The following is a 71,280-nucleotide window of genomic DNA, read 5'->3' on the forward strand; positions in this document are numbered from 1 at the left end:
GGTTGGTGGTGTTTGTGGTTGGTGGTGGTTGGAGGTGGTTGGTGGTGGTTGGTGGGTGGTACTGGTGGTGGTGTATGGTGGACGGTGGTGGCTGTTGGTGTGGGGTGATAGTGGTGGTTGTGATTGGTGGGTGGTGGTTTGGTGGGTAGTGGTGGTGTTTGGTGGTTGTGGAGGTTGGTGGGTGGTGGTGGTTGGTGGGTGGTTGGTTGTTTGTGGTGGTGGTGGTGTTTAGTGGGTGGTGGTAGTGGTGGTTAGTGGGTGGTGGTGGGTGGTGGTGGTGGTGGCTGGTGGGTGGTGGTGGTTGATGGGTGGTGGGCGGTGGTGGGTGGTGGTGGTTGGTGCAGGTGGTGGTGATTGGTTGGTAGATGGTGGTGGTTGGTGGGTGGTGGTGGTTGTTGGTTAGTAGTGGTTGTGGTTGTGGTGGTTTTGGTTGGTGGGTGTTTGTGGTGGGTGGGTGGTTGTGGTGGGTGGTCGGTTATGGTGGTTGGTGATTTGTGGTCTTGGTTGTTGGGTGGTGGTGGTTGGTGAGTGGTGGTTGTTGGTGGGTGGTGGTCGTTGGTGAGTGGTGGTGGTTCGTGGGTGGTGGTTGGTGGTGGCTTTGCGGTTGGTGGGTGGTGGTGGTGGTTGGTGTGTGGTGGTGGTAGTTGGTGGGTGGTGGTGGTTGTTGGTGGTTGTTGGTGGGTGGTGGTGGTTGGTGGGTGGTGGTGGTGCTTGGTGGTAGGTTGTTGGTGGGTGGTGGTATTGCTTGTTCGTTGGTGGTGGTTGTGGTTGGTGGTGGTTGGTGCGTGGTACTGGTGGTGGTGGATGGTGGACGGTGGTGGTTGTTGGTGTGGGGTGATAGTGGTGGTTGTGATTTGTGGGTGGTGGTGGTTTGGTGGGTGGTGGTTGGTGGTGGTGGAGGTTGGTGGGTGGTGGTGGTTGGTGGATGTTGGTTGGTTGTTTGTGGTCGTGGTTAGTGGGTGTTGGTAGTGGGTAGTGGTGGTTAGTGGGTGGTGGTGGGAGGTGGTGGCTGGTGCGTGGTGGTGGTGGTTGGTGGGTGGTGGTTAGTGGTGGTGGTGGGTTGTGGTGCGTGGTGGTGCGTGGTGGTGGGTAGTGTTGTGTGGTGGTGGGTGGTGGTGGGTGGTAGTGGTGGGTGGTTGTAGTTGTTGGTGGGTGGTGGTGGTGTGTGGTGGTGGGTGGTTGGTTGTTTGTGGTGGTGGTGTTTAGTGGGTGGTGGTAGTGGTGGTTAATGGGTGGTGGTGGGTGGTGGTGGTGGTGGTGGTGGCTGGTGGGTGGTGGTGGTTGATGGGTGGTGGTGGGTGGTGGTGGGTGGTGGTGTTTGGTGCAGGTGGTGGTGATTGGTTGGTAGATGGTGGTGGTTGATGGGTGGTGGTGGTTGTTGGTTAGTAGTGGTTGTGGTTGGTGGTGGTTTTGGTTGGTGGGTGTTTGTGGTGGGTGGGTGGTTGTGGTGGGTGGTCGGTTATGGTGGTTGGTGATTTGTGGTCTTGGTTGTTGGGTGGTGGTGGTTGGTGAGTGGTGGTTGTTGGTGGGTGGTGGTCGTTGGTGAGTGGTGGTGGTTCGTGGGTGGTGGTTGGTGGTGGCTTTGCGGTTGGTGGGTGGTGGTGGTTGGTGTGTGGTGGTGGTAGTTGGTGGGTGGTGGTGGTTGTTGGTGGTTGTCGGTGGGTGGTGGTGGTTGGTGGGTGGTGGTGGTGCTTGGTGGTAGGTTGTTGGTGGGTGGTGGTGGTGCTTGTTCGTTGGTGGTGGTTGTGGTTGGTGGTGGTTGGTGCGTGGTACTGGTGATGGTGGATGGTGGACGGTGGTGGTTGTTGGTGTGGGGTGATAGTGGTGGTTGTGATTTGTGGGTGGTGGTGGTTTGGTGGGTGGTGGTTGGTGGTGGTGGAGGTTGGTGGGTGGTGGTGGTTGGTGGATGTTGGTTGGTTGTTTGTGGTGGTGGTTAGTGGGTGTTGGTAGTGGGTAGTGGTGGTTAGTGGATGGTGGTGGGAGGTGGTGGCTGGTGCGTGGTGGTGGTGGTTGGTGGGTGGTGGTGGTTGTTGGGTGTTGATGGTTGGTGGGTGGTGGTGATTGTTGGTGGTGTTTGGTTGGTGGTGGTTGGTTGTGGTGGTTGTTGGGTGGTGGTGGTTGGTTGTTTGTATGGTTGTGGTTAGTGGGTGGTAGTTGGTGGGTGGTGGTGGTGGTGGTTAGTGGGTGGTGGTGGAAGTTGGGTGGTAGTGGTTGGTTGGTGGTGGTGCTTGTTGGTGGTTGTGGTTGGTGGTGGTTGGTGGTGGTTGGTGGTGGTTGGTGGGTAGTGGTGGTTGGTGGGTGGTACTGGTGGTGGTATATGGTGGACGGTGGTGGCTGTTGGTGTGGGGTGATAGTGGTGGTTGTGATTGGTGGGTGGTGGTGGTTTGGTGGGTGGTGGTGGTGTTTGGTGGTGGTGGAGGTTGGTGGGTGGTGGTTGGTGGGTGGTTGGTTGTTTGTGGTGGTGGTGGTTAGTGGGTGGTGGTAGTGGTGGTTAGTGGGTGGTGATGGTTGGTGGTGGTTGTTGGTGGTGTTGGTTGGTTGTTTGTCGTGGTGGGTGGTGATAGTTGTTGGTGGGTGGTGGTGGTGATGGGTGGTGGTCGTGGTTGATGGGTGGTGTTGGTTGGTTGTTTGTGGTGGTGGTTGGTGAGTGGTGTTGGTGGTGCTGGATGGTGGGTGATGGTGGTTGTTGGTGTGTGTTGGTGGTGGTTGGTGGTGTTGGGTGGTGGTAGGTTGTGTTGGTGGTGGTTGGTGGGTGGGATGCTGTGGTGGTTGGTGGTGGTTTTGGTTGTGGTTGGTGGTTGCTGGTTGTGGTGGTTGTTGGGTGGTGGTGGTTGTTGGGTGGTGGTGGTTAGTGGGTGGTGGTGGTTGGTGGGTGGTGGTGCTTGTTGGTTGGTAGTGGTGCTTGTTGGTTGGTAGTGGTTGTGGTTGGTGGTGGTTGGTGGTGGTTGATGGTGGTTGGTGGGTGGTGGTGGTTGGTGGGTGGTACTCGTGGTGGTGTATGGTGGACAGTGGTGGCTGTTGGTTAGGGGTGATAGTGGTGGTGGTGATTGGTGGTTTGGTGGGTGGTGGTGGTGTTTGGTGGTTGTGGAGGTTGGTGGGTGGTGGTGGTTGGTGGGTGGTTGGTTGTTTGTGGTGGTGGTGGTGGTTAGTGGGTGGTGGTAGTGGTGGTTAGTGGGTGGTGGTGGGTGGTGGTGGCTGGTGGGTGGTGGTGGTTGATGGGTGGTGGTGGGTGGTGGGTGGTGGTTGGTGGTTGTGGTGGGTGGTGGTGGGTGGTGGTGGTGGTGGGTGGTGTTGGGTTGTGGTTGGTGGGTGGTGTTGGTTGGTTGTTTGTGGTGGTGGTTGTTGGGTGGTGTTGGTTGGTTGTTTGTGTTGGTGGTTGGTGGTAGTTGTTGGTTGGTGGTGGTGGTGTTGGTGGTGGTGGTGGGTGGTGGTGGGTGGTGGTTGGCGGGTGGTGTTGGTGGTGGTAGTTGGTGGGTGGTGCTGGTGGTGCTGGAAGGTGGTGATTGTTGGTGTGTGGTGGTGGTGATTGGTGGTGGTTGATGGGTGGGATGATGTGGTGGTTGGTGGTGGTTGTGGTTGGTGGGTGGTGGTTGTGTTGGTTGGTAGATGGTGGTGGTTGTTGGGTGGTGATGGTTGGTGGGTGGTGGTTGTTGGTTGTTAGTGGGTGGTAGCTGGTGAGTGGTGGTGGTTAGTGGGTGATGGTGGAGGTTGGGATGTGGTGGTGGTTGGTGGGTGGTAGTTGGTGGTTGGTGGTGGGTGCTGGTGGGTGGTGGTGGGTGGTGGTGGTGGCTGGTGGCTGGTGGTTAGTGGTGGTGGGTGTTGTTGTGTGTTGGGTGGTGGTGGGTGGTGTTGGGTGGTGCTGGTGGGTGCTGGTGGGTGCTGGTGGTTGGTTATGGTTATTAATGTGATTGGTGGGTGGTGGTGGTGTTTGGTGCTGGAGGTTGGTGGGTGGTTGTGGTTGGTGGGTGGTTGGTTGTTTGTGGTGGTGGTCGTTAGTGGGTGGTGGTAGTGGTGGTTAGTGGGTGGTAATGGTTGGTGGGTGGTGGGGGTTGTTGGTGGTGTTTGGTGGGTGGTGGTTGGTTGTGGTGGTTGTTGGGTGGTGGTGGTTCGTGGTGGTGGTGGTGGTTAGTGGGTGGTGGTGGAGGTTGGGTGGTGGTGGTTGGTGGTGCTTGTTGGTTGGTGGTGGTTGTGGGTGGTGGTGGGTGGTGGTGGGTGGTGGTGGTGGTGGTGGGTGGTGGTTGGTGGGTGGTGTTGGTTGGCTGTTTGTGGTGGTGGTTGGTGGGTGGTGTTGGTTGGTTGTTTGTGGTGGTGGTTTAGTGGTAGTTGTTGGTAGGTGGTGGTGGTGGTGGGTGGTGGTGGGTGTTGGTTGGTGGGTGGTGTTGGTTGGTTGTTTGTCGTGGTGGGTGGTGGTAGTTGTTGGTGGGTGGTGGTGGTTGGTGGGTGGTGCTGTTCGTGCTGGAAGGTGGTGATTGTTGGTGTGTGGTGGTGGTGATTGGTGGTGTTTGGTGGGTGGGATGATGTGCTGGTTGGTGGTGGTTGTGGTTGGTGGGTGGTGGTTGTGGTGATTGGTAGGTGGTGGTTGTTGGGTGGTGATGGTTGGTGGGTGGTGGTGGTTGGCGGGTGGTGTTTGGTGGTGGTTGGTCGGTGGTGGTGGCTGGTGGGTGGTGTTGGTGGTTGGTGTATGTTAGTGGGTGGGTGGTGGTGGTTAGTGGGTGGTGGTGGAGGTTGGGTTGTCGTGGTGGTTGATGGGTGGTAGTTGGTGGTTGGTGGTGGGTGCTGGTGGGTGGTGGTGGTTGGTGGGTGGTGTTGGTTGGTGCGTGGTGGGTGTTGGTGGTGGTTGGTGGGGGATGGAGATGGTGGTTGGTGGGTGGTGCTGGTGGTTCGTGGGTGGTGGTGGTGGTGATTGGTGGTTTGTGGTGGTGGTTGGTGGGTGGTGGTGGTTGGTGGGTGGTGATGGTGGTTGGTGGGGGGTGGTGGTGGTTGGTGGGTGGGTGGTGGTGGTGTTTGGTAGGTTGTGGTGGTGGTAAGCAAACTTTACCTAACCCTAATCTAACGCAAACTTAACCCTAACCTACCCCTATCCTAACCCTACCCTCACGCTAAACTAACCCTAACCTAACCCATCCCTAAACTAACACTAACCGAACCTAACTATAACCCTATCCCTAACCCTAACTATAACCCTAACTGTAACGCCAACTTAACCCTAACCTAACGATAACCTAACCCTAACCTAAATCTTACCCTAACCTAACCCTAGCCATAACCCCACCCGAACCCTAACCTAACTCGATCCAAAATCTCACCCCAACCTATCCCTAATCTCACTCTACCCTAACCCTAATCAAAATGCTAACTTAACATTAACCTAACCAACCCTATCCTAACCCTAACGCTAACCGTATTGCCAACCTATACCTAGCCTAACCATAAACTTAGCCTAACCTAAATCTAACCCTAACCTCACCCAACCATAACCATAACCTAATCCTAATCGTAACTTAACTTAATCCAAACCTAGCCATAGCCGTAACCCTAACCTAAACCCAACCTAACCCCAACCTAACCCTAACCAAAACCTAACCCGAACCTATCTCTAACCGTAACCTAACATAATTCTGACCTAACCCAACCCTAACCCTTACCCTTACCTTAACCTAACTCAAACCTAACCTTTATCCTAACTTAATCCTAACCTAACCCTATGCTGACCATAACCTAACCTGAATGTAACCCTAACCTATCCTATCCCAACCCTAACTCTCATCCTTAACTAACCCGAACCTAACCTATCCTTAACCCTACCCTAAACATAACCTAACCTAATCCTAACCTAATCAAGCCCTAACCTGACCCTAACATAATTATAGCCAAGCCCTAACGAAACTCTATCAAAACCCTCATCCTAACCTAACCCCAACCCAATCCTAATGTTAACCTAACCTAACATTAACCTAACCCTCACCAAACCTAACAATAGCCTAACCCTAACCTAACCCTAAGGTAACCATAACCCTAACCTACCCCTAACCTAAACATAACCCTAACCTAACCCTAATCCATCTCTAACCTAACACTAACCCAAACATAGCCCTAACCTAACCCTAACCTAACCTTCTCCTAACATAACCCTAGCCTTACCCTAAACTAACCCTAACCTAACCTTATCCCTACCCTAACTCTAACCTAAAATGACCAATCCCAAACCTAACCATAACATAACCCTAACCTAACAGTTGCCCTAACCCGAACCCTAACCTAAACCTTAATCTAACCCTAACCGTAATGCTAACATAACCCTGAGCTATCCCTATGTAACCCGAACCTAACCCAAACCTAACCCGAATCTAACCTAACCAAACCGTATCCCTAATTTAACCATAACCCTAACCGAACCCTAACCCAACCCTAAACTCGCCTAGTCCTAACCTAACCCGACGCTAACCCGGTGCAGCCCCGTCAGAGGGCAGCAAGAGGTCAGTAGAATCCCACGCATCCCCACCAGCGGGCCACATTAGTCCTCCCTGGGCCTGCGTTACCCTGCCAAAAGGCCGCAGGAAGCCTCCTGGCACCTCTGCAGCCCAGCCGTAAGGCCACATGAGACCGCCGGGTTCTCACACAGCCCTACCGGAGGGCCGCAGGGTGCCTCCCTCGGCCTGCGCCGCCAAGCTGGAGGACCACAGGAGGCCACTAGAGCCTCACGCAGCCCCGCTAGAGGGCTGCAGGAGGCCGCTGGGGCACCTGCGGCCCCACCGGAGGGCTGCAAGGGGGGCCTCGCTGGGCCTGCGCCGCCCAGCTAGAGGCCACAAGAGATCTTCCTAGGCCTGTACAACCTAGCTGGAGGTCCGCAAAAGGCCAGTAGAACCCCACGCGTCCCTGCCAGAGGGCCACAGTAGTCCTCCCTGGGCCTGCGTTACCCTGCCAAAAGGCCGCAGGAAGCCTCCTTGTGCCTCTGCTACCCAGCCGTAGGGCCACATGAGGCCGCCGGGATCTCGCACAGCCCTACCGCAGAGCCGCAGGGTGCCTCCCTGGGCCTGCGCCGCCCAGCCGGAGAACCACAGGAGGCCACTGGAGCCTCACGCAGCCCCGCAAAAGGGTTGCAGGAGGCCGCTGGAGCACTTGTGGCCCCACCTGAGGGCCAAAGGAGTCCTTCTTGGGCCTGCACCACCCAGCTGGAAGACCAAAAGACGCCTCCTTGGACCTGCGCCGCCCAGTTGGAGGGCCGCAAGAGGTCTCCTTGGGCCTGCGCTGCCAAGTCAGAGGACCACATGAGGCTGCCAGGGTCCCGCCCAACCCCAACAAAGGGCCGCAGGAGGCCGCTGGATCCCCAGGCAGCCTTGCTAGAAAGCTGTGGGAGTCCTTGCTGGGCCTGCGCCATCCAGCTGGAAGGTTGCAGGAGGCCGCCCTGGGCCTGCACCGCCCAGCCAGAGGGCCGCAGGAGGCCTCCCTGGACCTGTGCTGCCCAGCCGAGGGCCACATGAAGCTGCCGGGATCCCACGGAGCCCCAATGGAGGGTCGCAGGAGGTCGCTAGAGCCCCACGCAGACCTGCCAGAGGGCTGCAGGAGGCCTCCAGAGGCCCATGGGGCCCCGCCGGAGAGTGGGAGAAGGCCTCCCTGGACCTGTACCACCCAATTAAAAGACAGTAGGAGGCCTCCCTGGGTCTGTGCCACCCAGCTGGAGGCAGCAAAAGGCCTGCCTAAGCCTGCGCCAATTCAGCCGGAGGACCACAGGCCGCCGGGGTCCCGTGCAGCCATCCCGGAGGGTGGCTGGAGGCTGATGCAGTGCCATTGGCCCCATCAGAGAGCTGCAGGAAGCCTCCAAGGACCCACACAGCCCCACCAGATGGCAGCAGAATACCTCCAGGGGCCTGTGTGGCCCAGCTGAAGGCTACAGGAGGCTTCCCTCGGCCTGGGCCACCCAGTCGGAGGGCCACATGAAGCTGCTGGCACCTTCATCGTCCCACTGCAGGATGGCAGCAGACCTCAGAGCCTACGCCGCCCAGCCGGAGGGCCACAGGAGGCTGCTGGGATCTCACACATCACTGCCGGAGGGCCGAAGTAGGCATCCCGCAGGGCGGCTGGGAGGGAGATTTTTAAAGACGAGATGGACGGATCTGGTACAGAAGGATGTGGAGTTGATGGAACTTGCAGACAACTGGTACCAGCAGTGTCAAGATGGGCCTCTATGGAGGAAGTTCGTGAAGGATGCTGCTCGGGAGTTGAAGGGCAGAGCAGCAATGCTCACAACAATGAACGGAGTGCTGGGCAACTAAAACGCAGAGAGTTGGCACAATGGGGGCACAGTTGGTGCATCTATCAGTCATCTCAATCCAACATTCCATGGGACCTGGATCTTTCCATGACCTCCCAGCGGGAGTTCAACACTTTATGTGGCATCAAAGTGCACATGGCTTGGCACAGGCGCCATAGTGACGTCACTTCCACTTAGTAGTGAACGGTGGTTGTTTTTGAGTAAGTGGATGGGTGGTTGAAAATTTGGGACAGAGGGATCGGACAATGCAGGAGAAAAGGAACATTCACGTGATCTATTGGGGGCACCTGGACAGGGGCAAGTTGCGCTTCCTGGGCGTGTTCACAACGGTGAGCATGCAGGCCACGGTCCACACTTCACACTTTCTTCACACGAGGCTGCAGGTAGGATCCCTTGTGGTTTCCAGCAGCAGTAGTCTGCCTATTTAAGTCTGTCTTGAAAACTCACCTCTCTAAACTGGCCTTTAACCCTCCCTAGTTCTGGCCGTTTACCTTACAGGTTCTGTTTATTTCCTGATTTCCACATACGGGGCACATTGGTGAGATTTACGAATTAAATGCGCCTAACAAATGAACCTTATGGCGGGACCCCGGGGTCCCATCAGCCCCCAGCTCTCGCATAAACATTATATTAAAATGTAAACAAAAACTTTGCTCTTTTTCACCAATGGGTTTGAAGGATGGTGGCAAATGTTGTCTTGTTAAACTATGCCTTTAAAACTGAAAATTACTTACCTGCAGCACCTCTATTTAAATACGCTATCGAAAATTTTTTTACACCCTCTGTCAATCATCATGTTTCTCATGTGTGGATTTGTGAACACACTTTGTAAACATTCCATAAAATAGGACGCGTTTTCAATGCGCTGTTAATATCATAACAAGCGTTTATACCAATGTTACTCTACAGAGTAGTGGGTCGCCACGCTCCTCTTATCCGCATTGATACTTGCGGTATGTGAGGATTATAGCTTTACCACAAAAAAACACATCTGCACAGATGCATATGGACAAGAGAAGTATTATAAAACCCGAGGAATTAACGGTGCAACGCATCTCATCAATATCTACAGGTAATACGATTGTCATCGATTGATCCTGGCTGCAGACATTGGTAGGTCACAAATAATAAATAAAGATAAGGGAGCAATTTCACTGTATTATGCATACCGTTATGACAAATAAAGGACTTAAGTCGTGTAGGCAAACTTGATTTGAAGCTTTCGTGACTGCAGGAATTACTCTTTGGTTCTTTCGGTAAAGTCACGTAGAAAGAAAATAAATTTAATAATAGAATACGACGTTTCGATTTCAACACAAGCAATCGTCATCAGCTCGAAAACAAACCTAGTGAACTTAGAAATACAATGCAATATAACACAGAGAGTCGGCTAATACAACAGTCAGCACCTGACCTGGTTGATTACGTTCTTCCAAAGATTGCTAAATTTGAGAGAGACAACACAGAGACACACAGAGAGAGACACACAACATAGACACACAGAGACCCAATGCCTCTTTGGCAAGGCCTTAAATAGGGAGAGGGGAGGGCAGAGAGAGAGGTGGGTCTGCTGGAGCAGAGGAATTAGCATGTCAATGAGAGAGTTGTGTGGAAATCCACCCCGAAGCGGCCGGGGGATAGAAATAGCGAATGGACCAATGAGAGCCCGGTACATTTACAGATTAAATGCGCCTTACAAATGAATCGTGTAGGCAGTTTGAGCAGCTTTTCGATAAGACTTATGATCCTGCCCATACCCGAGCATGGAGTGCATTCGCTTGTTCAGCTCGTATGCGCATTCGTCCTGGCTGTGCTTGGACGACGTGACAACAGAATGATCTGTGCCAGGTGGGTCATGGCGTTTGTGTGCGCGGTGGGACGGAGTTGCTAAAAATAAAAAAAAATTATGATTTTGACTTCCGTTTATTCGGGACCCCGGGGTCCCGCCATAAGGTTAAAATGTAAAATATTCAACAACATTCTCACGTATTATTTTAAAGTATTTAGTTTTATTTCAGTAAAAAGAAAACGTTTCAAGTAGACTTTATGATGTAAACGCGTGATATGCATTGTCAAACAGAACCAATGTTATTTTTGAATAAAACGCTGAAAGCACTAATTGAGTGGGTAGTTTATTTGAAATTCGATTGAATTAGCGTGTCTTGTGCAAGCAGCACAACGTCTACAATGTATTTGTTCGTTGGATAGTGTATTTTAAACGTGTTACACTTTCCATTTCTTTTATTAATAACAAGCATTCATCAATCGAACAATTTTTAACCTGTAGATGTGCAGCATGTATAATTTGGCAGTAGATTCCCTTAATAGAATAAGTTAATTCAGTGATAGTCATGCTCTTTATTTTCATTAATGCGAGAAATGGGCTAAGGATTTATTTAAAAGACCCCAGTCAACCTTTTCGCAGTGGGAGGTCATCATTCATTTACTGCTACTCACAGTTTGTAACTCCCCCCAACCATCCGTTCTGTTGATTTCCTTTCCCTGTTCAATACCATACACAACACCATAATTCATCTGCCTATGACCGACTGCCTATCTCTATAAGATAAACATGGGCAATGTTTCTGTACAGCATCTTGAGAGGAATTTATTTTTTAAAATGTTACAGCTTACAGTAGGGGAAGTTGAGAATCCAAATCCTGGCCAGGTGCTGACTCAAACTCACAAAATACCACCCTGGTTGGGTGACCAAGTGTCTTTCTCTCATTCACGTAGGGTCTTTCTAGGAATTGTTTTCTTCCCACGTGACGTAAAAAACGGTCATTAAAGAACTTACCGAACATCCTAAGCAGGGCCTTCCTTAAAATTAGTATTAATGCGCGCCCACACGCCTTCGATATAGTGCTTAGGAGGCAAGGGTTGGTAGATCACGAATAGGTTTGTGGATATCACAAACTCACTAGACTGACAGGTGACCAAGATATAGCAGTACAGCAAGTAAGTTCCCGACTTGTTTATGTATAAGTAGTGGAGTTTCTCTGGGTACTCCCAAGTGCAACAATATATAAAAATTGGCCACATCCAAATGCAGGACCCTGCTGAAAACGAGTCTTAAGCATGAAGAAGGCATTCTTGAATACATGACATTGCATCAACACATCTTCAAATGCAATAACAATATTTGACGGGACAAAATTACGTGCTTTTGCTGTTGTCGAGAGAGGAGATGATAGATAAAGGAGTGGGGGGGGGGTCGCGGGGGGGGGGGTAGGAAAGTGGGAGGAAATGGGAAGTGAAAGGGTTCAAAGATAGATAAGATAATAGATGACAGAATGGTAATGAACGACTGACGAATAGAGAGATAAGGAACAGAAGGGATAGGAAGGGAATAAGAGAAGGAAAAGATGAGATAAGATATGAGATGTGTGGCTATAGAGGACGAAGATACAGAGACAAACATTTAGAACAGGAGAGTAGAGAGGAGTCAGTGGAGCAGATAATAGAGAGAATAGAGGCAGAAGAGGAGGCGGAAGGCGGGGAGTGTGTGGGTGACTGGATGAGGTAACTGCGATTACACATGACATCTCGTCCCGTTTAACTGAAGCCAGTGGCCTTTTTCCAGTCCAGACAATCCTCTTTGTGTATCAGAAAATATCTAAAACAAATCAAAGCGTCTATTTGCAAAAACATGTTATAAGAGATTATACATCCCACACTATCATTCTGCAGACCAATAACCACTGGAATATTAATCATGCAGCAATAAACCATTGAACGCCTAGTTGTGAATCGCTGTTGTACGTCGTATGTACTTGGTGGCGCACACCTGTGAGTAAGTGCTGTGGAGGCAGTAGCAGCTGTATGTAGGCATTAGGGGGGAGCCGTATCTTGGCTCTGTCAGAAGGCAGTACAGCAAAGTGTGCGTCCTAATCTCCTTTTCTTCCACATTCCCTTCCCCGTGGGTGGGCGTCAAGGAGGAGCCATATCCTAGCTCTGGCAGGAGAAAGCGATACAGCAAAGTGTGTGGATTAATCTCCATCTGTTCCATGCTCATTGCTTCCTGTGGGTAGGTGTTGAAGAGCCGTATCCTGGCTCCCAGGAGAAGGGGATACATCAAAGTATGTGGACTAATATCTGTGGTTTTCATCTGTATGGGATAGTGCTGTCCCCTCTCTCATACGTAGGGGTATTGTCTGGGCGCTCCAATCAATAATATTAAAAATAAACTAAAAGTATTCATATAAACTCTATGTCAGTATCTCTAATAAACATAAAACTATTCAACGTTCTTTTTGGTATATTCATTATCGGACATCCTGTACTTTGTACCTCATGCTGCTATATAATGGCCATTGCTAATCCAGTCTCTAATTTACAATTGGTCACTCAGGAAAATTTTATTATAGTGTAGTGTTCGATTTCACTCTGACTTCTGTCTTTCTTCGAACACCGCTTTATTTACAACTCTCAGCATGTCCTCCACATACCACAATATCCAGGTCACCACGGCTCGCTCGCCGTGCTTCACTCGACTCGCTCGCCACCTTTGTCTCTCCACTCCCCACGATTACTTCGCTTGCTCCGCACTCAGCGACTCCGCACACAGCGTCTTCAGCTCCGCTATCGCTACGCTCACTCCACTGCTGGTTATTCTATTCAGCTCCGCTATCGCTATGCTCACTCCACTGCTGGCTATTCTCTTCTTCAGCTCCGCTCCACACTCTGTTTCCAAACTCCGTCTCCAACTCTGTCTCCAAACTCTGTTTCCAATTCCGTCTCCAAACTCTGTTTCCCACTCTGTCTCCAAACTCTCCTCCAAACTCCACGTCTTGCCTCATCCAGCTCCCAACTCCAACTCCCCGACTCTCTGTCTCCCCATTTTATCTCCATTCTCATTACCCCTAATTGGCCCGCGTGCCTCCCCACGCTTCGCGTCCTCAGAACACCTGTCTTTTTCCAGACATCTCGACGCCTCCTCGACCTTGACAACAGCCCCAGCCAATCACCACCGTCGCTGGTCCTCTGGCTTAATTGGCCCAACCATTACCTCATCATCCCAGCCCTTGAACCTGGCTGCCCTAACATGACCTGCACTGTATTTGCCTTCGTTACAGGCTGATCCAACATAACCCGCACTGTTTCTGTTTCCATGCAATACGCACCTTTCTACTCCACTACATCAGCATCTCCCACTGCGTTGCTCTGAATAATAAATTATATCTGTATTACGTTGAATGAGCGATTTGGCAGAATGTTTACACTCCTTAGTAATCCTGTCTATGGGCAGTGGGCAGTGTTAGTCTATGGGCAGTGTTTTGTCTAAAGTCTATGGGCAGTCTTGATTTGAAGCTTTCGTGACTGCAGGAATCCATACTCTTTGGTTATTTTGGTAAAGTCACGTAGTTAGAAATAAAATAAAACAAATCACGACGTTTCGTCCGTCATCAGGTGGGACAACCACAGCAAGAAAAAAAATAGCTGAAGTGGGCGAGAGAGCTGTCGTGGCAAGAGGTTATATAGGTAAGAAAGGGGGGAGGAGCAATAGGGGAGAGAGAGAAGGGGGGGCACTTCGTGAGCGCTCGGGGGAAAGAGGACATGAGGCTGGGGGGGGGGAAGTGGGCGGGGCTGGAAGTGGGAGGCTGGGAAAGCTGGGGATGCGGGGGGGAAATTAACTCGGAAAATAGGGGAGTACCCGGCAGATATTGTGGAAACTATGGGCAGTGTTAAGTCGATGGGGAATGTTGAGGCTATGACCAGTATTGAGTCTATGGGCTGCGTCCTCGTTGTCATGGCAACACGAGTCCCCAGGTGGGAATCGATTTTGGTCGGCGTTGGTATAAACTCGATTCCGTGGTGTTGCGGTAGCCTGCCAACCGATTCGTGTAATAACGATTTGATTCCTGAATTGATTCTATTTTTGGCGTTGTAATGCATGGAGAATCGATATCGGGTTTGGTTACATGCTGCACATCTATAATAACCACAACCACAGCAGGGACGTGCGGTCAGGGGAGGCAGGGGAGGCAGAGCCTCACCTGTCATACTCCAATGAAAACAGCTAGTACGAAAAGTAAAAAAAAGAATCAAATGAAATAAATATTAAGATTTTTCCACTGATCTGTGTTATAAATGTCATTTCTGTACGATGCCAATCATTTTTATAGTCAAAATGGCCAAATTTGTGGAGCTCCGCTGCAAATACAGGAAGAGATGAGAGGTGAGGCAGCGACGAGCTCAGCCTCCCCTCTGATTGCGCAACCCCTCAGTAACTGGATGGAGCGCGGGCAATAAGCGCGTGCCTGTTACTATCTCAGTATGTCACCAATGTAATGTTTGTAGACCCCTTCATTTCATGGCTCGCCTTCCATACTCCAGGTAACTTATTTCATGTATATATAAAGATATTTAGGCTCGCTGGTCTCGTCATGAAACTCTGACACTAGCCAGTGCCTCCCCAGCGATTCACCTCACTGCACGTCACTGAACCACAGTTTCATCATAACTTCCACATTACATCCATAACCATCACATTATAGCCCCAACAACACTCGCCATTCGCCACTTCGTGGTGGTGACATCACCACGGCGCATGTGCCAGGCCAGGTGTACTTTTTAGGCTCGCTGACAGGTCACGGCACAGACTCAGGTGCCATGGGTTGACTGAGATGACTGGCAGATGCACCAGCTGTGCCCTCTACCGTGCCAACTTGCTGTATTTTATCCGCCCGGCGCTCTACTCGTTGTTGTGAGCGTCGCGCCTCTGCCTTCCGTTGTTGTTGGAGGGCAACTACCTCCAACTGCCCAGTAGCATCCTTCACGAGCCTCTTCCCATCTTGACACCACTGGTACCAGTCTTCGACAAATACACTCGACTCCACATCCTCCTGTACCACCGCATCAGTACATCTCTTTTCCAGCCCTTGTCCATGCCCGTTTAACTCCCTCTAACCGGCTAAACAGATTCTGCTTGGACATGCGGTGGCTTAGCATGCGGGTTACATTCCCCAACCAACGCAGCCTTGCCCACCGGAGGAGCTCACTGATGGAAATACGTTCAGATCTGGACTCACACATATACACACATTGGCATACTCTTTGGTTCTTTCGGTAAAGTCACATAGGTAAAAAATCAATAAATAAAATAAAACAAAAATTAAAACTAAATTAAATCACGACGTTTCAGAGGCAACACAAGCTTCCTTCATCAATAAAGATCCGACTAACAGCCTAACTACTAAAACCAACAAGATCATTACCAGTTCGACTTCCCTAATCGAACTAGTCAAGCAGCTCTCCCTAAAATCCTCGGCTGCTAGACCACCCAGATGATATGGTCTTCCCAAGATCCATAAAGAAGGTACCCCACTGCGGCCCATCGTGTCTACGATCAACTCACCTACCTACAAACTAGACCGTTTTCTGTAGGACACTTTATTTCCCTTTACTGGCAAGACCACTTCAGCAGTACTTAATTCAACTCATTTGGTCTCTCTAATCAAGGACATTTCACTGTCCCCTGATGATGTCCTCGTCAGCTTTGATGTGGTTTCTCTGTTCACCAAGGTTCCAGTGCCTGACACCATAGCAATAATTGAAGATGGACTGAACCCTGATGTCCCTGCGCTCGTTAGGCACTGCCTCACCAACACTTACTTCACCTGGAATGGTACTTTCTACAAACAAAATGAGGGTACCCCCATGGGTCCCCCCTTGTCACCAGTGATAGCCAATGTTTTCATGGAGAAATTTGAAACAGACGCTATCCAGACATCCACCCTGCGTCCTTCCCTGTGGAAGAGATGTGGATGACACTTTCATCATTTGGCCACATGGCCTACCAGCATTGAACCAATTTCTCGACCACATTAACTCCATACACCCATCCATCAAATCCACCCTGGAAGTGGAGAAGGATGGCAAGCTACCATTCTTGGATGTTCTGTTTAAGAGGAGGCCCAATGGCTCTTTGGGACATTCTGTCTACAGAAAAACCACCCACACAGACTCGTATCTGAAGCCTGATTTCCACCACCATCTGGCACAGAAGAATTCCCTAATCAAAACACGACACCATAGGGCCCACTGCATCTCTGACATAACACCACCTGGCCAGTGAATTTAAACACGTACGCCTGGCCCTTAAGATGAATGGATACTCGGGCCATACTATCTGCAAAGCTGTTTCTCCTACCATGGAGAAACAACCTCTTGAGACTGATCAAAACCATCACGTTAACATACATAGCTTGCATTACCAAAAATATTTCCAAAATTCTAAACAAACACAAGATCCAGGTCCGATTCAGTACAGTACACAAAATCCGTGATCTGATCCCATCCGTAAAGGATGTCATCCCTGACTTACAGTACCCTGGTGTCTATAAACTGAGTTGCATTTGTGGTGATTGTTACATTGGGGAAACGAAACGACATGTATCTGACCACATTCGCGAGCACAAGTCAGATTAGAAACACGGTAGGACGAATTATTCTGCCGTGGCTGATCATTGTTACAACGCTGTGGGTTCTCATGATATTGTTTTGTCAGATACCAAGGTACTCTGCAAGCCGTCTGGATACCACCAAAGATTTGTCCATGAAGCCATACACATGTTGAGGAGTAGAGAGGTGACGAAATGTCACACTCGCCTCGGGAGGAGTGACGTCATGTCCCCTCGGGGTATTTGAGGGAGGACCCGTGACGTGTTAGGGGTCTTCGCGAGGAGCCGGGGTCGTGAGCGGTAGGGAAGTGGGGACCGAGGGTAGGGGGGCTACTTGACCCGGCTGGCCGAGTTGGTCAGCGCTGTGGGGAGAGCCCGTTAGCCTGGGGGGGTGTAGGGGTTCCCAGTACCTTTCCCCTGGGGAGATTTATTTTAACCACCAAGTCCTGTGTTAGCCCTTCCCCAAAAGCTAGGCGACAGCCCTTAATAAACTGTTGGCGTCAGCCCCGACAACATCTGCCCTCCGCGTCGTCATTTATACCATAACTGGTGTCAGAAGTGGCTTCCATGCTCGCGACCATGTCGAAATCTGGCGCGAGACGGGAGACCGCGCCTGGTGTACCGGCGCATGAAGAGGAAGACGGTGACGCGGCCCTGGCGAAGATCCCGGAGGTCGGGGCCCCGGATACATGCCCCGTGGTGGCCCGGCTGGATCCGGGGGAAGCGGCGGCTGGGGGAGCTGCGGCGCCGCCAGCCGACGTGTGGCGCGGCGTAGCTGCCCAGCTGGAGCTGCTCCAGCAGTCGGTGGCACAGCTCACCGCCATGCTGCTCGAGGTGGGGGTGCGCACACACGTGGGGGGCGATGGGGGGCACGACCGTCACGATGTTGCCGCCATTTTTTATGCAACGCCTCCGGCGGGCGCCATTTTGCCTGCGACGCCGCCGGCGGGCGCCATTTTGCCTGTGACGCCGCCGGCGGCCGCCATTGATTACGCGACGCCATAAGCGCTGCCGCTCCGCACGTCGCCGCCGATGGCGCTGCGGACTCGCTGCGAGCCGGGGCGGCGGGGGAGGCGGCGGGGGAGGCGGCAGTCGCGGGGCGGGGGGCGATATGCCTGCAGCCTGCCGGGGCCCCGGGTCCGGGCGAGGCAGCTGTGACCGCGGCGACACCAGCGATTGCTGCTGTGGGTGAGTATGGGCCGGGGGATGGGTCGGCTCACCTTCGGCTGAGACAGCTGCCCCCTGTGGCGCCGTTCGTGTCCACGAAGGGGGACTGGCTGGATTCCAGGCCAAGTTTGATGCGGCCTGTCGGTCCGTGCGCTGGCCGGAAGAGGAGGTGCTGCTCGCACTGCCCACATGCTTGGACGCTAGGGCACTGCACACCTTTTTGAACATCCCACCGGCGGCGAAGGCGACGCTACAGTCGGCATACCAGCGAATGGCCGAGGTGTTCGAGCCACCAAACGAAGCGCGCCTCAAGTTCACCGCGAGCCGCAGGGAGGATGGGGAATCGCCTCTTGCGTTCCGCTGCTCCCTCCTTGCTTTGGCTCTGGCTGCATATCCCGACGTGGAAGGGACTGCGCTGGACTCCCTAGTCCTGGAGAGGCTGCTGGTCCTCGCAGGGGAGCTGGGGATTGTGATGTCCATCGGGGCAGGGGCCAAGGCCACTTTGCTGACCGTCGCGCAAAATATTCAAGCCCATCTTGCGCTGCGTCGGCCTCCAGCGATGGTGTTCTGCGTGGATACCCCAGCGCCGCCAGCGGTGGCGCCGCCCAGCGGGGAGGACGCCCTCGTGGCCGCGGCGGCCTATAACCGCCGTGGGGATGGTAGGTATGCTCGCCGGCCAGAGGGGCCGGGGCGGGCAGGACCTCACCGTTTGCAGGCCCAGGGGCGGGCCACCTGCCTTCGTTGTGGCCAGGTGGGCCACTTTGAGAGGGGGTGCAACAACGAGCCCGGGGCCTTTTCCAAGGCCTCTCCTCCTGCGGGCGTCCCTCCAGCAGCGGAGCCTCCCGGGCAATAGGCAAGTCGCGACACATTCATCGCACGGCTGCTCTCTCCACCTCAGGAATCTCGTAGGGTTAGGGTCCATCTTCATGGGCCCATCTCTGGGGGGTCCGGTTCGGGGCACACGGAGATGCGCTCGACGATTGGGTGGCCCAGAGGGACTCGCCAGTGGCGGGCCCTCGCGCACCGCGTGATGGCCGCTGCTGTCGGATCCTCGGCCGTGGTGGGGCGCGTGCAGGGGGTCGACCTGAGGATCCTGGTGGATACGGGGGCGTCCGCCACCATTGTGTCCGAGGCCGTTTTCCGGTCGCTGCCGCACAGTGTGGGGCCGTTGCGGTCGGTTCGCGGGGCGTGCATGGCTGCCAACGGGAGTAGCCTCGGTATTTTGGGTCATGTCTTCGCGTCTGTGGCGATTGGGGAGATCGTGTTGCGGGGACCTGTGTTGGTCTCTAGGACTCTGGCCGTTCCGTGCCTATTAGGCACCGATTTTTTGGCCAGAATGCCCGTTCGGATCCTGGTCGACCAGGGGTGTGTGGAGATGCCGTCGGGAGACCGGCTACATTTCCTGCAGTCCCCCTCTGTCGTAGCTCCCCTGGCCGCCAGTGTACGGGCTATGACCACAAAATCCGTGACAGTTCCACCCGGGTCGCAGATCCTGCTTCCCCTCAGGCTGCGCAGGCCGTTGACATTGCAGTCCCCGGAGGCAGGCATCCTCCTGTCTCCTTCCAATTATTTTGCGAGATTCGACGGGCTGGTGGGCACTTTTACAGCCGTGGCTGCAGGCCAGGAACTTTTTTTGCAGGTCCTAAATTCGGGGCCCGCGCCGATCGCCGTCCCTGTTGGTGCTGTGTTGGCGCATGCCACCCCAGGCCCTCCTCCCGGCATCCTTGAGCCGCCAGGAGGGGTGGTGGCAGGAGTACTGCCCATGGGGGGGGGGGGGGCCGACGCATCATGGATTGATGCGTTGTGCATTGAGAACGCCTCGTGGTCCTCCCAGGAGTGCCAGCGGCTCCGCAATCTCATCGTCAGATTCGCCGATGTGTTCAGCCAGAGCAAATTCGATTTGGGCCGTACCACTCTCCTGGAACATCATATCGACACGGGCAACTCGGCCCCTATTCGACTGCATTCACACCGTTTTAGCCCAGCAGAAAAGGATAATGTCCACTCCGCAGTTAATGACATGTTGGCGGCAGACATTATGTCTCCTTCCACTAGCCCTTGGGGAGCCCCCATCGTGCTAGTCAAGAAACGGGACGGGAGTCTCCGCTTCTGCGTCGACTTCCGTAAATTAAACAAGATTTCAGTGGCCGATGCATATCCCTTGCCTCGCATGGACGATTCCCTCGACACCCTCTTGGGTGCGAGGTTCTTTTCGACCCTCGATTTGCTTTCGGGCTTTTGGCAGTTACCATTGGATGAGGCCTCCAGGCCAAAGACCGCGTTCCAATTCAATCGGCTCCCTATGGGTCTTCATTCGGCCCCGGCCACCTTTCAGCCCCTCATGAAATTGGTCTTGGGGGGGTTGCAGTGGGAGTCTTGTTTGAGTTACTTGGACGACGTTATCGTTTTTGGACGTACGTTTGACGAACACTTGCAGTGGTTGGAGGCGGTCTTTGCCAAAGTGTGCACTGCTGGCTTAAAATTCAAACCTCAGAAGTGCCACCTTCTGCAACCATCCGTGAAGTATTTGGGCCACATTGTTAACGCGTCAGGTGTGGTCATGGATCCGGAAAAGACTGCTTGTGTCCGGACGTGGCCGACTCCTACATCTGTCGCTGAGGTGCGTAGCTTTGTGGGCTTCGCATTGTACTATCGCCGGTTCGTCCGCGATTTTGCGACTATTGCGAAGCCACTACATGCACTCTCTGCCAATGGACAAACATTTCGCTGGGGGAAGGAGGAGGAGGCCAATTTTGCGGCGCTTCGCACGGCCTTAGCAGATGCGCCGCCCTTGGGGTACCCGGATTTCTCCCGGCCGTTCGTCCTCGACACCGACGCCGGTGACACGGGCATTGGGGCCGTCCTGGCTCAGGTTGTCAATGGGGTAGAGCGGGTGGTGGCCTATGGTAGCCGCGTTTTGTCCCCCACTGAGCAGCGGTACTGTGTGACCAGGAGGGAGCTGCTGGCCATTGTTTTCTTCGTCCAATTGTACAGGCCATATCTGTATGGTCGCCGGTTTACCGTCTGGACCGACCATGCAGCCCTGCAATATTCTCTCCGAATTGACCAGCCCTCGGGTCAGCTATCACGCTGGCTCGAGGTTCTCCAGGAGTACCCCTTCGATGTCATCCACAGGAAGGGAACTCTGCATGGGAATGCAGACGGCCTTTCCAGGCGGCCCCTGGTGGGCGAGTGCGCCTGCGCCCTGGGTTCCAACCGCTGTAAGGTCCCAGTGGATACCGCGGCCCAGTTGGTTGCATCGGCCGACGCGGCGCCCTCTCAGGGGTGGGGCCTTGCCTGGATTTTGGTCTGGGACTCCCCCGGGAGGTATGGTCCCAGATGCAGATGGAGGATTCCTCTCTGCTACGGCTGCGATGCCGGATTGGGTCTAAGGCCTGGAGCTCGGCTCTGTCGGCTGGCACGGTGGTCGCCATGCATGACGGACTCCTCGTGCGTTGGGTTGCTCAATTGGAACGATATTGTGTGGTGGTGCCCATTGGCTTACGAGGTAAATTGACCCGAGCCATTCACGAGAAGCTTATGCACCTTGGCTACCACAAGACCCTCTTGACCCTTAAACGGGACTACTATTTGCCGGGCGTGGAGGATGATGTGGCGCTGATTTTGAAGGGTTGCCATGACTGTGCGCGGAGGAAGGCCCAGTGGGTCAGGAGCGGGCCCCGCTGCAGTACATCCGGGTTTCTCATGTAAATGAGCTCGTGGCACTTGATATTTTGGGACCATTCCCCACATCGCAACGGGGACGGCCTCGTCCATCACGGAGGCATTTGTTCAGGGGTATGTTCTCGATAAGGGGACACCAGAACAGCTCTTAACTGATCAGGGGCGGAATTTTTCTTCCCGTTTACTCAAGGAGGTCTGTGACCTCCTTGGGACGAAGAAAGTCCGCACCTCGCCCTACCATCCCCAGTCCGACGGGATGGTACAACGATTGAACCGCACTCTCACGTCCATGTCGTGTCATCACGTGAGCTCGTCCCAATCGGACTGGGACCTGTTCATCCCGGGGGTGTTGGCCGCGTACAGACTGGCTCCTCATGCCTCGACGGGGTTCTCCCCCTTTTTCCTTATGTACGGGAGCCCGAGCCCCCGGTGCTCGTTCAATTGGACCTTGGCACAGTCAAGAAGGGGTCATCCATTCCCCTTCCGATGAAAATCGCGCTGGATCGGCTGTGCGAAGCGCGGCAGGCAGCTTTAGATAATTCGGCCAGTCGGCAGACGGCCACGGAGCACTTGCCTAAACATCAGGCCTTTGGGCTGCCGTGGAAAAAGGGCCAGTTGGCGTGGCTGCACTGCCCTCAGGTGCTGGTAGGCACGTCCCTTAAACTACATCGACCATGGCAGGGCCCTGTTGAGGTAGTGGGGGTCCGATGGCCTCAGTGTGTCCGCATCCGGTTGGGCCGGAATCACTGGACCGTGCACCCATCGCGGCTCAAGCGGGTGGTGCCGCCCGCCTTCCCTGATTCATCCCCAATTCCGGGATGGCGTCCGACGGGCCGGGTCCTGGGGGCGGGGGGGATGTTACTGTCTCCAGAGCTACCGCCGTTGATCCCACCGGTTGCAGAAACGGTCGCCGCGGGAGGCAGTGGCCCAACGGTGGAGGCGCCGGCTGCACTGTCACTGGCTGTGTCACCTACGGCGCCTTGTCCTGGCCAGGGTCCAGGCCGACTCCGGCGGCTCACGCCGCGCGAGGGAATGGACCGGCGGTGGGCACGCGCTCGCGGGGCAGGCGCATACGCTGAAGGACGGCAATGCCGTCCTCTTCCATCCCGCCCTTATCGCCACTTGCCGTTCCGGGTGGCGTCTATGCCCGGACTTTGGCTTGTACCGGCGTGCCCTGTTCTGTTTCTAGCAGCCGGTCAAGCTTCTACGTTCGGGGGGTTGCATTCGTTGTGTTACATTCGTTGTGTATCGTCGGTTCCCGAAAAGGGGGGGGGGGGGGGGGCACCGCTCACGGAGTAGTTGCAGCCGGGTCGGCTGAATTTTTTTTTACAGGGGGGGGTGATGTTGAGGAGTAGAGGGGTGACGAAATGTCACACTCGCCTCGGGAGGAGTGACGTCATGTCCCCTCGGGGTTTTTGGGGAGGACCCGTGACGTGTTCGGGGTCTTCGCGAGGAGCCGAGGTCGTGAGCGGTAGGGAATGAGAGAGAGGCATGCAAACTCCACATCTACAGCATGCGTCGGGGTCGGGATAGAACCCACGAACTCCTATATACAAGGCAAGTGGAGGCCCGAGCGTGTGGCCTACTGGAGGCCCGAGCGTGTGGTCTAATGGAGGCTCGAGCGTGTGGCCTACTGGAGGCTCGAGCGTGTGGCCTACTGGGGGCCCGAGCGTGTGGTCTACTGGAGGCTCAAGCGTGTGGTCTACTGGAGGCCCGAGCGTGTGGCCTACTGGAGGCCCGAGCGTGTGGCCTACTGGAGGCCCAAGCGTGTTGCCTAGTGGAGAATCGAGCGTGTGGTCTACTGGAGGCCCGAGCGTGTGGCCTACTGGAGGCCCGAGCGTGTGGCCTAGTGGAGAATCGAGCGTGTGGTCTACTGGAGGCTCGAGCGTGTGGCCTACTGGAGAATCGAGCGTGTGGTCTACTGGAGGCCCGAGCGTGTGGCCTATTGGAGGCCCGAGCATGTGGTCTACTGGAGAATCGAGCGTGTGGTCTACTGGAGGCTCGAGCGTGTGGTCTACTGGAGGCTCGAGCGTGTGGCCTACTGGAAAATCGAGCGTGTGGTCTACTGGAGGCTCGAGCGTGTGGTCTACTGGAGGCCCGAGCGTGTGGCCTACTGGAAAATCGAGTGTGTGGTCTACTGTAGATTCGAGCGTGTGGTGTACTGGAAAATCGAGCGTGTGGTGTACTGGAGAATCGAACGTGTGGTCTACTAGAGGCCCGAGCTCCTGCTGCAGCTACTACGGCTCCTGCTGCAGCTACTACGACTCCTGCTGCAGCTACTACAGCAGTTACAGCTCCTGCTGCAACTACTACAGCTACAGCTCCTGCTGCAACGACTACTGTGACCGCGGCAGCAGCTACAGCAGCAACTACAGCAGCTGCTGCAGCTACTACAGCAGCTGCAGCGGCTGCTACGGCTGCTGCAGCAGCAGCTACAGCAGCTACAGCAACAACGGATACAGCTACAGCAGGTGCTGCAACTACTACAGCAGCAACTACAGCAGCTACAGCAACAACGGGTGCAGCTGCAGAAGCTGCTGTGACTACTACAGCGGATGCAGCAGCTGCTGCAGCTACAGCAGCAACTACAGCAGCTACAGCAACGGGTGCAGCTGCAGTGGCTGCTGCGACTGTTGCGGCGGCTGCAGCGGCTGCTGCAACTACTACAGCAGCAACTACAGCAGCTACAGTAACAACGGGTGCAGCTGCAGCGGCTGCTGCGACTTGCAGCAGCTCCAGCGGCTGCTGCGACTATTACAGCAGCAGCTACAGCGGCTGCAGAAGCTGCTGCGACTACTACAGCAGCAGCTACAGCAGCTACAGCAACAACGGATGCAGCTACAGCAGCAGCTGCTACAACAGCAGCTGCAACTACTCCAGCAGCAACTACAGCAGCTGCTACAACAGCAGCTGCTACAGCAGCAGAAAGTTACAGTCGCATCAACGGATCCAGCTACAGCAACGTCTACAGCAGCAGCTACAAGTATAGATATTTTTTCTTTTCCACTTGTGTGTTAATCTGTTTACCCCGGATATTTTAAAGATGGCAATTATCTTGCTGTGTATTCCACTGCTGTCCCTCCCGGCCATATCTAGTGCCACACTCAACTCTACAAACAGCTACCCTCATTACTTTGTGTTCATACTTGTTGCTCGATTTGCCACTACACCTGCAAATGAAACTGCTCATAGACACTTCTACACTCCATCTTTGTATCCTTTTAAACCCTATCTTTGTCCCATTATTCACCAGCACTCCTTCCAAACTTCATTCTGCTCTTAAAAATAACACCATCTGCGAGCTGCTGCTATTCGTCCAAGGTTCGCCGATCTTCATCCTTTCACAGAAAATACTTGTGCAAACTATTAATTCTACTTTTCTTATTTCTGGGTGCTATTGAGCTTCATCCTGGCCCGAATGTAAAGAACTCGTATAATTCTGCAGATTTTTCTGGCAGAAAAGGTGTTGGTGTTCTACATGTCAACATCAGAGGGCTTGTGACTAAATTAAGTCAACTAAAACTAGAAGTGGCAAATCTTGACCCGGACATTTTTTGCCTAACAGAAACATTTCTCACTCCTGCCGTCAATGACTTGCAGATTACGATTGACAACTACAACCTTTTTCGGCTTGACCGAGGATCTAAAGGAGGTGGAATTGCCATCTATGTTCGTAATACTATTGCATGTTCACCAGCTCACTCGTTGTTTAAAAAATGTTGCTTTGAAGGTTTGGCTCTCAGAATAACTCTCCCAAATAATCAACAGATATTGGTAGTGTGCTGCTATAGACCGCCTGTGGGAAGGTTGTTGAAGCTGCATCGGCACTGAGAGAGCTTTTTTGGGGCCCCCCTAAAGGTGAAATAGTTTTAGTGGGTGATCTAAATTGGAATTGGCTAAACCCGCCGGCCGTGGCCACAAAATTTACAGATGAATTTAACCTGTTTCAATTAATAAATGTCCCCACAAGACCCAACCTAAAAAATCCGGGACAGTCAACTCTGCTTGACATCCTATTGACAAATGCTCCTCACAATTTCGCACTGACTGGTGTTCTGGGTAATAACCTTAGTGATCACTCCTTCATTTTTGGGGTGAGATCATCAGCCAGACCCAAAGCCCCCCCTAAAATTGTTGAGAAGCACTCTATGAGGCACTTCAGCTCTCAGGCATTTACAAATGATGTGCTTCACTCGGATATTGATAAGGTCTGTGATATCCCCAACCTGACTACGGCTTGGGACACTTTCAGGTACACGTTTCTCCAAATTCTTAACAAACATGCTCCGTTGGTTAGATTTAAAACTAAAGGCAACCGCCCACCATGGTATGATCCTTTGATTACAAAGCTCATGAAAACTAGGGACAAGGCTTTGGCATGTGCTCAAAAAAGTAATTTGGTAAATGACTGACTAGAATACAGGATTTTAAGGAATAGATGCGTAAAAAAAATATGGCATGCAAAAAATGCCTACTTTTCCTCCACTCTCCTGGAATCACATGGAAAAGCCAGGATTTTTTGGAAAACAATCAAATCTATCGAAAAGGCATCCAAAACAGAACATCTGCCCGTTGAGCTTAACCGAAACGGGGAATATTTTTCAGATCCCAAAAGAATAGTTGACAATTTTAACCTTCATTTTTCTGAAGCTGGTAATCTTTTTGATAATGTATTGGGAGTCACCCCTGCTCCTGCAAATTCCTACACCCCTGTCCAAACATTAATCGAATTTAGTTTCCAACCAATCCACGAAAGTAATGTTCTGAAACAACTGTCCTACCTCAAAGGGTCCTCCTCTACCGGAGCAGATAGTTTTCCCGTCTTTGCTCTACTGTTGGTCACCTAATATACAAACCTATAGCCCATATTTTCAACCTGTCCATCAAAGAAGCATCGGTTCCTCTAGAATGGAAACATTCCTATGTCCGTCCACTTCACAAAGGGAGCCCTAAAGATGATCCCAATAACTACCAAACCTATCTCAATTTTGTCCCCATTGATGAAATTTTTTTTTAATTATTGAACTACCAAATTAGCAGTTTCCTGTCCACCAACAATCTACTACATTTAAAACAATCTGCGTTCCGAAAAAAATCCAGCACCACATCTGCTGCATTATACTCTTTGAATCAAATTTACAATAGCCTTGATAATAAGCAGTACTGTGCCTGTCTTTTCCTTCACCTGTCCAAAGCTTTTGATACAGTAGACCACAACACCCTGCTTAGTAAACTAAGTTGCCTCGGTTTTTCCGAGAACACAGTACAATGGTTAAAAAATTACCTCTTTTCTCGCACCCAAACTGTATTCACAGATGGTTGGAGGTCAAACAGTGTTAAGATAACAAAAGGGGTTCCACAGGGTTCCATCCTCGGCCCCCTCTTGTTCTCTCTTTATGTCAATGACTTGGGCACTGACCTGGATCATTCCAGGGTAAATCTTTTTGCAGATGACACGATACTGATTACTGCTGGCCGCTCTCCAGATGACGTGATTGCTAAGCTCCAGGGTGATTTCAACAAACTACAACATCAGCTAGTTTATCTTAAACTAGTCCTGAATACCTCCAAAACCAAGGTGCTATGCTTCTCACCGGGACTAAAGCAGGAAGTTATTTTTCCACAATTACATTCCTTGAATAATTGTCAAATAGAGCAAGTCAAAATCTATAAGTATCTTGGGGTCATCCTGGATTCAAAACTTTATTTTGAAGATCACATTGATTATATTGGTAAAAAGACAAAAATAAAAATTGGTTTTCTGTATCGACACAAGCACTGCTTCCCCCCAATGTTCCGTTTGGAATTGATAAAAGCTACCATACTGCCTCTACTTGACTACTGTGACATCGTGTATAAATCAGCCCCAAGTACTGTACTGAAGAAGCTTGATTCCATCTATCACTCGGCCTTAAGATTTGCATTGAACTGCCCATATAGGACTCACCACTGTGATCTCTACATTGGGTCAAACTTAACATCTCTTAATGTTCGACGGCTTGTGCACCAGATCTTATTTATTCACGATGTACTTACAAAAAAATCCGCAGACTACCTACTGGATCTCCTCTGTTTCAAAGAACAAATTTGACCTCAGGTCTTCGCTCATCTACCAGCTTCACATTCCCTATTGCCGTACAAAAACCGGAGGGAAGGGCCTTTACTATTGATGCCCCCAGGGTCTAGAATGCTATTGCCAATAAACTGCAACTTGAATCACTACCTATGAGATCTTCACTCAAAACTGTTCTAGAGGAGTTGTACATCCCTAGCTGCCACTGCTATTCAGTGGCCTAAAATATGGCTCTAGATTTTGGTGTTATCATTTATTTAAGTAGTTTATTGTTAAAAATTCGGTCGCAGTCCCTATGATCACTGTTACATTGCATTTATGGCTTTTATTTTGGTGATTTCGAAACGTTTTTTTTGTTTTTGGCCATGTTTTTGTTTATTGTAGTACGGAGTTAGACTGATGGCCTTAATCTTAGTTATCTTGTGGTTTTTGTTGTTATTTGACTTGCATCCCACTGGGATTTTTGCACACAGCGTTGGTGTATGGTGCTATTTCAGGAATATTTTGTTTTTTTTTCTGGATTTTCTGTTTGCACAGTCACATAATCACCTTAAGATGTTTTCTTGTTCATGTTTTTTGTTTGTTGAGGTTGCACCCGATTCAACAGCCGAATGGCTCACAGGGCTATACCAAATAAATAAATTATGAAACTATGAAGTGGGGACCGAGGGTAGGGGGGCTACTTGACCCGGCTGGCCGAGTTGGTCAGCGCTGTGGGGAGAGCCCATTAGCCTGGGGGGGCATAGGGGTTCCCAGTACCTTTCCCCTGGGGAGATTTAGCTTAACCACCAAGTCCTGTGTTAGCCCTTCCCCAAAAGCTAGGCGACAGCCCTTAATAAACTGTTGGCGTCAGCCCCGACGTCTGCCCTCCGTGTCGTCATTTACACCATAACACAGATATCAATCGAGAAGATGGATTCAAATTGAGCAATCATTGGAAAGATGTTATTAACCATGTTAAACTTTAGCCGCCACTCTCCCCCTCTCCGCGTCCCCCCCCCATCCGTGGTACAAAAGCAATAGCAGGAGCAGCTTTACCATCCTGGCTCCCACCACCCCCCTCTGCGTCCGCCCTCTCTGGCTCCTCCCCCCTCCTCTTACCCTATATAATTAATCTCTCATCACAAATAGCTCTTTACAGTAATTTTGCTGTTTTCTACATCTGATGAAGGAAGCTTGTGTTGCCTCCGAAACGTCGTGATTTAATTTAGTTTTCATTTTTTTACCTACGTGACTTTACCGAAAGAACCAAAGAGTATGAATCATTGCAGTCACGAAAACTTCAAATCTAGAATTACATTGACATACACACACATTGACATATACATACACACCCAACACGTGCCCCGTCTCTATGGAAACTAAAACACGCCGCGCGCGCCGGGCGCGGGAAGCCGCGCGCAAGACCGCTGTTACGTCACCTGCCCGACTGAGCCCTCCCCGTACGAGTATAAAGTGAAGTGTGGAGTGTGTGGTGTGCGGGTACGTGGAAGAGTGAAGCTCACAGTGTACGTATGTATAGTGTGTGTGTACATGGAAGAGTGGAGCTCACAGTGTGCGTATGTATAGTGTACATGGGAAAGTGGAACTCACAGCGTACGTGTATATAGACAGTATAGTGTATCTATGTACATGAGCATGGTGCTGGCCACCCACCCACCCCCTCGTGTGCCGTTCAGGCCTTCATAGGTGCTCGCTCAAAGCACTTTCTCCTATACTCTTTGGTTCTTTCGGTAAAGTCACGTAGGTATACAATAAATCACGTTTCGGGCGCAACCCAAGCGTCGGTCTGTGAAAACTATACGGGCGACCTTTGTGTTTGTTTATGGGGGGGGGGGTGGCGGTAGTGTAGCGGTTAGCGGGCTGCGCTATGAACCCGGTTACCCGAGTTCGATTCCCGCTCACAGCCAATACCAATGACGATATGAACCGGTCCTGGGACTACTCAGCCTCAGACGAGTACCTGGTGCTGGCCACCCACCTCCTCGTCTCGGCCTTCATAGGTGCTCGCTAACAGCAGCCGTTAAGCGCACTGCGCTATGAACCACCACCAGTGTTTATTGATATCGGAACCGGTCTCATATATTAGGAACTGATGTGGTGTGTAAACATAACCATTGGGGGAGAAAAAGGCGGCCGGGCATGGTTCTTCTGGCCACACCACATCTTCATAAGTGCACAGTGCTGGCCTTCATAGGTGCTTGCAAATAGCACTTGCCCCAATATTCCGTGGAAGTTACGACTGCCTCCAGCTGCTTTGGCTTTCTGTGAGATTTAAGGTTCTAGAAAAGCGTGTGTTAACGTATGACTCGTGTTTCTGTCCCTTGGTCTGTATATGTGTCTCTCTGTCCCCTGGTGATTGTAATCCAGAAAGTCCAGAATCCAGCTCAACTTGCAACAATTAATCTTATACACTTAAATGTATAGTGACTTAAATGTAAACAGTGGCTGAAACAACGCGTGTCAATGTTGTACCAACCAACTGGTGTATCAATGTTGTGTAATAATAATCTCTAATTTATGTTGAACTTATGTCGCAATGTATGTAGCCAACCGTGCTAATTGGAGTTGCAGGGAATGACAACAAACTAAACACAAAAAGCAGTTTTAAAGAAATTAGTTTCCAAAGAGTATGGATTCCTGCAGTCACGAAACCTTCAAATCAAGATTCTATGCACTCTAGATTGGAAACTAATTCTTATTGTTTTCTACCTCCGTGACTTTACCGAAAGAACCAAAGAGTATAGAGTGCATAGCTCCAGTGGCTTCCTCATATCAGAAGGGAGCGCGTGCAGATGGCCGCGGTGCGATAGCCGTCTCTGTTCGATGGCGATTCAAAAGCCGCTGCAATTATCGGAGTTCGCGTGATGGTTTATGCTCCTTGACGATATCAACAATGTATCGTCTGTGTAACATTACGTGTCGATTTCGTGTTATCGCAAATACCGATATTGACTGACTCCTACTTATCGCTCTACTTTGTAGGCTTTAAGTAATGTTTTTGTATGCGATGCGTTCTCTTGTATTGTTTGTGCTGGTTGTATCATGTTGATCCATGCCCTTGCCATTCTGACCTTGTGTAAAAAGTTTTTGGAATATTTTCACGTTTTTTTGCTATAGTAACCAGGTTTATATGGTGTAACCAGGTCCCCATCGAAAATGAGCATTCATTGCCCAATGGATTTGACCTGTGCCAATAATAAAAACGAAAATAACCCTAAAATACTGCAGTATCTACCTAGCTCGCACTCTGTATGCTTATGGTTACCGCTGGCGTCCACTATCTCCCTTACTGGCCCTAGCTAAGGAATTCCCGTTCCTGTGCTCACTTACTCTCAACTTTTTCTGCTCTCTCTTTCTGCACAAGCTTGCATGCTTCCTGTGTCTGCTAGATCGTGTTCGCTCCCAGATTTGCTACAATCTTCAGTCGAATAGTGTACGCACTCCCGAGCTGCGTTAACACATTATACATCGATCGCCAAAAAATCACAACGTATGATAATTCACTGTAATAAAAACTTATTTTTTTGTTCCTGGGTAGTGTTATTTTGAAATTGCTTATGCCTCAAAAGTACAGAAAATGGCTATTATTCCCCACAAACTTTGCTTTTGTGACCAGGACAGTGATATTTTTACATTTACCTATTTTCAATGAGAAAACGTGTGCATGTGTCATTCTTTCACATAAAGTCCTGGTCACAAAAGCAAAGTTTGTGGAGAATAGCCATTTTTCTATACTTTTGAGGCATAACCAATTAGAAAATAATACTACCCAGGAACAAAAATCGTGTTCCATAGTATAATTAGCATTTGCAAGGTGTGACGCTTTCCAAGTCCCGCTATTCGCTCTCTAACCATTGGTTCCCTCGGATCCCACTCTCTGCCCATTTGATGTCATTTAGGTTCCTAGGTGGTTACCAAAACTGGTCACTCGTGGGCCATGCATACCGACCCTGACGCCTGTATACTTTGAGGTCGCATGATATCTCCCCATGATGGTCGCGTGGATCTTTTATCCAGGTCCTCCAGTTTTGCCCACCACATTTAGAATCAACATGTGTTTAGATTATTTGGCTGCTCCTATAAATTCCCACATATGATATAAACTGCGATTAACTGTTGTGTGGCCAGGGAGCCTGTGAAAAAGGGCCAGTAGCTTAGAGGGCTTTACTTTGTAAATACAAAATTATAGTTGAACACACTGGACATCAACCCGTTGAACAGTGTCATCTTTCCTCATGTCTATATGCCCATTATTAAATCATCAACATAATCACCATAACATTTCTACCTGATAATTCTATCACTGTGGTTCTATGTCTATTAGCCTCTGCATCCCTACACAATATATTGTTGATTATATCCAGTGGCTTAGGCGGGATAGGGGCGCCGTTTTTTTATTCCAGATAATCACATTATTTAAAAGCTTATTTTTGCACATTTTTATATAACATGTTTTTTGGTGTTGTGTTTTTGTGTTTTCAATTTGTTTACTGTATAAAATTGGCAAAAAAACACACAAATCAAGGCCGTAATTATATGCTCAAAATGTCCCCCCCAATATATTGCTATAAAATAGATTTCTGTTTATGATTGTGGTTATGGTTGTACTTTATAAATCCGTAATCTCTGCCATTACAATGAAACAAGAAAAGGTAAAAAATAAAAAAAACAGAGCAATGTAATACAATACACTATTAGACATTATTGTAAAACATTAATAGAAAGTGCATCCTATTTGTTAGTGAATTTTTTTAGATTTTAGGCAGGAAATTCGTTTTCAAATTTAGATTTTTTTCTGGGGGGGGGGACCCCCAGACCCCCTGGAGAATTTGTTCCTCCCCAATGTTGACTTCATGGCTACGGTCTTGATAAAAATAGACAAATACTGTAAAAGGTCTGTCTTTGCTTTACCATACTTACCACTCCAATCTCTAAGATTCTGCATGTGGTGATGTACGTAGTACTACACTCTTGTTTCAATGACCCTGTGTTTGATCGCCGGATTGATGCAGCCTTTAAACCGGTGCTCCGGTGAACGCCGTATTCCACAGTTTTCTTCTTCGAATTGTACTGCATATTGTTTTTAGAAGTTATTAGTCATGAAACATGTATATACAGTATTTGCATTATGTTCATTGTTTAAGTTGTATGTAGTGTATGGACTGTATATGTTTGACACTAAAATCAAACATAGCTGTTCTTTTTTGTCACACACATGGTGCCGATCACCGGAATGGTACATCCTCATTTGGAGTGGTTTCCGGTGATCGCCGGATTACATTGCCGGTTTTGCCGGACTGGCCCGGGACCGCCAGATGTTGGAAGCTAGATAATCACGCGCTGGGATAATCGATCTACTGTATCTCTCTCACTGTCTCCATGTCGGTCCGTCACAAACTGTCTCTCTGTCTTCATAGTGGCCATGTTAATCCATTGTCCACGTGAAGATTTGGGTCCTCAAGCCAAACGAGTGCGGACACAAGATGATGTGGAAACACAGAGACACGAAGACACCGGGGCACGGAGACACAGGAACACAGTGACAGAGAAGCACAGATATACAGAGACACACAGAACATATGTGGAGACTTGGACAAGAGACACAGGGGTGCGGAGCAATGAAGACACAGAGATAAAGAGCAGAGACTCCACTACTGCTACTGATGATGCTGCTGCTGTAGATGATGATGTCGATGATGATGAGTATGCTATAGAGTGGTTTGAGAGCCAGCGTGAAGTGGAGCGAGAATTCCACCCCACGAGATGTCTGGAGAGGCAAATACAGGTAAGGATTTGATAGTAATGTTGGTCGTGTAGGTAATGGTGATGATGGTATTGGTCGTGGTGATAGAATTGATATCAGTGAGATAGCCCAGATACCAACATTGGGCAATGTGGGGCTAACCCTGTGAGGGCTGTACAATCTCAAATGTCGGAGGAAGTAGGCACTCCCTGTGTCTGATGTGTCATCTGCTAAAGCAGTGCGAAGAGCAATCCAGAGTCTTGAGACCAGGTGAAGCGCCGGTCAGAGATTATGTAACTATGCGACATCATTACAACTGCCTGGACCACAGCACAGATTCCCCAGGATTAGGATGATGCCCTAGTGAGGTCCCATCTTTAAAAACTGGGACCGCACTAATTGTTACACCTACTGGGGCATAATTTTGCCTCTAATCTTTATAATTAATCATTATATATGCAATAGGCTATATATCTGGCAACAACCCTTCTTCATAGCACATAATTCATTACAAAATAATTTGGACGGATGACTCAAGGATTTGTATGTACAGCGCGCTCATTAAAATGCTTCAACATCTCAAAGCATTTAACATATTTCATCTCAACCATTTTTTCCATGCTGCAGTCTAACATAGGGGACAGCCAGTGGCAGCCGACCCTACGTGGTGTATGCAGCACCGGCCTGCAAGTGGGAATTAGTCTGCCAGTCGGGACGTGGATGCGTTTTATTTTTCCCCAAGTTGGTTAATGCTCAAGCAACATGCCCCCCCCCGCCCCATCTAGATGCTGCCATCTCGTGACTCACCCCTCCCCCCTTCACCCCATTTAGGTTCTTCCTTCGTCTCGCTGCGTGCTCGTGTCGTGGCTGATCCCCGTGCGGCGCCACCTGTCCCTGTCGCTGCACTCTCTGTCGCTCGCGCTCTCCCTGCTCGACCGCTTCCTGGCTCGCGTACCGCTCGCCTCCGACTGCCTCCAGCTGCTGGGCGTTGCGTGCCTGCACATTGCCGCCAAGCAGGTACGTCCCAATGTCATCGATGTTCCCCATCATTCCTCATCGTCACCAGGCTTAGCAACATTGATCTGCCCCATTCAATTCAACCGTTAGATCCCCTGAATTAATTTTCACATACATACATCGCACTTTAGCATTCAGCCGACCGTCAGACTTAGACCCCCTGAATGGATGTTCACATACATACATTGCACTTTAGCATTAAGCCAACTGTTACCCTAAACTGTGAGAATGTTAGACTCCTTGAATGGATATTTTTCACACAAAACTCCACTATTTCACAGGTGGAGGTGACGGCCCCCCGCGCCTCTCAGCTTCTGGATCTGTGCGGCAGAGCTTTCACCACCCAGCAGCTCAAAAACCTGGAGCGTCTCGTTCTCCTCCGTCTCAAATTCCGGCTCCTGGCTCCCACGGCTGCCGACTTCCTTTCCTTCTACTTGAGCAGGGAGCGCGGGGAAGCGGCACGGGGAAGGGCGCTGGGGGAAGCAGAAATGGAAGCATCATTATCCCCACCACCATCACCGGTTCTACTAGCATCGTCATCAGTGGCATCTTTAATATCAAAACTTCCACCATCAACAGCAGCACCAACAACACTATCTCCACCACCATCACCACAAACACCATTAGCAGAAAGATGCACACTATCTGCGCCAATATCACAACCGCCACCACTCCCATCACATCCATCGGCAGCAACAACGAAGGGATCAGTTGTACGCTGTCTTGCATACAACCACGACAGCAACCCTAATCGCTACCCATATCCCAATCACACAACGCCCACTAACCACAACTCCACAACCACCTCCACTACCACAGAGAAGTCCTCTCTCTCCCCCGTTTATTCCTTCTCGGCACTCAGCTGCCTTTCAGAGCAGATCCTGGAGCTGAGTTTTGCAGACTACGCCTTCAACTCATTTCCAGCTTCCACGCTGGCGTTGGCTGCGCTCGAGGTGGCGTCGCGTCTGCTGGGGTGGTCTAGGATCAACGATGGAGACAACAGAAGGAAGAAGCTCCCGCTGAGATTAAGCAGGGCTTTGTGGCTGGACTGTGTGGGGAGGCTGTGTCTCCTCGTGTCCCTCAACCAGAATATTTTGCCCACGCCACACGAGCTGGGCCTGGCAGGGACGAGCAGGTTCTACGACCTCGATATGTAGACGGTAGGGGGTGGGGGTCTTGAGATTTAGGGAGACCGGGTTTTGGGGTAATGAGTCTCAGGGAGACACGGTCAGGGTCTTGAGACTCAGGGAAATGGGGTCTCGGGGTCTTGAGACTCGGGGAGACCGGATCTCAGGGCCTTGAGACTCGAGACCGGATTTCAGGGTCTTGAGACTCGGGAAGACCGGATCTCAGGGTCTTGTGATTTGGGAAGACCACGTCTCAAGGTCTTGAGACTCAAAGAAACTGGATCTCGAGGTCTTGAGACTCAAGGAGGTTGGGACTCAGGTGAGGGTGATCACTTGTCGCTATCTTGCCAAATTCCTAATAAATATAAATTGACTGAAATGAGATAGTGTATAAAGGAGACCGAGATGCACCTAGATGAATACAGATATTGTTCATTGCAACTTAGATTATCGTAGCTGAATTGAACGTTGTACTGCATTGTTTAATGATCTTGTATTACCTTTTACACCGTGCAGTGTTTATTATCTATAGGTTAATATAGCAACCCAAGAGCGAGTGAGTTTGTGATGTAAAGTATAATGAGGGTTAGAGATTTAAATCTGTATGTGGCTCAAAAACCTGATTTCAACAGACAACTTAGTGCGGGCGGAAAAAAAATATTTTCGGCATACATATGAAAGGATTAGTCTCATACCGTGTTCAACAGAGGTCTCTTTATTAGATGACCCACAGATGTCCCCCACTTAGAACTTCTTTTGCTCTGCTCTTTTTTATCCCCTGGTCCACATTCCTTGCCACTCATTGTCCAAGGCTTTTTTCCCAGAAGATGACTTGGTGAACAAGCATCTCCGAGTTCCCTAAGTAATCGCTGCCCCAGGATATAATGAACTGGCCAGGTGCCGCGGAGTCTCCAACACATACATAGCCGCCATTTGCCACTAAGTGACGGTGACGTTACCACGGTGCCAAAATTATCTCCGGTCATTCTCTAAGTGGTTTTTGGCTAGCCATCGTACCGGAATGATCTTCCTTCCGATATTTGGAAGCCATTGGAGCTATGCACTTTCAAATCTAGATTAAAAACTAATTTGAGAACTGCTTTGTGTTTAGTTTGTTGTCCTTCCCCACATCGATGATTAGCACAGTTGGTACGGTGCGAAAGATCAACATACATACAGGCTATGTGCACTTTGAGGCCACGTGAAGTGTCGAATGTTTTCTGCTGCTGGCATTGATAGGACAGACAGGTGCCATGGGTTAACAGAGATGACTGGCAGAGATGACATCGTATGTACCGAAGCCCTCAACCATGCAAGTCAAGCGAAAACCACCAGTTCGGCCGTCCACATACTCACTTTATCGATGGTGGGCCAAGACAATATGACCACCTGGCAGTTCTTCTCAACTAGTGGTTTCACGTGCATAAGCACAAGGCTAAGAACTTCTATGTAACGGGTGAGAGTTGAGGAGTGTGACCGATGTTAATTTCCAATGCTATTCCTTTTGCAAACTTCATTTTATAATGCCGGAAATTACAAAAAAATAAATGCACAATGAAAACGTCACCGAGTTCCAAGTCGATATTCTGCGAGGGGGGGGTGCTTGGGGGCATTACATTTCGGTGGTAGCTCTGCTGAACATGGCCTGTAACGCAGTACCGTGCAGGCAGCAGCGAGGGTTGGTGGATCACTGCACACAAATGACAAAACGTTGCTGAAGGTGGCACACGCCTGTAATCCAGCAGTGTGGAGGAGAGGGTTGGTGGATCACACACATGTTGGAAAATGCCCTTCCCGTGGGCATCGAGGTGCAAAGTATGAACTGATATCTGTCCCTTCTGTATGGGATAGAATGTTGTCACCCGCTCGCAGGCGTGGGGTTTCTCCACTCACTCCAGTTTCCTCCTACATGTAAAATGAACACTCATCACAAATTGCCTGAACACATCTTAATATACAGGGAACCAAGCCTTCCAGCTTGGCCTGCAGTTCTTCAGCAACGATTGTGAGGGATGCAATTTGCATGCACGAAGAAAACACAAATAAATAAAACTAATCAATAGATTTTCATTTATATTTTCCAAGGGGAGGGGGGAAGGGGAACCTGGCGGTGGTGGGGGAGGGGAATAACTGATGAACCAGTGTAATTCAACCCTAACCACCCCACCACATCTACTGATGTTTAATGATTGTTTGAGAAGAACCACCTTCCTTTAAACTCGGTTGCTTCAGAGAAGCTTCACACGCAACAAGCAGCGTATATCTCGCATCTCATTATCTCAACACATTTGGAAGGGGTGACCAAGTAAGTGCCAGCTGTCCCTGTGAGGCACAAGGTGACTCCGCAACAGACCTGCAAACAGGCATAACTATGCCCGTAGGCGGAGATGATTGCTGTTGTGGTCTCGCTGAGGGGTACCCTCAGTGGCAGCTGTCCCTGTGCATTACTATGATGTCCCGTCGGGGGTGATCGTTGCTACTCTATACTGTATATGATCCGAATTGAGTAATTTGCAGTGGCATTTTTCTAATTTGTACAAAAATTTGGACTGTGGCACCAGCACAAAATGGCAAACTGTTCTTGCGACTGACGTCACGGAGTCTTTAACGTCCATTGTGAGTGAAGAAGATGGTTCAGAGTATTAGTATTTCGCGGTTAATATGCACATGCACAGTATTAACCAGGGTGGCCTGCTGGATTCGAACTGTGAACCTCTGCAACAAGTGGCGAACGCTGGGCCACATCACAGTCTTGGTCTCTTGCGTGTCTCATAAGCATTTGGGTATATCGAGGTATATGTGGCTATCCCTGGAAATTTAGATTGCCAACATGATCTGAAGCTTTCCCACATTCCAGCCCCTTGTAAAAAATAAACTCTCCCAATTTGACCCCGATCAATCTCTCGACGTCACGAGACGAGGCAAATAATCCATTCGTAAATCTCACGAAGCAGTGCAGCCGTTCCCTGCAATGCAGCAAAGAACGGAACCCAAGGAATAGGATATCAACGAGCTACCTCTGAGATCCTACTTCTTCTTCAAGCGACATTCTGGTCCATAGTGGAGGGCACCACTTTCCCACTCACTCTGACATATGACAGTAATGCTCACCATGTGACAGTCAAACCAATATTTTAATTCTCACAATTGTAATTTAGCTAAGTTACGTAAAAGACTTAATGTGATCAGGATTTTTTGTGCAGTCATTGGTAACTCAGCTGAGACCATCAACTCTGTCTGAGTCTGTGTGTCTCTGTCAGAGTGTGCAAGTCTGTGGGTCTCTGTGTGAGTCTATGGGTCTCTACGTGAATCACTGGTGGCCAGACAGAGACCACCAACTCACTCGACTTGAGAATCCAGTTTAATCGCAGGCAGCAGAACCCAGAGCCGAGGTGAGAGGCTTCTCAATAGGGGCTCGCAAACGAGGCTTGCTATGACGTTATCCCTCCTCTTCAAAGATCCGCGTGACATCTGCAAAGACCTGATCACACGGAGAGAAAACACCCTTTGCTTAACCATGCTAGGCTTTTACGAGCAACATTAAGATCCATGATTGGTTTCTTTTGGACCAGATAGTGTTTTTGTATTAACTTTTCAAGCCATGCTGGCCCACGATTGGGAGAGGACACAGCTCCACCACTTTTCAGCCATACACTAACATTGCCCATAGACTAACATTGTACCACATACCAGAGGTCAGCAATCAAAATAACAAGCAACATTGTTCGAATTCGGTAACAAAAAACATTTCATCTGAATACGAGACAGTGGCCCTTAAATAATGTCACGGAGTCCATGAAGAGCCGCATGTGGCTCCGAAGACGAAGTTTGCCGACCCCTGCCACAGACTGTCATTGTCCCACAAAATAGCATTTCCCATAGAATAACATTGCTAATCGGCTTACATTGCCCAGAGACTTATATTGCCCATATATGTACATTGCCCCCAGACATAAATTGCCCATAGATTAACACTGCCCATAGACTAACATTGCCCACAGACTAATATTGTCCATAGACTAACATTGTCCATAGACTAACATTGCCCATAGCCAGGCTGGGCCAGGATTAGGCAAGGCCATAACAACCCCCACCTTTCACTCCAGCAACTGAAGAGCATAGAATAACAAACAATTACACACGGGTATCATGACAATTGGGTTCCAAAAGTCCATCACCTCGTACACGTCGTGGAACCAGGGAAATGGGTATCCGTGTAGGAGTCAGCCTAACAGGGTAAAGTAAGGCCTATTAGGAACCCTGATAATACCTAGCTGACAGGGATCTGGCACAAGTCCGGCAACTGCAGAACAGACAGAAGTGGATACCTGTATCCTTAATGGATATGAACATCGGGCAGCAGCGGTATCTCTAACTTCTTAGGCAGAAGAACCTTCTCTCTGGGTCAACGGGAAACATGTTCTCTTTCACTACATTCTACGCCTCCCCTATCCAATGGGGGCAGAGTGTTCTGGGTAACCCAAACGTGTAATATGAAAATACAACCTTACAGCACCCGGGTTTCAGCACTCATTCTGTTTGGTGGTCTGTGTCCTGATTTACCAGGTGAGTTGATACTCGATTCCAACAACTCGATGCATTTAAGAATGGACATAGACTAAATGGGAGGTGAGATCGTTCAAAACGTAAGCTGCAACTCCACATCTAGTTTTCCATCGATCCATTTCAATGAAACTCAGTCGACCTGTGGCTGCATCTATGGAACTTGAGCGAGGCTACTGCTATTGCCCACTGCACGTATTTGATCTCGTGCTTTTGTTACCTTCAATCAACAGCTAACAGCTGTGCACCCTTCACCACCCAACGACACAGCCAAATAAATTAAGCTGTCACGTCGTGGGGAAATGTACCCCAACTTATTTGGTTTATTGACGAAGCCTGGTTGCAATGAAGAGTAAGCAAAACATTTTTTGGACAATGCCATATGAGCGACATTGCGCTGGAGATTACACGCAGCATAATCATCAGGCCTTACTACATTCGCCCACGGCGCGACAGGTGTTATTTGTCTAGCCACATCATCAGTAGGGTGGTGGAGGGTTCTCAGCTGTAAATGACATACCAAGCGAACGAGGATCTGGCCCCTCCAAAAGGAAACCAATTACGAGCCCCGTCTCTCTCTTTCGTACGGCAGAAGGGAAAAGCTAGTATTGAAACGAGTTATTACAGGCAAACCTCGCATAGCGCTCAAGATACATTCCTGGAAAAGTGAATGCCATTTTAAATATAAGGATGCATTCCCGAAAGCATTATTTCTCACATATTAGCAATATATGAGGGCTTCATTGGGGTATAGGTAATAGTGTTAATAATAAGAGTCAACATTGTCATGAGTATAAATAAATAATTATAACATCTGTAAGTACAGTGCACCTTGGATTGCGAGTAACTTGGTCTGCGAGTGTTTTGCAAGACGAGCAATTTTTTTAAATAAATAATTTGATAAACGAGCGATGTCTTGCAATACGAGCAGTACGTACAGTATGCGCCTTGTCTGCCGAGCGTCACATGATCACAACTGAGCCAATGGTTCTTCTCTCTCTCGCTAAGGGATTGTGGGTAATCATCTCCCATGCTCGGTCTCAGTCGGCGTGCCTCACTCATATAGTCAACATCCGTGCGAGCGTATACTGTTTACTACAGTACTGTATAGTGTTGTGACCACATGTGTGTGCGTAAAGCATTTTTTTAATGTGTCCAAGTGTAGTGACTGTTCTTTAGTAACTGTACTGCAACAATGGCCCCCATGAAGAAAAAGGTTGAAAAGGAAGGTTGTAAGAAAGAGGCAAAAGTAAGTGTCATTGGATAGGTTCCTTGTTAAAGTCGCACAAAAAGAAAAATATTCCAGTGAGCCAACAGATGACAGTGATTCCGTGACAGTGAAAGTCGTCCTACACAATAACCCTCCTCCTCGTCTCCTCTCTCGTCTCCCTCACACCAGCTACGATTAAATTTAATTAATACATTTGATTACTTTATATTAAATTGAAATAAAAATATTCAAAGGTACAGTATTTTGTATTAATCAATTTTTATATATTTTTGTGGAACGAATCATCTGAGTTTATTTATTCGCTTTGATATACGAGTGCTGTGGATTACGAGCACGTTTCCGGAATGAATTATGCTCGCAATCCAAGGTTTCACTGTATTATGTACAGTACTAACGAGCGCATTCTACTGTACTCCTGCAAGGCTGCAGTGGGGGAGCTGCTGCACTCCAAATCGGGGAGGAGGCCGCGATAGCATGGAGGAGGCCGCGATGGCGTGGAGGCCGCGATGGCGTGGAGGCCGCGATGGCGTGGAGGCCGCGATGGCGTGGAGGCCGCGATGGCGTTGAGGCCGCGATGGTGGGGAGGCTGTGATGGCGGGGAGGATGTCGTGATACACTCACTCATCTTACACTGACTCACTCACACATCATACAGACTCACTCACACATCATACACTGACTCACTCATCATACGCTGACTCACACATCATACACTCACTCACACTACCACTGACTCACTCACACATCATACACTGGGAGTGTCATGCTGCCAGCTATGGCTGCAAGTTTGGTCGTACATGTTATGTATATCGTGTATTGTTAAATTTGAATCACAGTTCCTATGATTACTGTTGTTACATTGTTTTTATAGCTTTATTTTGGTGATTTCGAAAACATATGGTTAAGCCATGTTTCTTGCGGAAGTGCGGAGTTGGCCTGATAACTTTAATCTAAATTGTCTTATGGTTGATGTTTGACTTGCATCACACTGGGATTTTTGCACACAGCGTTGTAATACGGTGGGTTTTTTTTCTGGAAGATTTCATGGTTTATCCAGGATGTTTCTGTTGCGCGTTGTCGCTTTAAGATGTTCTCTGTTCATATTTTGTTTGTTGTGGTTGCACCCGACTCAAGAGCCGCATGGCTCACAGGGCTATACCTAATAAATGAAACTTGAAAACTTGAAATCCAGGTCATTCTCACAGAGCTCCAGGACGTCTGTGATCTTAGTGATGTGAGTCAAAAATTTTGTGGTGAGGTTTATTTTACGTAAAGCCTGAGACTCTATCCTTGCCTCGTGTGTTATCACCTGGCGAAACAAATCTATTTATTAAAATGTAATGACTATAAACCGTGATACTCGAATCATGGGGGGTGGGGTCTCGTCAGCTCAAAGCATAAGTCACTCAATGGGCGGATGTTTCCTTGGCCAGCGCTGCTGCATTATAATGAATCAGCATTTTATGTGGTCGCACTAAGCAATGTCTGCCTGTATAGTTGAATGCTAAGTTTTTTAAACCAATCCAAGGAGGCAGCAGTAGGTGCTGCGAGGATCGCAGCAACAGTCAGAATGTTGCATGGATGGAGTGTTCATGGTGATGCATTTAATGGTTTGGACTTCACCAAACTCGTTCGGCAATTGTCTGATCTTCGTCCATTTGGGGAAGGTGAACGCGCACCTGCCATGTTGTGTTCGAGCGAGGTTTAACGAGGTCTGTAGTGGTCGTGGGAAAGAGGAGCCCAGTGTTTCAACAGTAGGGTCCTCAATGAGGTGTTTGTTTATTGCCATGTCCATAGTTGCCCACGATCCCTTCCCAGTGAGGGCCGATGTCGATCTTTTGGGCTGTTGGAGCAGAGGTGGGTGTCCAAAATGGTTTTCTGTATTTCAGCCAATGGCGTGTAATGTGAAAATCACCGACACGAGAGGCAGGAAGGTGGGAGAGGTTTTGGGGAAAGGGAGCAAAGCCTCACCTCAACAGTGGGCCGGGACGAGTCGACCCTCTTCAACAACCCCCTCTCATGGAACATGTCCAGCACGGGCCGTGTCTCCCTTTCAAATAGAGCCAACCTAGGAGGCAAGGTCCCATTTACAACACACTAATTCACTTTCTCATTAATACAATGTCAGAGCTCAGCTATTATTCTCCTCGCACCTGATTAGTGGTGATCACGTGGCCCAGTGGTAGTCCGTTGGTGGTCTAGAAAGGCTGAGAGGTACCTTACACATGCACAATGGGGGTGGTGTTGTGACCCAGTGGTAATGCCCCAGTAGTAGCGGTGTTCGCTGCTCATTGTGGAGGATTCGCAGTTCAAATCCGGCAGGCTGCGCCAGTTACCACCGCAGCATGGGTAGTATTAGAAATTGAAAATACTACAACTCCATGCCATATGCATCAATCAGTGGACATTCCAGATAAGTTGGGTGAATGAGTGGGTGGGTGAGTGAGCGATGATAGTGTTCCTGATGATACTCATGATAATGTTGCTGATGATGGTAATGATGCCGATGTTGATGATACTGGTTATGATGTTGCTGATGGTGATGATGGTAATGTTACTGCTGCTGATACCTCTTCGTGATGATGTCGATTTCATCGTCTGAGCGAGCAGAGGAGCCCAGAGATCGACTCAAACATCGACTGAGGCTCTCCTGCGACACCATCATCATAATCATTAACAGCAGCATCATCAGTACCAGTAGCATCATCAGTACCAGCAGCAACATCAGCACCAGCAGCATCAACATCAGCAACATCATCATCAGCAGCATTATCAACAGCATTGGCTGCTGTCTTTGTCTCTGAGTGTCTGCACCTTGGCGCTGCACTCCAGGCTAAGCACGAATTGTGTCTCTGTGCGTCTCCCCGCGTCCAGCTCCCAGCTCCACGCATTCTCCGGGTTCCGTGGAAATCCGTCCAGCAGAAACCCCCGGAGACACGGGGACACAGAGACACGGGGATGTGGGGACCCACCCCATGCACCAAGGGACCTCATCTCCTACAAACACGGAGACAAGGAGTGAGGCATGGGGAGGAGGATGAGGGACGAGGGAGGAAGGAGACATTTGGGGTGGGGATATAGGAGGGAGGGAGACACGGAGAGGAGGGAGATGATGTTAGTGATAATGCTGATGATGATGGTGCTTTTAATGTTGATGTTTCTGTTGACATTAGTCTTGATGATGCTTGATAGCAGCCATGCTCACAACAGTGGGGAGTGCTGGTCAGTCATCTTAGCCAACCCAGAGCATCTGAGTCTGTCCCGTGACCTCCTCCTGTAAGTAGCCTTGCACAAGTCCTGTGGTGATGTCACCAGCATTTGGTGAACGGCGTTAACGACGGTGTTGTGGATATGGTAACGCATCAATCGAATGCAGACTGACATTACAGACTGCCAGTACGCTCACTCAGTTTAATAACCATTGCTACAGTCTACATTATAGACTGCCAATACGCTCACCAAGATTAAAAACCAGGTTACAGTCTACATTATAGACTACAATACACTCACCGAGATTAAGAACCAGGCTACAGTCAATATAACAGACTGCCAATACACTCACCGAGGTTAAGAACCAGGTTACAGTCTACATTATAGACTGCCAGTACACTCACACAGCTTAATAACCATTGCTACAGTATACATTACAGACTGCCAGTACACTCACCAAACTTAATAACCAGGCTACAGTCTACATTAGCAGTTTTTATCATAATTTTTATTTTATTACTTTTATTCAATTTTTAAAAATTATTTTTCTATCTACGTGACTTTACCGAAAGAACCAAAGAACCCCAAAAGTCTGTTAAAGACTATACGGAGATCTTCATCTTTGTATCTACCAATTATCTCAATCAACCCATGGCACCTGGGTCTGTCCCATGACCTCCTAACAGTGAGCCTTCAACACTTCACATAGCCTCAAAGTGTACTTAACCTGGCACAAAGGGCTGAGGTGACATCACCACGACTTAGTGCCAAAAGGCGGTTATTGTTGTTGTGGATAGCGGTGGCGCAGTAGTCTAGTAGTCAGCGCGTTATTCTACAAATCCATGAGAAATCCGAATCCGATTCTCGCTCACGGCCAACACCGGTGATGATTATCTGAGCCGGTTGTGGGCCTCCCTTAAGTCGACTCAGCATTAAATGCATATCTGGTGCAATGCATAAAAACGCCAAGGATTAAATAAAGGTGGCCAAGTGTGGTGCTGGCCACCCACCGCTTCGTGTACTGTGCAGGCCTTAATAGATACTCGCTAACAGTACTTGCCCTAACGGTCTGTTAAATGGTATGAGGAGGATATGTCTGTATGACTGGATTGAGTGGAGTATGTTCTCCCCCTGTTTTGCAGTCAAAATTGTGCTAAGTTTTCCCCAATCCTGGCCAGCTGGCCTCTAAGACATAATAGTGTGTGTGCAAGTGAATATGTGGAGTTTGTATGTTCTCCCCCTGTTGTGCATGGATTTTCTCTACATTCTCCAGTTTACACCTCCCATAGCTAAACTCAAACACAATGTACTTGGTATTTGCCAAAACCACATCCCAAATGCTGAGAAATCCCCAGCTAATAACTCAATTGGAATCACACAGGAGCAACATTGCTCCCCCTACCCCCCTACTGCTACAAACTTGGCAGGAACCTTATGAAAATAGTCTTGGGACTTAATGCATGGCGTCCCTAGATATAAAAGTGATTATTAGTGTTGTAATATTACTACATTATTACTTTGTTATATGAACGTACAAGTCTCTATGAATCCCTTATGACAAAACAATCTGTAAAGCACTCATGGTCTCCATCCATCGGACAAAAGGTCCCCTGATTATCCCTAATAGGCTCTTGGGGAAAGTGTCGTTAGAGAGGAGTACCTAAAGCCAGCACGACACACATGAGGAGCTCGGTGTCGAGCACCACGCTCAGCCGTCTTTGTCTCTCCTGTGCTGATGTATACTACACACCGCACCAGGTATTAATTTTAGACTGAATCGGCCTAGGGGGCCCATGACTGGTTGACATATTCGCCACTATTATTGGCTGTCAGCGGGAATTGAACTCAGGCTTCTGCTGGGTTCGTAGCACAGTGTACTAACAAATGTGCCACCGATCTCCACTCAGAAGGCAAATATCCCCCATAGAGACGTAAAAGCCAGTTGGGCCAAGTGCTATCTCACTCACACACTCCCTCTCCGCCCAGTTACCCCACCCCCCACGGAGCTGTCCCAATCGGACTCTTCTCTCTTGAAGAAGCTTCTGGAACCGACTGGAACCTTCGTGCCCCCCCCCCTACGCTACATGTGACTCCATTGTCCTCCCTTCACCCCGAGATGATAGGCATCTTCTGGCATAACATTGACAATAATGTTTATATTGATGATCATCATGTTGCTGTTGATGCTGATATTTGTAATGTTCGTGAATGTATTGACGATATTAGTGATGTTAGTGATACCGATTATGTTGATAGTGTGATGGTGCTGCCATCACCTCTGTGAGGATGTCGATGGTGATGTGTGAACTGACAATGTCCCCGTTCCTCAACCTTCTCTGCACGGCCTCGCACCTGGAGGCCCTCAGCAGAGACCCAGCCGAGAGGTGAGCATAGGGAAACACCTGGGCAGCATCAGCCAACATCATTAGCATCATCTTCAGCAGCAAAACAACAGCAACACGAGTATCATCAGCAAGAAAATCAGCATGAGCAACATTAAAAACATCAGCCGAAGCAACATAAACCTCACCCGCAATCACCGCTCCCATCGCTCTCACCTTGCTCACCAAAGCGCAAATCGTTCCTTTGCCGCTCCCAGGCGGCCCTAACACGAACACGACCCTGGGTAGCGACCCCGCTGCCATTGTCCACTTGCCGCCGGGAAGGCCTAGCGCAGGCTTCCTGCAAGACTCCTTAGGAAAATCGGTCGACTCGTGACGCGTCCCTCTCTTTCCAACACTTTTTCGCCACCCCTAAATTACCGCCGCGAATCGCACTGAAATGAAACCGCGAGTTTGCTTATCGGCCGATTAATGGGCGCCGGCGTCTCTCTCTGTCCCTGCGATCAAGACGTGGAAACGTGGATTAACACAGTTGTGGTTCGGAGTGACGTTCGTGGAAATGGTAGTGGTTATCGGCGCTGAGGGAGGGTTCAAATTTGGTAGACCGGATAGGCGAGGCCCACCAACAGTGGATAGTTTCAAGTTTCATTTATTAGGTACTGTATAGCCCTGTGAGCCATGCGGCTCTTAAGTCGGGTGCAACCGCAACAAACAAAATTTGAACACAGAACATCTTAAAGCGACAACGCGTGACAGAAACACCCTGGAATAAACCAGCAAATATTCCACAAAAATCATTAAAACGCTGTCTGCAAAAATCAATGTGGTGTAAGCCAACAACAACCATTAGACATTCTTAGCTCTTTCGGTAAAGTCACGTTGAAGGGAAATAATAAAATATATAAAATAATAAAAATTCTCACGACGTTTCGACCATAACACAAACGGTCATCATCAGGTGTGTCGGTTTGCATTTATTTATTTTTAAACGGTGTATTTATTTATTTAAAAAAAACGTTAGCACCACGCGCAGTGATTTGGCAGTTTATTTAGAAGGACGAGTCCATCTATGTTCTGAAAAGAGGAGGGTGGAGACGAAAAATTAATGTATGCTGTCTGAAAGCCACTGTAAGCGTGAACAATCAATTAAGACCTGAAATGGTTAATCAAATCTTTCCAATGATTGCTAAGCCATAATCCATCTTCTCGGTTGAAATTGTCTCTGTGCTTGTATATGTGGATAGCCTCATGAACGAATCTCTCATGGTAGCCATCTGGCTTACAAAGAACCTCTGTCTTGGAAAAGTCAATGTCATGTGAGCCTACTGAATTATAACAATGATCTGCCACGGCCGAGGTGTTGGTCCTACCGTGTTTAAGGTCTGCTTTGTGTTCACGAATACGGTCCGAGACATGGCGTTTGGTTTCTCCAATGTAACTACTACCACAGAGGCAACTTAGTTTGTAGACACCAGGGTACTGTATGTCCGGAATCACATCTTTTACAGATGGAACCAGATCACGGATTTTACGTAGTGTGTTGAAACGGACCTGGATCTTGTGTTTATTCAAGATTTTGGAGATATTTTTTGTGATCCCCGCAATGTAGGGTAAAGTGATGGTTTTGAAAGGCTCCTACATTGCGGGGATCACAAAAAGATCTCCATCGGCCCCCCATGGCTCCGTCGGCCCCCCCCCTGCTCCGTGGGCCCTCCCTGGCTCCGTCGCCCCCCCCCAGCTCCGTCGCCCCCCCCTGACTCCGTCGGTCCCCCCCCCCGGCTCCGTTGCCCCCCCCCCGGCTCCGTCGGCCCCCCCCCCCTGGGTCGTCGGCCCCCTTCCCCAGCTCCGTCGCCCCCCCCCTGGCTCCGTCGGCCCCCCCCGGCTCCGTCGGCCCTCCCTGGCTCCGTTGGCCCCCCTCCCAGCTCCGTCGCCCCCCCCCGAGCTCCGTCGGCCCCCCCGGCTCCATCGCCCCCCCCCCCAGCTCCGTCGGCCCTCCCTGGCTCCGTCGGCCCCCCCCCAGCTCCGTCGGCCCCCCCTGGCTCCGTCGGCCCCCCCGGCTCCGTCGGCCCCCCCTGGCTCCGTCGGCCCCCCCCTGGCTCCGTCGGCCCCCCCCTGGCTCCGTCGGCCCCCCTCCGGCTCCGTCGCCCCCCCGTGACTCCGTTGGCCCCCCCCAGCTCCGTCGGTCCCCCCGGCTCCGTCGCCCCCCCCCAGCTACGTCGCCCCGCCCAGCTCCTTCGTCCCCCCCTGACTCCGTCGGCCCCCCCCGGCACCGTCAGCCCCCCCCTGGCAACGTCGGCCCCCCCCCAGCTCCGTCAGCCCACCCCGGCTCCGTCGCCCCCCCCAGCTCCGTCGGCCCCCCCGGTCTCCGTCGCCCCCCCCAGCTCCGTCGGCCCCCCCCCAGCTCCGTCGGCCCCCCCTTGCTCCGTCGGCCCCCCCGGCTCCGTCGGCCCCCCCTGGCTCCGTCGGCCCCCCCCTGGCTCCGTCGGCCCCCCCCTGGCTCCGTCGGCCCCCCTCCGGCTCCGTCGCCCCCCCGTGACTCTGTTGGCCCCCCCCAGCTCCGTCGGTCCCCCCGGCTCCGTCGCCCCCCCCCAGCTACGTCGCCCCGCCCAGCTCCTTCGCCCCCCCCTGACTCCGTCGGCCCCCCCCCGGCTCCATCGCCCCCCCCCCAGCTCCGTCGGCCCTCCCTGGCTCCGTCGGCCCCCCCCCGGCTCCGTCGGCCCCCCCTGGCTCCGTCGGCCCCCCCCTGGCTCCGTCGGCCCCCCCCTGGCTCCGTCGGCCCCCCTCCGGCTCCGTCTGCCCCCCCCTGGCTCCGTTGTCCCCCCCCAGCTCCGTCGGCCCCCCACTGACTCCGTTGGGTCCCCCCCCGGCTCCGTTGCCCCCCCCCGGCTCCGTCGGCCCCCCCCCCCTGGCTCCGTTGGCCCCCCCGGCTCCGTCGCCCCCCCCCAGCTACGTCGCCCCGCCCAGCTCCTTCGCCCCCCCCTGACTCCGTCGGCCCCCCCCGGCACCGTCAGCCCCCCCCTGGCTCCGTCGGCCCCCCCCCAGCTCCGTCAGCCCACCCCGGCTCCGTCGCCCCCCCCAGCTCCGTCGGCCCCCCCGGTCTCCGTCGCCCCCCCCAGCTTCGTCGGCCCCCCACTGGCTCCATCGGCCCCCCATGGCTTCGTCGGCCCCCCCCCAGCTCCGTGGGCCCTCCCTGGCTCCGTCGCCCCCCCCAGCTCCGTCGCCCCCCCCCGGCTCCGTCGGCCCTCCCCCCTTGGGTCGTCAGCCCCCTCCCCCAGCTCCGTCGCCCCCCCCCCTGGCTCCGTCGGCCCCCCCCGGCTCCGTCGGCCCCCCCTGGCTCCGTTCGCCCCCCTCCCAGCTCCGTCGCCCCCCCCCGAGCTCCGTCGGCCCCCCCCCGGCTCCATCGCCCCCCCCCCCAGCTCCGTCGGCCCTCCCTGGCTCCGTCGGCCCCCCCCCCGGCTCCGTCGGCCCCCTCTGGCTCCGTCGGCCCCCCCCTGGCTCCGTCGGCCCCCCCCTGGCTCCGTCGGCCCCCCTCCGGCTCCGTCTGCCCCCCCTGGCTCCGTTGTCCCCCCCCAGCTCCGTCGGCCCCCCACTGACTCCGTTGGGTCCCCCCCCGGCTCCGTTGCCCCCCCCCGGCTCCGTCGGCCCCCCCTCCTGGCTCTGTTGGCCCCCCCGGCTCCGTCGGCCCCCCCTGGCTCCGTTGGCCCCCCTGCCAGCGCCGTCACCCCCTCCCCGGCTCTGTCGGCCCCCCCCCAGCTCCGTCGGCCCCCCTCCAGCTCCGTGGGCCCCCCCCAGCTCCGTCGCCCCCCCCCTGGCTCCGTCGGCCCCCCCTGGCTCCGTCGGCCCCCCCCCCCCAGCTCCGTCGGCCCCACCCAGCTCTGTCGCCCCGCCCAGCTCCTTCGCCCCCCCCTGACTCCGTCGCCCCCCCCTGGAACCGTCAGCCCCCCCCTGGCTCCGTCGGCCCCCCCCCAGCTCCGTCAGCCCCCCCCGGCTCCGTCGCCCCCCCCCAGCTCCATCGGCCCCCCCGGCTCCGTCGCCCCCCACCAGCTCCGTCGGCCCCCCACTGGCTCCATCGGCCCCCCATGGCTCCATCGCCCCCCCCCAGCTCCGTCGGCCCCCCCCTGATTCCGTCGGTCCCCCCCCGGCTCCGTCGCCCCTCCCCGGCTCCGTCGGCCCCCCCGCCTGGCTCCGTCGGCCCCCCCCTGGCTCCATCGGCCCCCGCTGGCTCCGTTGGCCCCCGTCCCAGCTCCGTCGCCCGCCCCCGGCTCCGTCGGCCCCCCCTTCCACCTCCGTCGCTCCCCCCCGGCTCTGTCGCCCCCCCCCCCCAGCTCCGTCGGCCCCCCCTGGCTCCGTCGGCCCTCCCCTCTGGCTCCGCCGCCCCCCCCAGCTCCTTCGCCCCCCCCTGACTCCGTCGCCCCCCCTGGCTCCATCCCCCCCCCCTGGCTCCGTCGGCCCCCCCCCAGCTCCGTCGGCCCCCCCGGCTCTGTCGCCCCCCCCAGCTATGTCGGCCCCCCCCTGGCTCCGTCGGCCCCCCCTGGCTCTGTCGCCCCCCCCCCAGCTCCGTCGGCCCCCCCGGCTCCGTCGCCCCCCCCCCCAGCTACGTCGGCCCCCCCCTGGCTCCGTTGGCCCCCCCTGGCTCCGTCGCCCCCCCCCCCCAGCTCTGTCAGCCCCCCCGGCTCTGTCGCCCCCCCCAGCTATGTCGGCCCCCCCCTGGCTCCGTCGGCCCCCCCTGGCTCCGTCGGCCCCCCCCCAGCTCCGTCGGCCCCCCCGGCTCCGTTGCCCCCCCCCCAGCTACGTCGGCCCCCCCCTGGCTCCGTCAGCCCCCCCTGGCTCCGTCGCCCCCCCCCAGCTCCGTCGGCCCCCCCGGCTCCGTCGCCCCCCCAGCTCCGTCGGCCCCCCTCTGGAACGATCGGTGTTCGCTCATCATTGTTTTCCAGGTGGCCTAAACGGGTCCACCAATGGAATGCACTCGCGCACCGGGTCGTGGCGGCCGCGGCGGGTTCCTCCGCGGTTGCTGGTTATGTACAAGAGGTGGAAATGCGAGTTTTGGTGGACACAGGTGCATCGGCCACTATTATATCTGAGTGCATCTTCGGCTTGTTGCCACACAGCGTTGGTCTGTTATGGCCGGCTCAGGGGGCTTTTGTCGCCACAAACGGTGGTTGTTTTGGTATTTTGGGCCACATTGTTGCCTCCATTAAAATTGGCGATGTCGAATTGAAAGGATCCGTCTTAGTCTCAAAGGCATTAGCAGTGCCATGCCTTTTGGGGATGGATTTTTTGGCCAAAATGCTCACTAGAATACTCGTCGACCAGGGTTGTGTGGAACTGCCTTCTGGCCGTCTCCCACCGTTTTGTCCCCCCTGGTCGCCAGTGTACGAGCTTTGTCGAGGGATCCCGTGACCATTCCACCTGGGTCACATATGTTGGTGCCCCTAAGGTTGCGCAAACCCCTGGAATTGCAGTCGCCAGAGACAGACATTCTTTTGTCTCCCTCTAACTACTTTTCAAGAACGCCCTGTTTGGTGGTTGCCCTGATGGCCATGTCAAAGGACCAGGACCCCTTTTTACAAATTCTCAACTCGGGTCCTTCGCAGGTGATCATTCCGGCCGGCACCGTTTTGGCGCACGCGACCCCAGCTCTTACACCCGATGACGCCAGGTCGGCTGGGAGAGTTGTGGCGGGCGTGATGCAGGAGGGGAAGCCCGACACATCATGCATTGATGCGCTGTCGGGAAAACACCCTCGTGTCCCTTGAAGAGCGCCAACGGCTCCGTGCGCTTATTGAACGGTTCACCGATGTGTTCAGTAAAAGCAAATTTGATATCGGACGCACGTCCTTAGTGGAACATCACATTGACATGGGAAATTCGCCCCCCATTCGGCTTAGTTTCAGCCTCAAGGAAAATGATCATGTCCGCTTGGCCGTTGACGAGATGTTGGCGGCGGACATTATCTCTTCTTCTACTAGCCCGTGGGGCGCTCCTATTGTGTTGGTCAAGAAACGGGACGGGAGTCTCCGTTTCTGCGTCGATTTTCGCCAAATGCCGTTTTTGTCATTGTCGACTAAATTTCACATGGCTAATGTATCGTTCCTAGCGCTGGCTAACCAAACTGTCAATATTCCACCCGGTGCACCTATAGCTCGTTCCCTTGCATCTGAAAAAACAACTCGACCGGCGAATGACCACCGAAGGGATGTTGTTGGTCCCCTCAAACAAGGCTGCTCGTGGTAAAACTTCACTGTACGCGCAGACCTTGGTGGCAAATGATCAGAAACCATTTATCCTAGTTTTGAACGTCGGTTCGGTAACGTCTTGTCATACAAGAGGGAACTGTTCTGGCTCACGCGTCGGCCGTGGGTTGCGAGGGGGAAAATGGCGGGACTGTGGGAGTTGCAGTGGCTGCCGGGCAGGGTGAGGAATGTGACGGATCATGGATTGACGCATTCTGCTCCGAGAGCCCGGATTTATCCACGGCACAGAGGCTCGAGTTGCGTGTGCTTTTGAAGGAATTTTCCAATGTTTTTAGTAAGTCTAACTACGATATTGGTTGTACGCCGCTGTTACATCACCACATCGATATGGGTAATGCCACACCCATTCGCCAAAACCCATACAGATTGAGTCCCAAGGAGAAAGACCATGTACATCATGCGGGTGACAAGATCTTGGCTGCTGACATAATTTCCCCGTCAAACAGTCCATGGGGGGCACCCATTGTGCTTGTTAAAAAAGCACGACAGGAGTCTGAGGTTTTCGTCGACTTCCGCAAACTCAACAAAGTCTCTGTGGCTGATGCGTACCCGCTCCCACGGATTGATGACTCGTTAGACGCTTTGTCGGGGGCACGTTTCTTCTCCACCCTTAATTTGCTGTCTGGATTCTGGCAGTTGTCCTTGGACGACAGCTCTAGATCTAAGACTACGTTCCGCACACCCCAAGGGCTGTTCGAGTTTAACCAGCTCCCGATGGGATTTCACTCGGCCCCTGTCATGTTCCAGAGGTTAATGGAGTTGGTGTTGGCAGGGCTCCAATGGGACGCGTGTCTAATTTACCTCGACGTATGTTGGAGGAACACCTGCTGTAATTGTGGGCAGTTTTCCCTAAAATGCAGACTGCTAAACTCAAATTTAAGCCGTGGAAATGTAATTTGCTGCAAAGGTCGGTCCGGTATCTAGGGCACATTGTTAGCGATTCTGGGATATCGACAGATACTGAGAAAACTGCGTGCGTGCGCACATGACCAACCCCCAAGTCGGTGGGTGAAGTGTGTAGTTTTGTTGGGTTCGCCTCTTATTATCGACAATTTGTTCCCGGGTTCACCACGATCGCTAAACCTCTCCACGTCCTCACGGCTAAGGGACAGGAATTTCTTTGGGGGAAGGAGGAGGCTGCATTTTCTGTGCTGCGAGACGGCCTGGCCAACGCACCTCCCTTTGGGTAACCCGATTTTTCTTTGCCCTTCATCCTGGATACTGACGCCAGTAACGCTGGCATTAGCACCGTGTTATCCCAGGTTGTAAATGGTCTGGAGTGTGTGGTTGCGTACAGGAGTAGGGTACTGTCCCCGGTGAAGCAGCCATACTGTGTGACGCTCCGTGAGTTGATGGTGATCGTTCACTTCATCCAGCAGTACCGTCCCTACCTCTATGGAAGGAAGTTTGAGGTACGCTCGGATTACGCGGCTCTCCAGTACGCGCTACGAGTCGAACAGTCATCTGGCCAGCTCTTCCGATGGCTAGAAGTCCTTCAGGACTACTTTTTTGTAGAAAGGGTGTTTGCCATGTCAACGCTGACGCACTGTCATGACTGACACCCAGTGATCAGTGTTTTCGGGTGCGGGACGTTGCAAGCCCGCTAAGGCGGCACCGTCGAGCGCTGTTGTAGCTGCAGCGGACGTTGCACACATGAGTGCTGCTGACATGCGGGATCACACACTCGGCCTCACCAACGCTGAGTGGGGTCGACTCCAGGTGGAGGATGCCTCCCTAATTAAAATTAGATGCCGTGTTAAGGACTCTGAGGATGGGGGGAGCCGACGAGTTTTGTCCACGGTGATCCTTAGAGGGGTCTGTTGATGAGGTGGGACGGGGAATTGCTAAAATACAATGTCGTTGTGCCCACCGTTTTGCGGGGCAAAGTCATATGGGCGACACATGAACGAGTGATGCATCTTGGTGTCCAAAAAACTTTTGTCAACTGTCCGCCATCATGTCTTGAAAGGATGCACGGAATGCGCTCGTCGGAAACCTCCGCCAAAAATGGCTTGATCTCCTTTCAAATGATCAGCGTGTCCCGTGTTAATGAACTCGTCGTGCTTGACATGCTCGGTCCATTTTCTACCACCCCGCGGAGAAATACATATTTGTTGGTGGGTGTTGAGTACCTATCTCGGTGGCCGATGGCCTGGCCAGTGCCGGACCATTCAGCTGCGACGATTACTGATGCGTTTCTCCATGGTTATGTTTTGGATAAGGGAGCCCCGGAACACCTTCTTACGGACCAAGGAATTTTTTTTTCTAAATTGCTCAAGGAGGTATGCGACCTGTTGGGCACCAAAAAGGTTTGCACCTCGCCCTATCACCCGCAGACTGATGGCATGGTGGAACGTCTGCACAGGACCCTGACACCTATGCTGTGTCAGCAGGTCAACGAGGAGCAGTCTGACTGGGACCTGCATGTTACTGGTGTTCTCACGGCATACAGATTAGCTCCTCACGCTTCCACCGGCTTCTCGCCGTTTTTCCTTTTGTATGGGAGGGAGCAGGAGCCACCTATAGAAGTTCAATTGAATCCGGAGCTGGGTAATAGTAAAATGCCTAATCCCGTATGCCTTACCCTCAAGCACTTGTCATAAGCTAGGGAAGCTTTTCGAGGAAATTCGGCTTTGCGGCAAGCTGCGAACAAATGGCTGGTTGCTCTCTGGGAATCTGTGACCAAATGGTCACCAGGTTATAGGGCTTGGTTCCACTGCCCTAAAGTTCCGGTGGGTACATCCCCCAAATTGTATAAGCCTTGGCGAGGCCCTGTGGAAATTATATTGGTTAAAAGTCCACAAAGCGTACACATCCAGTTCGGTCGCAGGCGTTGGTTTGTGCATTCGTCACGACTAAAACCGTTTTTTTCCGCCGGACGGGATCACTTCATATCCACTACCCAAAGGCTTGATTTGAAGCTTTCATGACTGCAGGAATCCATACTTTTTGGGTCTTTCGGTAAAGTCACGTAGTTAGAAATAAAATAAAACAAATGACGTTTCGATCACAACACAAGCAATCGTCATCAGGTGGGACAACCACAGCAAGAAACAACTGCTGAAGAAGGCGAGAGAGCTGCCGTGGCACGAGGTTATATCGACTATATAGGTAGGGTACATGGGCGGGGCAGAGTAAGATCTGCGGAGGTGACGGGAGAGCTAGCGGGATAGAGAAGTGGGGGGTTGCCAATGCAGCAACAATGCCAATGCAGAAGCAAAAATGCCAATGCAGCAGCAATGCCAAACGCTGGGGATGTGGGAGGAAATGTACTCAGAAAAACAGACCAGCACCCGGCAGATATGATGGAGCTAGGGGGAAAGAGAGGTGGGGGGTTGGGGGTGGGGCCCCAACGCGACCTCCAGGCAGCAGCACAACCCCACCCCTGCATGTGAGTCACCACACTTGGCACAAGATGGGCCAGGATCAGCCAATGACCCCTCCGGCTCGCGCGTGAGACCACAACATATAGCGTAGGGACAATTTGCTTGCTGACGAGGGTAATTTAAAAGTGCAGTTTTTTTAGTGGGTCCTCATCGCCGGACCCCCAGACGGGGTGAGTGTGGGCGTGCCGGGGGTCCCAGGGACAGGTAGAAGATGGCCGAACGGGTGCGGCCCCTCCCGGGAATAAGAAAAAAGTTCAACAGGAGTAGAAGGAGCGGATGACGGCCGCTCCTCTCCTCTTAGTCCACAACTGGGCTGTGCAACCGGCTACTCCAAGGGCTCTAGGTGCTGGGATCCTGTGGACGGAGAACCAGAACTCCCCTGAGGAACAACCTTAGTGAACACGTGCCCCAGCTCATCAGGCGCACCTGATACACAGCCCTTGGGTAGTGGAGATGAAGTGATCCCGTCCCGCGGAAAAAAACGGTTTTAGTCGCCTGTGACCGAACTGGATGCGTATGCTTTGTGGACTTTTAACCAATATAATTTCCAAGGGGGCCTCGCCAAGGTTTATACAATTTGGGGGACGTACCTACCGGAACATGAGGGGAGTAGAGCCACGCAGCTTGCCGCAAGGCCGAATTTCCTCGAGAAGCTTCCGTAGCTTCTGACAAGCGCTTGAGGATAAGGCGTACGGGATTAGGCATTTTGCTATTACCCAGCTCCGGGTCCAATTGAACTTCTATAGGTGGATCCTGCTTTCTCCCATACATAAGGAAAAACAGCGAGAAGCTGGTGGAAGCGTGAGGTGCCAATCTGTACGCCACGAGAACACCAGGAACGTGCAGGTCCCAGGCCGACTGGTCTTCGTTGACCTGCTGAGACAGCATAGGTGTCAGGGTCCTGTGCAGACATTCCACCCTGCCATCAGTCTGCGGGTTTTCAGTTTAGTTTCAGTTTATTTATTTTGGTATAGCCCTGTGAGCCAATCGGCTCTTGAATCGGGTGCAACCACAACAAACAAAAAAACAAAAACACGAACAAGAAAAACATCTTAAAGTGACTGTGACTGTGCAAACAGAAAATCCATGAAAAAACAGCAAAATATTCCTGAAAAAAGCACCGTACACCAATGCTGTGTGCAAAAAATCCCAGTGGGATGCAAGTCAAACAACAGCAACCACAAGAAAACTTAGATTTAGGCCATCAGTCTAACTCTGTACTACAACAAAACAAACATGTCCAAACCAAAAAACGTTTTTGAAATCACCAAAAAATAAAGCCATAATTGCAACATAACAGTGAACTCAGGGACTGTGACCGAATTAAACTACATAAATAACATGTAACACCAAATCCTACAGCCATAGCTGGCTGCATGAGTTACTCCACAACAACAGAAGCATTAGTCGGAGTATCAAATTTTTCAATGCACCTTTATGATCAGCACACTAAATCAAAATACAGATAATACATTGCAGCGTCATCTGGAGCGAAACATTTTATTTTATTTTACGCCAATGAATAGCAGTGGCAGCTAGGGGTGTACAACTCCTCTAGAGCAGTTTTGAGAGAAGATCTCATTGGTAGCGATTCAAGTTGCAGTTTATTGGCAATATCATTCCAGACCCTGGGGGCATCAATAGCAAGGCCCTTCCAGTTTTTGTACGGCAATAGGGAATGTGAGGCTGGTAAATGAGCGAAGACCTGAGGTCAAATTTGTTCTTTGAAACAGAGAGGAGATCCAGCAGGTAGTCTGCGGATTTTTTTGTAAGTACATCGTGAATAAATAAGATCTGGTGCACAAGCCGTCGAACATTAAGAGATGTTAAGTTTGACCCAATGTAGAGATCACAGTGGTGATTCCTATATGGGCAGTTCAATGTAAATATTAAGGCCGAGTGATAGATGGAATCAAGCTTCTTCAGTACAGTACTTGAGGCTGATTTATACACGATGTCACAGTAGTCAAGTAGAGGCAGTATGGTAGCGTTTATCAATTCCAAACGGAACATTGGGGGGAAGCAGTGATTGTGTCGATACAGAAAACCAATTTTTATTTATGTCTTTTTACCAATGTAATCAATGTGATCTTAAAAATTCAGTTTTGAATCCAGGATGACCCCAAGATTCTTATAGATCTTGATTTTCTCTATTTGATAATTATTTAAGGAATGTAATTGGGGAAAAATAACGTCCTGCTTTAGTCCTGGTGAGAAGCATAGCACCTTGGTTTTGGAGGTATTCAAGACTAGTTTAAGAGCAACTAGCTGATGTTGTAGTTTGTTGAAATCACCCTGTAGCTTAGCAATCACATCATCTGGAGAGCAGCCAGCAGTAATCAGTATCGTGTCATCTGCAAAAAGATTTACCCTGGAATGATCCAGGTCAGTGCCCAAGTCATTGACATAAAGAGAGAACAACAGGGGGCCGAGGATGGAACCCTGTGGAACCACTTTTGTTATCTTAACACTGTTTGACCTCCAACCATCTGTGAATACAGTGTGGGTGCGAGAAAAGAGGTAATTTTGTAACCATTTTACTGCGTTTTCAGAAAAACTGAGGCAACTTAGTTTACTAAGCAGGGTGTTGTGGTCTACTGTATCAAAAACTTTGGACAGGTCTAGAAAAAGACAGGCACAGTACTGCTTATTATCAAGGCTACTGTAAATGTGATTCAGAGAGTCTAATACAGCAGATGTGGTGCTGTATTTATTTCGGAACCCAGATTGTTTTAAATGTAGTGGATTGTTGGTGGACACGAAACTGCTAATTTGGTAGGTCAATAATTTTTCCAAAATTTTCATCAACTGGGACAAAATTGAGATAGGTCGGTAGTTATTTGGATCATCTTTAGGGCCCCCTTTGTGAAGTGGACAGACATAGGAATGTTTCCATTCTAGAGGAACTGATGCTTCTTTGATGGACAGGTTGAAAATATGGGCTATAGGTCTGTATATTAGGTGACCACCAGTTAGTAGAGCAAAGAAGGGAATACTATCTGCTCCGGTAGAGGAGGACCCTTTGAGGTAGGACAGTTGTTTCAGAACATTACTATCGTGGATTGGTTGGAAACTAAATTCGTTTAATGTTTGGACAGGGGTGTAGGAATTTGCATGAGCAGGGGTGACTCCAAACACATTATCAAAAAGATTACCAGCTTCAGAAAAATGAAGGTTAAAATTGTCAACAATTTTTTTGGGATCTGAAAATAATTCCCCATTTCGGTTAAGCTCTGCGGGCAGATTGTGTGTTTTGGAAGCCTTTTCGAAACATTTGATTGTTTTCCATAAAATCCTGGCATTTCCATGTGATTCCAGGAGAGTGGAGGAAAAGTAGGCATTTTTTTGCATGCCGTATTTTTTGACGCATCTATTCCATAAAATCCTGTATTCTAGCCAATCATTGACCAAATTACTTTTCTGAGCACATGCCCAAGCCTTGTCCCTAGTTTTCATGAGCTGTTGCCTTTAGTTTTAGATCTAACCAACGGAGCATGTTTCTTAAGAATTTGGATAAACGTGTACCTGAAGGTCTCCCAAGTCGTAGTCAGGTTGGGGATATCACAGACCTTGTCAATATCCGAGTGAAGCACATCATTAGTAAATGCCTGAGTACTGAAGTGTCTCATAGAGTGCTTCTCAACCAATTTAGGCTTTGGGTCTGGCTGGTGATCTCACCCCAAAAATGAAGGAGTGATCACTAAGGTTATTACCAAGAACACCAGTCAGTGTGAAGTTGTGAGGGACATTTGTCAATAGGACGTCAAGCAGAGATGACTGTCCCATATTTTTTAGGTTGGGTCTTGTGGGGACATTTATTAATTGAAACAGATTAAATTCATCTGCAAAATTTGTAGCCACGGCCGGCGGGTTTAGCCAATTCCAATTTAGATCACCCACTAAAACAATTTTACCTTTAGGGAGGCCCCCAAGAAGCTCTCTCAGTGCAGATGCAGCTTCAACATCCTTCCCACTAGGTGGTCGATAGCAACACACTATTATTTGGGAGAGTTATTCTGAGAGCCAGACCTTCAAAGCAACATCTTTTAAACAAGGAGTGAGCTAGTGAACATGCAATAGTATTACGAACATAGATGGCAATTCCACCTCCTTTAGATCCTCGGTCAAGCCGAAAAAGGTCGTAGTTGTCAATCGCAATCTGCAAGTCATTGACGGCAGGAGTGAGAAATGTGTCTGTTAGGCAAAAAATTTATTGGTCAAGATTTGACACTTCTAGTTTTAGTTGACTTAATTTAATCACAAACCCTCTGATGTTGACATGTAGAGCACCAACACCTTTCCTGCCAGAAAAATCGACAGAATTATACGAGTTCTTTTAATTTGCACCAGGATAAAGCTCAATACCACCGAGAAATAAGAAAAGTAGAATTAATAGTTTGCACAAGTATTTTCTGTGAAAGGATGAAGAGCAGCAAACCTTGGACAAATAGTAGCTCGTAGATGGTATTATTTTTAAGAGCAGAATGAAGTTTGGAAGGAGTGCTGGTGAAGTAATGGGACAAAGATAGGGTTTAAAAGGATACAAGGATGGAGTGTAGAAGTGTTTATGAGCTGTTTCATTTGCAGGTGTAGTGGCAAATCGAGCAACAAGTATGGACGCAAAGTAACGACGGTAGCAGTTTGTAGAGTTGAGTGTGGCACTAGATATGGCCGGGAGGGACAGCAGTAGGATACACAGAAGGAGAATTGCCATCTCTAAAATAGCCGGGGTAAACACAGATGAACACACAAGCGGAAAAGAAAATATATATACTTGTAGGCCGAGCGCGAGAAAACGTCTTTCCGCACTCGTCACACATGCACGGCTTTTCGGCCATGTGCTAGGGTTAAACAGCGCCCCCCCCCCCCCCCCAGACAGGGACAGCAGATTTGTGGCTGTTGTGGGCTCGGCTGAACCGCTTGCACCACCTCCTTTCCCCGCCACAGGATGTTGCTCGAGCTAGCCCTCCTTGAGCTCAGCCCACGACTGGAATGTCGTTTCTTGGCCTCTGGTAAATGTTTACTAATGCCTAGAAAAATAAATTGTATTTGTATGCATTTAGTAACACGCAAATATGTGAAACTCGGGAATCGAGAACTCCCACATAGCAAGGGTTTACTGTATTATCTGTCTCTTTCCCTCTGTCGCTTAATGTTTGGACTGCCAATGTGGTGGCACAGCAACAGAGCAACTTTGCCAGTGCTGCTATCCCCTAACACCCCACACACGAACGCACGCACACCCCCACTAAATACACATGCACCCACGTAGGGTCTCGTGGGGGGGTCACCTGGTACCCTGGGTTTTTACCCGAGGGGCCCTTGGAGATTGGCCGACCCCCCCCTCCAGGCCGAATTGCACTGCGACCCCGTGAATTAGCTTAAAATTGTATAGGCATGACGAGCTCACCGAGCAAACCCCAGTAAGAATACACCCAGCACAGGGGAATAGGGCATTGGAGGAGCAAGGCTCCCAGAGAGCAACGCGAGAGGGGAGGGACGGGCGCGTAGATAATAGATTAGGGCGCAAGGGAGAGCCACACACCAGGTAGGGGCAGGGCATTGGTTGAAAATTGAAAGGTAGGCGCCCGATTGGCCGCACAGGGAACACCATGTGACCCTGGATTTTTGTATTCGGAGGGAACAAAGGGAGGGAAGGGAAAAACGTTAGTCAGTTCTCCAGTCGGCTAGCTACCCGGTCGGACTCCCAGCCGCGTCTGAGGGACGCTGGCGGGTGCAGCTACAACTCGACCCCAGGCAGGGACCGTGAGACACCATGAGTACGTCTGCGAGGTGAGAAGTAGCGTAAGGGTCCACCTAGGGATTGAATAGGAATACACTGGGCGCTGCTCGCTGAGAATTTTGCTCCGGGCCATGCAGGGTTTTTTTTCAGGCGCACCATTAATAAACTTTAGTACAGAGCAACGACGCCGCGTGATTTCTGTGTGTGTGGGAGGGTATCGCTGTGGTGCATAATTTGAGCGTGTGTGTGAGACTGTGGGACGTAGTAACTCATTGACTGCGTGGTGAGCAGTGTGCACCTGCATGGGCACGCACGTGCAAGTAGCCACCTCGGCATTAGTGGTGGTGTACGGGGGGAGCGTGTGGGATAACCCGAGGCGGTGGGGAGCCAGCCACTAGCCATGCTTCACAGAGAGGATGCTGGTGCGGGGAGGTCGATTACCCGATCGGCGGCAGCCCGGCGAGATGGGGCAGAGGAGGAGGGGGGAGAGGAGGAGGGGGGTGTCAGCCCCCACACCATCACGGATCACTTGAAGGTTTTTCGACCAAGTCGCTCTAAGGTGGAGGCATGTCTATGGGTTTTTTCCTTATGTGTGAGGTGCAATTTTTATAAAGTAGTGGCGGCCCCCTACAGAAGGGAACAGATGTTTGAGTCCAAGCCTGCGTACCAACCAGCTCTGGTTGGAAGATACTTTAAAGCACCCTTTGAGTGTGGTGTGCAAACAACTTAAGAAGGAGAGTGCGGATGAAATGAAGCAGACCCCAGTGACGTAATCAGAACTAGTAAATCTCGCGAGACCCCTTCCCACTAATTAGCGAATTAAAGAGCTCGGGCCCGCAGTGAGCGGAATCCAGGAAGAGGGAGGCATGGAGAACCAAGGTGATTCTGGGGCAGATGGAGCTGTCGTGAGGACGCGTGTTGGTTGGTGGGGATCAAACCGTGTTGTTCCATAAGAATGCACACCTTTTGAGTTCCAGTTGCCACTGCATCGAGCTTACAAGGTCAAATAACCCCATAAAAATCTGGAAAGCTCAGTCAAGTCCTAGATGCCCTAAGAAAGGTTAAGCAGTTTGAGACATCTTTTTCAAGTAGTTTGTGCAATGTGTGTGTGTAAGAGTGAGTTTTGGTGTTTGGTAGATAGCTATAGAAAGATTCCATAACCTTTGTTAGTAATTCACTACAGGGAGATACAGCTAGGGTGCCTGTCTCTTGTCTGCAGCTGCCATAACTATGTCAATGGCACCACAATCCCAGGCTCTGTTCTTTCAGCTCCAACTCTGAGCCACGGTGCCCATTAACCCATCTCTTATGCAATACTGTCGGCTCTAACATCACCTCCTGCACCCATACTGGATTCTAACCCAGGAGATACTCTGGACGACCGTAAGTCTAGGCAACAAACTCATGTTACCGTGCCACAACCGTACCTCTTGGCCCCATTGTGTCTGATCAGGCATGGGAGTGGCTGGGGCTAGTAAAGATTGCTGCCACTGGGTCTGAGCTGCCATGGCTGGACATCTATAGGCCTGCCTACTTCCCCTAAGCCCTCGAGGAAGGGTTTTAGTATGTTCTGATGGGCCACTCGGCAGCCAGGCCTCAATGGTAACAGGGCTGTCTAGACTGGTTGTAGATAAAAATCACGTTGGAATCTTTTCAATGCTGGACAATGTAACCAGACGCAATGCACAATTGTGTGAGTTTCTGGCCCGACACTCGTAATGTTTTCATTTTTGGCAGGTACTCGATCACTTAATATATTGACCGTTGGGACCAGCCATGCTTCCCTCCCAAACATAAAAATTAGATTTGCCTTGTCATCATGGTGGCATCTTGTGTGCATATAATAATGAAAAAAATTATTTGTCCCAATCACTTTTGTTGGACAGAAGCTTCTCTGTGGTAACCTCGTCCAGTACATACGCCTGCTTCAGCGATAGTCTCTACCTCCTAGTCAGCCATAAACACCAACAGGGAGATCCAGGGTAAATGACTCAAGATGTCCATTGCTACCATTTCTATTTGGTATATGAACTTCCTAACACCTTTATTATTGCCAGAAAGGGTACATTATTTTTTATCTTCATGGGACCTCCTTGCTAGTACCAAAATATGATAATAGGGTTTTCCCCTTTTTTCTGGCAACAAAACAGGCGTTAAGATGTGAAAACACCAAACTGAAACCTTTTACAAGGAATCATGTCTGTATTAACCACAATGCTTGTGGTCAGAATGCAAACAAAAACATACTTTGAAAATATATGCAGTCCTTGAAAAAAAGGGGAAAACCTATTATTATATTTTGGTACTGGCAAAGGGGGTCCCATGATGTAGATGCTCACCCCAAGCTCTCATTACCCTGATAGTGCATTGGCTTTTCGGGTGTACACCTTTTGGCGTCCTCTGGTCTAGCACCGTTTGGTGTGGACCAATCAGTTTCAAGGACAATGCATATATTATCAGAGTATGTTTTTTGTTTGCATATTGACCACAAGCATTGTGGTTAATGCAGACATGATTCCTTGTAAAAGGTTTCAGTTTGGTGTTTTAACATTTTAACACCTGTTTTATTGCCAGAAAAAAGGGAAAACCCTATTATCTTTTTTTCTTGTTTCATCATCTTGATATTGGCAAAAAGAGTCCCATAGACATGCCACCATTTTATTACCCCAGGACAAAGAAATGTACTGTAGCAGGGCCCACCGTAGCTTTGGTGGTTGTTTTCTCCTCACAGAGTATAGGCTCGCTCCCGCCTATTGCTACACATGGTAAATACCCGCTCAAGCCTCAATGGAGCCACCGTGCAGTGTATCCTGTGGTGTCCTGCAGATTAAAAATCGTGACAGAGCTGCAGCACCTTCTGCCACTCTACATTGATGGCTCCCAGTCCTGGCAAAATTTCCCCTAGCTGTAGGACTTGCTTCCAAATGTTATGCACCCCTAAATCCTGGTGCAGGTGATGGGTCTATTTGGACAGGTCTTGACTTAAAACTTTCATGACTGCAGGCATACATATTCTGATGAATGCCGCTTGTGTTGTGGCCGAAACGTCGTGAGAATATTATTGTGTTATTTTATCAATTTATTATTTTATTCTCATTCTACGTCACTTTACCGAAAGAACCAAAGAAGATGAATCCTTGCAGTCATGAAAGCTTTAAATCGAAATTTAACCGCCTCTACGGGGAGGGATTCCACACAACCTTAAGATCATTCAACAGACTCCGGGATAAGAAGGCTCAACTAATCGAGTCTCTCACCTTTCTGAAGAGATGCCGCGACTCTAAGGTAATACCAACCGCATTTACACTCACCTCTGCTGCTGCAACTTCTCTCAATGCAAAACGAATTCTAGCTAGAACTAGCTTTGCTCTTATCTCGGAAAAAATCAGACTTACACGCACCGAACTCGATCAGTTAGACAAGACACTCTACAAATCACACTTAACATTGACAGCAACAATGTCTACATCGGATTGGGAACATGTAGACAATATGACTCCCTCTTTGGCTGCCACTATGTCGACCAAATGTAGGGACAATTTGATTTCCAAATTCAATCACCTCTCCAACAAAAAATCGGATCCACACACCGAAAAGATAGACGTCAACAAAGTCGTAATTTATCGCAGCAACAGTTCCATTTCCGATGGTCTGAAATCCGTTTTAGCTAATGGTCTAAACTTTGCTGTCACACCGAGACACCGGTTAATGATATCATTGCCCATGTCGACGTTGCACTCAAGGGCTTGAGTCACATCTCTGCAGACGTAGCAAGATCTGAAATCGCTGCAACCCTCAATAACGCTAAGTTGCCACCCAGCAACATCAGCAAAGACGAACGATTTGAATTATCTCAATTAAAAACGAGAGATGATATTGTCGTCTTCTCAGCCGACAAGGGCAATGCCACTGTCATCATGGACAAAACAGAATATAACAACAAAATTCAAGAACTACTCAACGATGGCAGCTATACAAAAATAAAAAGAGATCCCACGAACAGCCTGGTTACCAAAACGAACAAAATAATCTCTGATTCAACAGCATTAATTGATGAGACCAAACAGTTCTCGTTGAAACCCTCTGCTGCCAGACCACCAAGATTATATGGCCTTCCAAAGATACACAAAGAAGATACACCCCATCGTCTCTACTATCAACTCCCCCACCTATAAACTGGCACGTTTTCTTGCTGATATACTGCGACCTTTCACTGGAAAAAAACATCTCTGCGGTACTAAATTCTACTCACCTGGTATCGACAATCAAAGGCATTTCCCTGTCCCGAGACGACCTGCTTGTCAGTATTGATGTGGTGTCCTTGTTCACCAAAGTCCTGGTACCTGACACCATCGCTATCATTGAAGACCTGGTTCATCAAGGACTGCATACTGATGTACCCCCCCTGGTGAGACATTGCTTAACCAACACATACTTCACCTGGAATGGAACTTTCTACAAACAAACTGAGGGCACCCCAATGGGCTCCTCCCTATTTCCGGTTGTAGCCAACGTATTCATGGGAAAATTTGAAACTGATGCCATCCAGACTGCCACTCTACGCCCGACCTTATGGAAGAGGTACGTGGATGACACCTTTGTCATCTGGCCACATGGCCAGCCTGCTCTAGACCAATTCCGCGACCAAATCAATTCCATACACCCAGCCATCAGATTTACCATGGAGGTCGAAAAAGATGGCAAACTACCCTTTTTGGATGTCTTAATTAAAGGAGACATGATGGTTAAATGAGCCACTCTGTCTACAGGAAAGCTACCCATACAGATGCTTACTTGAAACCGGATTCCCACCACCATCCATCCCAGAAGAACTCCCTCATCAAGACTCAATACCATACAGCCCAATGCATTTCCGACCAGGAACACATTGCCAGTGAACTCAAGCATGTACACCAGGCTCTCAGGGCTAATGGTTACTCCGACTACACAATCCGCAAAGCCATCACTCCAGTCATGAAGAAGGATCCTCTTGTGGAGCCACTCAAAACCATCACCTTACCCTACATTGCAGGGGTCACTAAAAAGATCTCCAAAATCCTGAATAAACACAAGATCCAGGTCCGATTCAACACAGTACATAAAATCCGTGATCTAGTTCCATCTGTAAAAGATGCTGTTCCAGACATAGAGTACCCGGGCGTTTACAAACTAAAGTGCCTCTGTGGTAGTAGCTACATTGGAGAAACCAAACGACATATCTCGGACCGCATCCGCGAACATGAAGCAGACTTGAAACACGGTAGAACGAACTCCTCTCCGTGGCAGATCACTGTTATAATTCAGTGGGCTCACATGACATTGACTTCTCCAATACGGAGGTTCTTTGCAAACCAACCGGCTACCATGAGAGATTCGTTCATGAGGCCATTCACATATACAAGCACAGAGACAATTTCAACCGAGAAGATGGATTCTGGCTTACTAACCATTGGAAAGATGTTTTAAACCATTTCCGTTCTTAATTAATTGTATTTTACGATGACCTTCAGACCGCAGCTCTTTCGCTGGCATTAACTCTTAATACCTCTCACACCACGGTTAATGGTATGGTTTTCAACATGGAGTATAACAGCGCCTCGCAGCTGTCTCTCTCCTCCTCCTCTGTTCCGACCATGGATGAACTCGTCCGTCTGAACGGGGCCTGTAGCTATCCGTGTTGCTAAAGTTGAGGGTAAGAATCCACCCATTTTTTTCGCCATATAGCATTGTGATATATAACGACTTATTGTTGGTAGCTTAGCTGATTGGAGAATAGATAGAGTTCATTGATAACATTGAGGTAATTTATATTTTAGTTTTTTATTGGTTCACTATGTAGTATTGATTATATATTGTAGTGTATACCCAGTTACTGTGAATAGCTCAGATGTGTAGGCCTTGACTTCAACAGTCATTTCTGTGACCAGTCACAAGCTAATCACTCAGCTATTTCAATGCTGAATTCTATGCTAATTCCTTTGTCAAGGGGTGCCTCTGCAGATGTGTATGCTTTAACTTTAACATAGCCATTTCTGTGACCAGTCACAAGCTAATCACTCAGCCATTTCAATGCAAAATTTTATGCTAATTCCTTTGTCAAGGCGCTTTGTTTCTTCTCACACAGCTTAAAGGTCGCGATCTGAGCGTGGCTTTTTCACTCCAGCGCTGTCCTCCAGACAGTCTCATCCCTTCACCTGATGAAGACCGCTTGTGTTGTGGCCGAAACGTCGTGAGAATATTATTGTGTTATTTATTTTATCAATTTATTATTTTATTCTCATTCTACGTGACTTTACCGAAATAACCAAAGAAGATGAATCCTTGCAGTCACGAAAGCTTTAAATCGAAATTTAACCGCCTCTAGGGGGAGGGATTCCACACAACCTTAAGATCATTCAACAGACTCCGGAATAAGAAGGCTCAACTAATCGAGTATCTCACCTTTCTGAAGAGATGCCGCGACTCTAAGGTAATACCAACCGCATTCACACTAACCTCTGCTGCTGCAACTTCTCTCAATGCAAAACGAATTCTAGCTAGAACTAGCTTCGCTGTTATCTCGGAAAAAATCAGATTTACACGCACCGAACTCGATCAGTTAGACAAGACACTCTACAAATCACACTTAACATTGACAGCAACAATGTCTACATCGGATTGGGAACATGTAGACAATATGACTCCCTCTTCGGCTGCCACTATGTCGACCAAATGTAGGGACAATTTGATTTCCAAATTCAATCACCTCTCCAACAAAAAATCAGATCCACACACCGAAAAGATAGACGTCAACAAAGTCGTAATTTATCACAGTAACAGTTCCATTTCCGATGGTCTGAAATCCGTTTTAGCTAAAGGTCTAAACTTTGCTGTCACACCGAGACACTTACCGGTTAATGACATGATTGCCGATGTCGACGTTGCACTCAAGGGCTTGAGTGACATCTCTGCAGACGTAGCAAGATCTGAAATCGCTGCAACCCTCAATAACGCTAAGTTGCCACCCAGCAACATCAGCAAAGACGAACGATTTGAATTATCTCAATTAAAAACGAGAGATGATATTGTCGTCTTCTCAGCCGACAAGGGCAATGCCACTGTCATCATGGACAAAACAGAATATAACAACAAAATTCAAGAACTACTCAACGATGGCAGCTATACAAAAATAAAAAGAGATCCCACGAACAGCCTGGTTACCAAAACGAACAAAATAATCTCTGATTCAACAGCATTAATTGATGAGACCAAACAGTTCTCGTTGAAACCCTCTGCTGCCAGACCACCAAGATTATATGGCCTTCCAAAGATACACAAAGAAGATACACCCCATAGTCTCTACTATCAACTCCCCCACCTATAAACTGGCACGTTTTCTTGCTGATATACTGCGACCTTTCACTGGAAAAACCACCTCTGCGGTACTAAATTCTACTCACCTGGTATCGACAATCAAAGGCATTTCCCTGTCCCCAGACGACCTGCTTGTCAGTATTGATGTGGTGTCCTTGTTCACCAAAGTCCTGGTACCTGACACCATCGCTATCATTGAAGACCTGGTTCATCAAGGACTGCATACTGATGTACCCCCCCTGGTGAGACATTGCTTAACCAACACATACTTCACCTGGAATGGAACTTTCTACAAACAAACTGAAGGCACCCCAATGGGCTCCTCCCTATTTCCGGTTGTAGCCAACGTATTCATGGAAAAATTTGAAACTGACGCCATCCAGACTGCCACTCTACGCCCGACCTTATGGAAGAGGTACGTGGATGACACCTTTGTCATCTGGCCACATGGCCAGCCTGCTCTAGACCAATTCTGCGACCACATCAATTCCATACACCCAGCCATCAGCTTTATCGTGGAGGTCGAAAAAGATGGCAAACTACCCTTTTTGGATGTCTTAATCAAAGGAGACATTATGGTTCAATGAGCCACTCTGTCTACAGGAAAGCTACACATACAGATGCGTATTTGAAACTGGATTCCCACCACCATCCATTACAGAAGAACTCCCTCATCAAGACTCTATACCATAGAGCCCAATGCATTTCCGACCAGGAACACATTACCAGTGAACTCAAGCACGTACACCAGGCTCTAAGGGCTAATGGTTACTCCGACTACACAATCCGCAAAGCCATCACTCCAGTCATGAAGAAGGATCCTCTTGTGGAGCCACTCAAAACCATCACCTTACCCTACATTGCAGGTGTCACTAAAAAGATCTCCAAAATCCTGAATAAACACAAGATCCAGGTCCGATTCAACACAGTATATAAAATCCGTGATCTAGTTCCATCTGTAAAAGATGCTGTTCCAGACATAGAGTACCCGGGCGTTTACAAACTAAAGTACCTCTGTGGTAGTTGCTACATTGGAGAAACCAAACGACATATCTCGGACCGCATCCGCGAACATAAAGCAGACTTGAAACACTGTAGAACGAACTCCTCTGCCGTGGCAGATCACTGTTTAATTCAGTGGGCTCACATGACATTGACTTCTCCAATACGGAGGTTCTTTGCAAACCAACCGGCTACCATGAGAGATTCGTTCATGAGGCCATTCACATATACAAGCACAGAGACAATTTCAACCGAGAAGATGGATTCTAGCTTTTATTTAATTAATTGTATTTTACGATAACCTTCAGACCGCTGCTCTTTCGCTGGCATTGAATCTTAATACCTCTCACACCACGGTTAATGGTATGGTTTACAACATGGAGTATAACAGCGCCTCGCAGCTGTCTCTCTCCCCCTCTATTCCGACCATGGATGAACTCGTCCATCTGAATGGGGCCCGTAGCTATCCGCGTTGCTAAAGTTGAGGGTAAGAATCCACCCATTTTTTTCGACATATAGCATTGTGATATATAACGACTTATTGTTGGTAGCTTAGCTGATTGGAGAATATATAGAGTTTATTGATAACATTGAGGTCATTTATATTTTAGTTTTTTATTGGTTCACTATATAGTATTCATTATATCTTGTAGTGTATACCCAGTTACTGTGAATAGCTCAGATGTGTAGGCCTTGACTTCAACATGG

At 50.2% G+C, this 71,280-nt stretch overlaps 2 protein-coding genes across 6 annotated transcripts; one reads left to right on the forward strand and one right to left on the reverse strand.

Moving 5' to 3' along the window:
• Positions 1-22,831: 22,831 nt before the first annotated feature.
• On the forward strand, positions 22,832-37,054 carry LOC116950300 (uncharacterized). Its single transcript, XM_032968019.2, has 4 exons — positions 22,832-24,508; positions 33,019-33,386; positions 34,176-34,361; positions 34,643-37,054. Exons 1-4 carry the CDS (start codon positions 23,485-23,487, stop codon positions 35,516-35,518), a joined length of 2,454 nt encoding a protein of 817 aa, XP_032823910.1. The 5' UTR covers positions 22,832-23,484; the 3' UTR covers positions 35,519-37,054.
• Positions 27,200-47,842, reverse strand: LOC116950302 (UMP-CMP kinase 2-like). 5 transcript variants are annotated; one of them, XR_004403984.2, is made up of 7 exons: positions 47,051-47,833; positions 46,769-46,894; positions 44,097-44,279; positions 43,853-43,932; positions 38,832-38,969; positions 34,721-34,834; positions 27,200-34,340 (listed from the first exon to the last, which is right to left on the reverse strand). XR_004403984.2 is itself a non-coding variant. In XM_032968022.2 (6 exons), the coding sequence occupies exons 1-6, from the start codon at positions 47,135-47,137 to the stop codon at positions 34,792-34,794; spliced, it is 648 nt and encodes a 215-aa protein (XP_032823913.1). In that variant the 5' UTR covers positions 47,138-47,842; the 3' UTR covers positions 27,200-34,791. The 5 variants fall into 5 exon arrangements, 3 of the variants coding, with proteins under 3 accessions (XP_032823913.1, XP_032823912.1, XP_032823914.1); XR_004403985.2 differs by adding an exon at positions 43,254-43,350 and having other exon boundaries at positions 27,200-34,834; positions 47,051-47,819; XM_032968022.2 differs by having other exon boundaries at positions 27,200-34,834; positions 47,060-47,842.
• Positions 47,843-71,280: the final 23,438 nt, after the last annotated feature.

Source organism: Petromyzon marinus, chromosome 38, assembly GCF_048934315.1.
Source record: "Petromyzon marinus isolate PM22_M1 ecotype Great Lakes invasive population chromosome 38, UKy_Petmar_22M1.pri1.0, whole genome shotgun sequence".
Taxonomy (NCBI): Eukaryota; Metazoa; Chordata; class Hyperoartia; order Petromyzontiformes; family Petromyzontidae; genus Petromyzon; species Petromyzon marinus.

Bases quoted from the DNA above. Each gene is read 5' to 3' on its own strand.
- LOC116950300 (XM_032968019.2), top strand. From the start codon at position 23,485: ATGTGGTCTACTGGAGAATCGAGCGTGTGGTCTACTGGAGGCTCGAGC. The intron at 24,509-33,018 runs GTATAGATATTT...CTGTCTTCATAG, and splicing joins GTCTACAGCAGCAGCTACAA to TGGCCATGTTAATCCATTGT. The intron at 34,362-34,642 runs GTACGTCCCAAT...ACTATTTCACAG, and splicing joins TGCACATTGCCGCCAAGCAG to GTGGAGGTGACGGCCCCCCG.
- LOC116950302 (XM_032968021.2), bottom strand. From the start codon at position 47,137: ATGGCAGCGGGGTCGCTACCCAGGGTCGTGTTCGTGTTAGGGCCGCCT. The intron at 43,933-44,096 runs GTGCAGACACTC...ATGGTGTCGCAG, and splicing joins GCCTGGAGTGCAGCGCCAAG to GAGAGCCTCAGTCGATGTTT. The intron at 38,970-43,852 runs GTATCAGCAGCA...CCGTGTGATCAG, and splicing joins ATCGACATCATCACGAAGAG to GTCTTTGCAGATGTCACGCG.